At 41.7% G+C, this 70,743-nt stretch overlaps 5 protein-coding genes across 7 annotated transcripts; 4 read left to right on the forward strand and 1 right to left on the reverse strand.

The window, feature by feature from the left end:
• The first annotated feature begins 20,302 nt into the window (after positions 1-20,302).
• On the forward strand, positions 20,303-29,129 carry LOC113463062 (sucrose transport protein SUT3-like). The gene is made up of 14 exons (XM_026806680.4): positions 20,303-20,640; positions 23,501-23,566; positions 24,191-24,289; positions 24,380-24,444; positions 24,532-24,616; positions 24,721-24,754; positions 24,888-24,987; positions 25,973-26,048; positions 27,273-27,476; positions 27,615-27,758; positions 27,916-28,149; positions 28,245-28,308; positions 28,400-28,443; positions 28,692-29,129. Exons 1-14 carry the CDS (start codon positions 20,422-20,424, stop codon positions 28,863-28,865), a joined length of 1,608 nt encoding a protein of 535 aa, XP_026662481.4. The 5' UTR covers positions 20,303-20,421; the 3' UTR covers positions 28,866-29,129.
• A 1,879-nt stretch (positions 29,130-31,008) lies between these two features.
• LOC120111484 (uncharacterized protein At3g28850-like) lies at positions 31,009-32,318 on the reverse strand. The gene has a single exon (XM_039128540.3). It carries the CDS (start codon positions 32,247-32,249, stop codon positions 31,056-31,058), a length of 1,194 nt encoding a protein of 397 aa, XP_038984468.3. The 5' UTR covers positions 32,250-32,318; the 3' UTR covers positions 31,009-31,055.
• Positions 32,319-43,020: 10,702 nt separating this feature from the next.
• LOC103712393 (homeobox-leucine zipper protein HOX21) lies at positions 43,021-45,116 on the forward strand. Its single transcript, XM_008798906.6, has 3 exons — positions 43,021-43,455; positions 43,546-43,922; positions 44,535-45,116. Exons 1-3 carry the CDS (start codon positions 43,305-43,307, stop codon positions 44,874-44,876), a joined length of 870 nt encoding a protein of 289 aa, XP_008797128.1. The 5' UTR covers positions 43,021-43,304; the 3' UTR covers positions 44,877-45,116.
• A 7,651-nt stretch (positions 45,117-52,767) lies between these two features.
• Positions 52,768-58,819, forward strand: LOC103712392 (uncharacterized). 3 transcript variants are annotated; one of them, XR_015987076.2, is made up of 2 exons: positions 52,768-53,573; positions 58,684-58,819. XR_015987076.2 is itself a non-coding variant. In XM_088721770.2 (1 exon), exon 1 carries the CDS (start codon positions 52,903-52,905, stop codon positions 53,521-53,523), a length of 621 nt encoding a protein of 206 aa, XP_088577896.1. In that variant the 5' UTR covers positions 52,768-52,902; the 3' UTR covers positions 53,524-53,752. The 3 variants fall into 3 exon arrangements, 1 of the variants encoding a protein (XP_088577896.1); XR_015987075.2 differs by having other exon boundaries at positions 58,625-58,756; XM_088721770.2 differs by lacking the exon at positions 58,684-58,819 and having other exon boundaries at positions 52,768-53,752.
• Positions 58,820-64,211: 5,392 nt separating this feature from the next.
• Positions 64,212-68,519, forward strand: LOC103712391 (transcription factor MYB124-like). Its single transcript, XM_008798904.6, has 12 exons — positions 64,212-64,764; positions 64,860-64,906; positions 65,023-65,079; positions 65,201-65,273; positions 65,699-65,754; positions 65,860-66,036; positions 66,155-66,333; positions 66,437-66,576; positions 66,691-66,833; positions 66,928-67,109; positions 67,215-67,363; positions 67,804-68,519. The coding sequence occupies exons 1-12, from the start codon at positions 64,663-64,665 to the stop codon at positions 67,906-67,908; spliced, it is 1,410 nt and encodes a 469-aa protein (XP_008797126.2). The 5' UTR covers positions 64,212-64,662; the 3' UTR covers positions 67,909-68,519.
• The last annotated feature ends 2,224 nt before the right edge of the window (positions 68,520-70,743 follow it).

Genomic DNA, 70,743 nt, shown 5'->3' on the forward strand with positions numbered 1-70,743 from the left:
TAGTCTTTATCCTAAAATCACTAGACAGCTCCTAACTGGTTTGAAGAGGGCACCCTAGCCTCCAATCCGGTCTAATGAACCGAGTTGACCAGGTAAGCTCCCAGGTAAGTGGAGGGGTCACGATGCGTTCGCAAAGGTCCCACTTAAAACCCTCTTGCCTCGAACAGATGAACTGTCTCCCTTATAGGGACAAAGCTTGCCTAGACATCAACTAAGCCACAGAGCGAAATTGGTGCAACCTTCGGTGATCTTCGTCCTATTGAGCTCGAATGTCCCTAGGAGCCAACGTCTAATTGATTTTAATTAACGATGACACTATGTGAGATTGAGTTCACCTAAGTTGGGCAAGAGTCCGGTGATGAAATCCGGCTCTTATCTTGTTGGGGTGATTGCCCTTACTATGTGCAAATTGATTTGTGTATGTGTATCAAGCATGCATTCACAATTTTGCTATAATTAAAATCAAACAATCACCACAAAATTTCAAACCAATAATTAATTTAAATAAGAAAAGTTTAGGGGTTACCAAAGGGAATTTCTCCAGCAATTTAATTTTTTTTTTTGCAAACCTCTACAGCATTTCTTTTCCGGCAGTTCTTCTTTTAATCATCCCAGATTTTTTTTCCTCGATTCCTGATCAAATAATATAAATAAAAATTAGTAAGGGAGAAAAAGAAGATAAGAAAAGTAACAATAATAGAAATTTTTTTAAAGAATTTTTTTTTTAATTTTTAAATAATTTTTTTTAATAAGAAAAATAACTATGCTAGCAATCCCCGGCAACGGCGCCAAAAATTGATCGGTTCTTTCAATTTTGAAAATAAACCACGCAATAGCACGTATCCTGTAGGATAGTGATTACGGGTGTCGGTCCACAGGGATTGGAGACAAGTTATTTTTCTTTTAAAAATAAATCAAGAAGAAGAGTTTGCTAACTTAATTATACTGAATTAATCTATGAGTGCAAATTGGAGTTTATCAGAGTAGAGGGATCTAGGGTTTGGAATCCACCGCATAGCATTGCATTAGGGGTTGTGTTCTTAATTTTTATCTTTTGGAGAGGCATGCAAATTGGCTACAAGCCTTTTAAAATAAAAACATAAAGAGTTTTAGAAAGATCCATCTTCGGTATAGCATGAAGTGTCTACCTAAGTATGCTAATCTAGGGTGTAGCACATCTCATCTTCCTAGGCATGGAACATCTTAGACTACTTTAGCAAACATGAATAGTAAATGGCATGCTCAAGGTTTAAACATCATAAAATAATTTTTCATTGAGAATGAGAATTTAAACAAACTCCAAAAAGATTAAAAGAGTAAGAACTACAATGCCCTGTTATATTGCTAGGGCTTCATCCAGCCCTAGACTAGATGCTCAGCCGCGCATGGCTTCCGGACGGCCTTTCATCTTCATATAAAAATCTTCCGCTACCGCTGTTCCCAAAATACTCAAAATATTCTCTCCCCCCTCCTTTTCTTTTCTTTTCTTTTCTCCCGAACAGAGCATCTCTCCCCAAAACCGAGCGCCCCCCTGTTTTCTTTCAAACCCAGCTCTTTATATAGGACTTAAAATTCTTGAGTTAAAATTCTTCTTTTCTAGTTTTATTTTGCTCGAGGCGCCAAAAATTGATCGGTTCTTTCAATTTCGAAAATAAACCACGCAATAGCACGTTTCCTGTAGGATAGTGATTACGGGTGTCGGTCCACAGGGATTGGAGACAAGTTATTTTTCTTTTAAAAATAAATCAAGAAGAAGAGTTTGCTAACTTAATTATACTGAATTAATCTATGAGTGCAAATTGGAGTTTATCAGAGTAGAGGGATCTAGGGTTTGGAATCCACCGCATAGCATTGCATTAGGGGTTGTGTTCTTAATTTTTATCTTTTGGAGAGGCATGCAAATTGGCTACAAGCCTTTTAAAATAAAAACATAAAGAGTTTTAGAAAGATCCATCTTCGGTATAGCATGAAGTGTCTACCTAAGTATGCTAATCTAGGGTGTAGCACATCTCATCTTCCTAGGCATGGATCATCTTAGACTACTTTAGCAAACATGAATAGTAAATGGCATGCTCAAGGTTTAAACATCATAAAATAATTTTTCATTGAGAATGAGAATTTAAACAAACTCCAAAAAGATTAAAAGAGTAAGAACTACAATGCCCTGTTACATTGCTAGGGCTTCATCCAGCCCTAGACTAGATGCTCAGCCGCGCATGGCTTCCGGACGGCCTTTCATCTTCATATAAAAATCTTCCGCTACCGCTGTTCCCAAAATACCCAAAATATTCTCTCCCCCCTCCTTTTCTTTTCTTTTCTTTTCTCCCGAACAGAGCATCTCTCCCCAAACCGAGCGCCCCCCTGTTTTCTTTCGAACCCAGCTCTTTATATAGGACTTCCCCACCCCTTGCAGCCGACTGAGGATCGAAACGGCCGTGGAATCGCTGGGCGCTGATCACGGAAGAGGATCCCTCCTGGATGGCGAGAAACGGACGAGGCGGAGGCGGGGGATTGGCTATGATGCGCTTCCTGGCGGATGGCTGGCTATTCGGGATGCAAAGGGAAATCACGGGCAACTGCGTTGGGTGCTGGGTTCCCTGGAAATAGAAGGAACTGTGATCGTATCCTGGAATGGTTGCGGCTGCAAATGGATTGGAAGAAGCTGGGAGGATGCAGAGACTATCTCGGATGCTCGGATGCTTGCAGGAAATTGAGCTTTGAATCGCGGAAGCGGGGGATTGGCTCCGGATGCGTCACGGGCGGAGGAGGAGGCGGGAGATCCGGTCGCTGGCTGCATCGTCTTGATCACAGACGGCTTGGATCACGCTTGCCGTCCGGGTGTGGGAGTTTCCGGAAGAGGGTGCTGCAATGAGGCGCGATGGAAGGAGCTGGATTACCGGCTGCTGAAACAGGGGAAGAAATGCTGCTGTGAACCGTTGGGAGGAGTGGAAGAAGCCGGGAGGGAGCTGATCTGGATGCGCTGGAGATCGTGATCAACGGGCAGAAGAAGATGCGAAGGTGGGGGTCTTGAATCCGGAATGGTTGCACGGCTGGACGTGGTGCGGAAGGAAGGAGGCGCGGGCTGCGGCGGAGGAGGAGCGATCGTGGCTGGGCGGTGATCGCGGGATGATGGGGACGTTGAGAGGAGCTGGAGATCCAGAAGAGTGGAGAACGCGGATCCGTGGTTGCACCGCATGGAACTCGTGGCTGGAACGGGAGGGAGGAGCGAATCTCGGCCGTGATGCACTGCGGGGAAGAAGATGAACAGTGCTTATGTTTTGTTTATTTTATTTTTTTTTTGTAACACTGTTCATATGAACAGTATTTTCATGGGACACTGTTCATATGAACAGTGAATCCGTGATGCACTATTCATATTTTATTTATTTTATTATATTCATTAATTTTTTTTTTGTTTTAAATTTATAAATTTTATATGAAGGCAGGTAAGGAATTGGTTGGGAATTACTTTGGGTTTGAGGTGGGTCATGATCGTTGATTTGGCTTGAACTTGTTCTCGAGCCCAATATCATTTAATTCTTACTAAACCGCTTCAGATTGGACTCAACCAGATCAGACCGTGACTTAATAAAAGGGTTAATCAAATATTTTTCTATACAATTATAACTTTCAATCAAATCAGGACCAAAGCCCATTTAGTTATAACCTTAGTCGGGTCAACACAATCTCCTTATATATTTTTCTGTAGTTTTCATTAAAGATTGCAATCAAGAGAGAGACAAGTTCAGAATCTGGTTTAAGAAAAGAATTATTTACCTCTTACCATAATTTAAATTTAATTCAATGTTTATTCAATTTCATGGTAAAATATGTATTTATCAGTTTAAAAACATTGATAAGTGCTATGGAAAGATAACTAAATTATAAATTATTAAGCACTTATCAGTTGGGTTATAACTTGACCGACATGACCTATTATGTCCCATGAACCTAGCCATATCCAATCCTGTCTACTAATATGTTGGGTCTATATCCAAGATCGACTCAAATATAAAACCAGATTAGGTTACGGTCAGGCATACCCGAGTTAGAGTTGATCTATTTGCAGCCCCACTCACTTTACAAGGTAAGCTTGACCAACCCCAAATAGAAACCAAAATTTTTGATGATCAACCTATTAATCAAAATGAGTTGGTTAGGGTATCTTATTTAGTCAGGGATTATGGCCATTATAATGTTATCAATTATAAAAGCCATTTTAGATGAAATCCATTTTGTTATATATGTTAATATTTATATAATGAACCTCATCTCATTATAATTATCACAGTCTGGCATCATCAGTTTTCAATGTTCCCTCCAAAAAAAATGTCTATGCCACCTGAAAGCTACATTTTATTGACAGAACAATAAATTGAATAATAATATTTTTCCCATTATTTATGTAATTTTTCATTATAACATCGTTGTAGTAATTGTTACAATAACCTTTTTTTAATATAAAAAAAATTTGAACATATAAAATGGGCAAATAAATGTTATAATAGTTGGTAACTATTTTGCATATATTTGCAGGTGATTTGAGTCCTGGAGTTGTCATCTATGGCACTTTTTGAATCCATAAAACACTAATTCAATTTTAACCATGCTTGCAATCAAATTTGAACCAAGCTTGCTTCAAGTTTGAATGGACTTTTCGCTAGGTTTAGGATTTTTACACTAATCAATTAGACTCCTATTCAGATTAGTTTATATTAAGCTTGATTCGAGCTTGAAATAGTGAAAAAGAAATCAAGCTTAATCTTGAATTTCGAATTCAAAATTAGTTTCTGTTGCTGGTGGTCCAAACCGAGAACGATTGGCACAGCGGTGTGAACGGGGTTCCGTTTGGGTTGCCTTGGTTGGTGTTGATTGCGCTCCACTTTCCACCGGGAAACCTGCAAGCAAGCCTCGCACCACCACTGGGGTAGTGGGGGCCCTCCGACGATCAAGTCAGAGGAGATCGGAGGAGAAGGAAAGATAATAGTAGCAAGTAGGAGAATGCTCTGGAAGTTCTTGCTTACCCCCCCTTCTCCCCCCAGCCGCATATATACCAGGCTGGGGGGTCTTTCAGGGGGGTTCGTCATCGTGGGGCACGATGGAGCTGCCACTGACACGGCCGTTACAGGGCGTCGTGGGGCAGCGCTGGGTACGGCCATGACAGGGCGTAGTGGAGCTCCGCCTTGTACGGCTGTTACAGGGGATCGTGGAGCAGCGCCAGATACAACCGTTGCAGGGAGTAGTGGAGCAGGAGGCTGCGGCGTGCCTCTGGGGAATAGCCTGTCGTTGTCGAGAGATGTCCGACTCGGGGTCGGGCTGCGGAGACGGAGATGTCCGACTCGGGGTCGGATTGCTGGATCAAGGGGCTGCCGACTCGGGGTCGGGCTGCGGAGGCGAAGATGTCCGACTCGGGGTCGGATTGCTGGATCAAGGGGCAGCCGACTCGGGGTCGGGCTGCGGAGCCGAAGATGTCCGACTCGGGGTCGGATTGCTGGATCAAGGGGCTGCCGACTCGGGGTCGGGCTGCGGAGGCGAAGATGTCCGACTCGGGGTCGGATTGCTGGATCAAGGGGCAGCCGACTTGGGGTCGGGCTGCGGAGCCGAAGATGTCCGACTCGGGGTCGGATTGCTGGATCAAGGGGCTGCCGTAGTCTTCCTGGGCGCGCGTGCCGGCCACGTGGGGCATGGTGGCTAAGTTCCCCCGTAACAGTAGCCCCCCACTTCCGAGCCTGGAACCAGAAGGGGAACGGGTGAAGGGAGTGATGCTTCGTGATTGCCGCCATCCCTCGAAGAGGCGCGCGCGCTTCGAGCTCCCCGCCTTCTTTATGGCGTATGGCGGTTGTTGCTGACCTGGCAGTCTGAGGATTTCGGCGGACATCCCTCCTTAATGGCGTCGATTCGCCTTTGGGGCGCGAGCGACCAGGAGCTTCATTCGCGCCTGGAGGAGGCTGAGGCTGCTCGCATTGCTGCCGAGGCGAAGCACAAGGAGGCCCAGGCTGATCTGCTGAGGGTCTCCTCCGAGGCGGATGACCGGATTGTGGCGAAGGTCTTGGAGGCGAAGGCTCAGATTATGGAGCGGGCAGAGGCGGCGCTGGCCGAGAAGAGTGCGGAGATCGGGCGTCAGGCGGTACAGGCTTATCGTCAGTCCGCCGAGTTCACCCGTGATATGTCGGAGGCGGTACAGGCCTATCGTCAGTCTGACGAGTTCATTCGTGACATGTCGGATGCGGGGTCCGACTCCTTTGTCTTAGGCTTCGAGGAAGGCCTGGCAAGGGTGTCGGCTAAGTACCCCGAAATTGACCTGAGTGGGATCTCCCTTCTCGACTCCCCTCCGGCACCATTGCCTGCTGCTTCTCCAACCGTCTCCCTACCCCCTGCGGACGTGCCCGGCGTTCCCGACCCGGGGGTTCCTCCAAGCTGACCTTCTGTATTTTTGTTCTTTTCTTTGTGTGTTGGCGTTTTGCCAAGTTGTATGGGTCTCGGCCCTGAAACAATGAAAGTTAATGCAAATAGAGTTTCTTCATTTCACTTTCGTCCTTCTTCTTTTTAACTCTTGGTAGCGTCTCGCTGACTCCCGACTCTTGAAATTCTTCTGGCGCTAGGCCAGGTATCTGAGGGTTAGGCCTCAGGAAATTCTTCCGGCGCTAAGCCAGGCATCCGAGGGTTAGGCCTCAGGAACTTCTTCCGGCACTAAGCCAGGCATCCGAGGGTTAGGCCTCAGAAAATTTTTCTGGCGCTAGGCCAGGCATCCGAGGGTTAGGCCTCAGGAACTTCTTCCGGCGCTAAGCCAGGCATCCGAGGGTTAGGCCTCAGGAAATTTTTCCGGCGCTAGGCCAGGCATCCGAGGGTTAGGCCTCAGGAACTTCTTCTGGCGCTAAGCCAGGCATCCGAGGGTTAGGCCTCAGGAACTTCTTCCGGCGCTAAGCCAGTCATCCGAGGGTTAGGCCTCAGGAACTTCTTCCGGCGCTAAGCCAGGCATCCGAGGGTTAGGCCTCAGGAACTTCTTCTGGCGCTAAGCCAGGCATCCGAGGGTTAGGCCTCTGGAACTTCTTCCGGCGCTAAGCCAGGCATCCGAGGGTTAGGCCTCAGGAACTTCTTCCGGCGCTAAGCCAGGCATCCGAGGGTTAGGCCTCAGGAACTCCTTCCGGCGCTAAGCCAGGCATCCGAGGGTTAGGCCTCAGGAAACTCTTCTGGCGCTAGGCCAGGCATCCGAGGGTTAGGCCTCAGGAACTTCTTCCGGCGCTAAGCCAGGCATCCGAGGGTTAGGCCTCAGGAACTTCTTCCGGCGCTAAACCAGGCATTCGAGGGTTAGGCCTCAGGAACTTCTTCCGGCGCTAAGCCAGGCATCCGAGGGTTAGGCCTCAGGAAATTCCGCTCGTTGGTCGGCCAAGGCTGGCGCAAGCCGAGGCGACCGGTCGGGGCTTCAGGCTAGTCTGCTCCCGGGATGATCATCGGGTTAGCCTGGCATCCGAGGGCCGAGTCTCGGGAGATTCCGCTCGTTGGCCGGCCAAGGCTGGCGCAAGCCGAGGCGACCGGTCGGGGCTTCAGGCTAGTCTGCTCCCGGGATGACCATCGGGTTAGCCTGGCATCCGAGGGCCGAGCCTCGGAAGATTCCGCTCGTTGGTCGGCCAAGGCTGGCGCAAGCCGAGGCGACCGGTCGGGGCTTCAGGCTAGTCTGCTCCCGGGATGATCATCGGGTTAGCCTGGCATCCGAGGGCCGAGCCTCGGGAAATTCCGCTCGTTGGTCGGCCAAGGCTGGCGCAAGCCGAGGCGACCGGTCGGGGCTTTAGGCTAGTCTGCTCCCGGGATGATCATCGGGTTAGCCTGGCATCTGAGGGTTGTCAGGCCTCAGGAAATTCCGCTCGTTGGTCGGCCAAGGCTAGCGCAAGCCGAGGCGACCGGTCGGGGCTTCAGGCTAGTCTGCTCCCGGGATGATCATCGGGTTAGCCTGGCATCCGAGGGCCGAGCCTCGGAAAATTCCGCTCGTTGGTCGGCCAAGGCTGGCGCAAGCCGAGGCGACCGGACGGGGCTTCAGGCTAGTCTGCTCCCGGGATGATCATCGGGTTAGCCTGGCATCCGAGGGCCGAGCCTCGGGAAATTCCGCTCGTTGGTCGGCCAAGGCTGGCGCAAGCCGAGGCGACCGGTCGGGGCTTCAGGCTAGTCTGCTCCCGGGATGATCATCGGGTAGCCTGGCATCCGAGGGCCGAGCCTCGGAAAATTCCGCTCGCTGGTCGTGCGCCTGTCGCTTGCCGCCCGACGGGATTTCTCCGTGGCCAGCTGCGATCGTGTTTCTCCTCCTCTCCAAGCGTCGCCTGGGGAACACCAGATGGGCATTAAATACTAATTGAGGGGTTACCTGGGAAATCGGATCGCCAGTTGCTGCTTGCGAGGAATGTCAGTTAAGCGGCCGCGATACGCGCGTTCTTCGAGGCGGATGCGGCCTGGGCGCGAGCGGAGATATGTGGACCTAGGGGTACAAGCCACTCGGAGTGTCCTGCACAAAGAATGCGATTAAGGAGAATAACGCTTAGGAAATCGCAGGAAGATACGCCTCGAGAGCCGGATCGGCTCCGGATTCAATGCGCCCGCATTTATTGGAGCCACCCGCATCGGAACGACCGGGGGGCCGCAGTTTGGCTATAAATATAGGTGCAGGTGCGATGGAGCCTGCCAAGCCGGAGATGTTCAGGTTGCCATGGATCGTGGGCCTCCTCTCCGGCGCATGGTTGAGAGACCCCTATCGAAGGAACGGGAGGCGCGCCCTTCGCGACTTCCGCTAACTAGCCGTTTCATCTGGGATCACGTCTCCCCTCCTTGAAGTTCGGCCTCCCGATTGAGCTCCGCACCAGGCGCTTGATCCGGGACCGCGCCTCCATATGCTCTTCTCCCTTGTATTCCTTCTCTCCCCTAACACTGGGGAGGACCGGAATATCCCTTGGAGGTAGCGTTCCCCTGGAGGCAGCGGGAGCTTCGTCTGCGGCGGCTCCTCGTCTTTTTCGTGAGGCGTGGATGGCGCCTCTGGGTAGGAGCAGTGTGGACTTCTCCTTCGTCCGCTTCTTCTTCATCCGCGCTGGCTCTTCGTCTTTTTCGTGAGACGTCGATGGCGCCTCCGGTTGGAGGCACCCACTTCCGGTGGGATTGCAGCCGCTTCGGATGGAGGTTTCGGGATCCCAGATCTCCAGCTCCTCGGAGTCTCCACCTCTTCTTTACTTTCTTTACACCCTTATTCCCCTCTGGGAATTCCTTATAATCACACGAGCACGCCGTTGTAACCAGAAATTATTGAAATGAAAAGTGTTATACATTTTTGAACTGTCTTTCTGGCATTGTCGTTCTACTGGTAATACATCCGCAGGTTAGCGGAATTCCAGCTCCTTAGAATTTCTCGACCATCTAGGGCCTCCAACTGGTAGGAGCCAGGTCGGTTTACCCAGCGAACCCTATACGGGCCTTCCCAATTTGGCGCTAGCTTCCCACCTTCCGCAGGTTGAGATGCTTTAGCTCGCCTTAGCACCAGATCTCCGATTCTGAAAAGCTTCGGTCGGACCTTGGAGTTGTAATATCGGGCCACCCTCCGCTGATACATCGCCATCCGAACCTGCGCCATTTCCCTCGCTTCTTCCAAGAGATCCAGGTTCCCTCGGAGTTGCTCCGAATTGGCCTCGGGTCGGTGCGCGGCCACCCGAGGTGAGGGGAGTCCGAGCTCCACGGGGACAACGGCTTCTGTGCCATAGGTTAGGCTGAAAGGCGTCTCCCCGGTAGGGGTCCGATGCATGGTCCGATACGCCCAAAGGACATTCTCGAGTTCTTCGACCCAAGCTTGCCCCGTCCGACCGATTCGCGCTTTGATTCCTTGGAGGATTGTCCGATTTGTGACCTCGGCCTCGCCGTTGGTTTGGGGATGCGACACAGATGTGAACCGATGCTCGATCCCGAACTCCTCGCAGAAGTCACGGAAATGCTTGTTGTCGAACTGTCGGCCATTATCCGAGATGAGGACCCGAGGTACCCCAAATCGGACAATGATGTTCTTCTTCACGAACTTCCGGACTTGCGCCTCCGTGATAGTGGCCAGCGGCTCTGCCTCCACCCACTTGGTGAAGTAGTCGATTGCAACAATCAAAAATTTCCGCTGAGCTGAAGCGACGGAGAATGGTCCGAGGATATCCATTCCCTACTGGGCGAAGGGCCAGGGTGCAGTGATTGGTGCCAAGGGGACAGAAGGGACTCTCTGGACGTTGGCGTGGCGCTAGCAGGCGTCGCATTTCCGTACATGATCCTTTGAGTCCTCCAACAAGGTAGGCCAATAATAGCCTTGCCTCATGATCTTGTGCGCCAAGGACCTAGCCCCCAAGTGTGATCCGCAAACGCCTTCGTGGACTTCGCCGAGGACGTAGGCCGCTTCCGAGGGGCGGAGGCACTTTAAGAGGGAGGCGGTGAACGAGGTCCGATACAGCCTCCCTTCATAGAGTACGCAGTGGGCGGACTTCATAACAAGTCGCCGAGCTTGATCTTCGTCTTCAGGGAGGATCCCTTCGGCGAGGTAGGCGACAAGCGGGTCCATCCAAGACGGCTCCGGATCAATCGCCATCACCGCTCCAGCCTCGCCGATGCTCGGGGCATCCAGGGTCTCCAGGTAGATCGCCCTCGACAAGTTGTGCGCGTCTGCGCTCACTAAGCGGGACAACCTGTCGGCCCTGGCATTTTCACTTCTTGGGACCTGCTGGATGTCGACACTGCCGAGGTCGGGAATGAGTGCTTGCACCTTCCGGACGTAATTCTGCATGGTCGGGTTCCGGGCTTCGAACTCCCCACGGACCTGCCCGACCACCAGCTGGGAGTCGGTGAAGACCTTCAGGCGTCGGATGCCGAGCTCCTTGGTGAGTTTGAGTCCCGTGACTAGGGCCTCGTACTCCGCCTCGTTGTTGGTCACTGGAAATCCGAACCTCAAGGCATACTCGGCTATCACTCCATCAGGGCTGGTGAGGACCAGCCCGGCCCCTCCACCTTCGAGGTTCGACGACCCATCGATGTGAAGCGTCCAAATCGGGAGGTCGAGGCTGGGTGTTTCCGGCGACCTAGGTTCCGCCTCCTGCACCGTGCACTCAGCGAGGAAATCCGCGAGCGCTTGGGCCTTGATGGCGGGTCGGGGCTGGTAGCGGATGTCGAACTCACCAAGTTCTACTGCCCACTTCACCAGCCGTCCCGCATTCTCAGGATTGCTGAGGATCTGCCGCAGCGGTTGATCGGTCAAGAGGGTGACAGAATGGGCCTGGAAGTAGGGGCGAAGCCTCCTGGTCGCGGTCAGCAGCGCGAAGGCGATCTTTTCAGCCTTCGTATACCGCGTCTCGGCATCCCGTAGGACCCGGCTGATGTAGTACACAGGCTTCTGGAGCTTTGCCTCTTCCCGAACCAGTACCGCACTGACTGCGGTTGGAGAGACCGCCAGATAGAGGTAGAGCATCTCCCCTTCTTGCGGCTTGGACAGCAGGGGAGGAGACGCCAAGTATTCCTTGAGCTGGTCGAATGCTGCTTGACATTCGGCCGTCCAGAGGAAGTCTTTCGGGCGTTTCAACACCTTGAAGAAAGGTTGGCAGCGTTCGACCGATTTTGCCACAAATCGTCCGAGCGCGGCGACCCTCCCAGCGAGCTCCTGAACCTCCTTCACTTTGGTCGGAGGGGACATATCTTGGATGGCCTTGATTTTGTCCGGGTTGGCTTCGATCCCCCGCTGGTTGACAATGAAACCGAGGAACCTCCCGGCCGAAGCGCCAAAGGCGCACTTCGCTGGGTTCAGCTTCATGTGAAACTTCCGCAAGGTGGCGAAAGTCTCCTCCAGATCCGCGATGTGCTGGTCTGCATGGCGGCTCTTCACCAGCATATCGTCCACGTACATCTGTTGCGGGATTTTCACCCCGGCAACAGCCTTAGTCCCAACCGAGCCGAGCAGAAAGAGACCGCGTCCCCCACGAGGTATTGTCCGCTTTGGGTGCTCCGGTCCGCGCGTCCAGCGCTGACGGAGGGAGACGTTTCCGGCCCGCGCGTCCAGCGCTGACGGGGGGATTGCCCTCACGGTTTTGTCCCACAAAAGGGCCCTCGTAAAACAAAATATCAACTGAGCTTCCACTATCCACAAGAACACGCCTTACATCATAGTTTGCCATAGTGAGGGAGATCACCATGGCGTCATCGTGGGGGGTCTGAACCTCCTTTACATCTTCATCACAAAAAGTGATTACATTACCGACCCTCTGCCTCTTTGCGACGGCTGCCCCTGATGCTTCAGTCGAGCCCCCTGCGTTCCTCTCGGGCCGGGGGCAGCCCCCAGTGATAGTGTGGATCACGCCCGCGACATGTCGATTCTGCTCCCGAGGCTCCTGAGGGGCCGGGTCGGCCGGACGCGGGTCTGCGGGGGGACGTCGGTCGTTCACATATCGACCGAGACGCCCTCGGCGGATGAGAGCCTCGATCTCGTCCCGAAGCTGGAAGCAGTCTTCGGTGTCGTGGCCGTGGTCCCGGTGGTACTCACAGTACGCCCGAGAGGGCCTCCTCCCAGGAATCTTCTTCATCTGTCTCGGGACCGGGAGGTCCTCCCGCCCCTTGATTTCCATGAGGATCTGGGCCCGGGGAGTCAGGAGAGGAGTGTACCGGTTGAAACGTCGGGGCGGAGAACGAGGGCGTAGGGCGCCGTGGTTCCTCGCCGGCGATAGGCTTCTGCGCCGACGTTGAGGCGTCGGGCTCCTCCTCTGGCGTGCCTCTTTTCGCCTTTTCTTCCCGAGCTTTGGAGGGATCTCGGCGGCCTCCTTGCTCCGGTGGGCGGCCGCCTCCTCGGCGTCCAGATACTGGTTCGCCCGGGACAACAGCTCCGGGAAGCTCCGCGGCAGGCGTTTGTCCAGGGAGAAGGTGAGTCTGCCCTTTCGGAAGCCACGCTTCAGGGCTGAAAGAGCCACCTCCTGGCTCAGGTTCCGGACTTCCAGCGTAGCCTTATTGAAGCGGGTAAGATAATCCCGCAAGCTTTCTCCCTCGTTTTGCCGGACATCAAAGAGGGAGTCGGAGACCAGTCGCCGCCGGCTACTGACGGCGAAATGGGTGATGAAGAGGCGAGTAAACTGGTCGAAGGACTGGATTGAGTTAGCCTCCAAGCCGGCGAACCACGCCCTTACCGGGCCCCGGAGGGTCGCCGGGAAGGCCTTGCAGAGGAGAGGATCTGATGCTCCGTGGAGGAGCATAAGGGTCCTGAAACTCTCGACGTGATCCCGCGGGTCCGCCGCCCCGTCATAGGGCTCGATCGCCGGCATTTTAAACCCCGGCGGATTCGGGGTCCGCAGGATCCTCGAGGCAAGCGCCGGCTGGGAGGAGATCTCCAAGTCGGCGAAGGGATCTTTGGAGTGGCCCTTCAGGACCTGGAGTTGTCGGTGGAGATCGTCCACCCGCCGGTCCAGGGAGCGCGACCGATGGGTGGGAGACAAGGTGCACCGAGAGGGGGACCGACTGGAGCGCGGGTTCCTTGAGGACTGGGGGGTCTGGGAACGCGCCCGGGCCCGCCTCTCGTACCCCGCGCAGCTCCGATGGGAAGGTCCCGGCAGAATGGACCGTGCTCGAGAATCTTCCTCGCGCCGGCGCTCCTCCCCATGGGAGAGGAAGGAGCGCGGGTTGAGGAGGACAGGTGAGCGCTCAGGGAGCAGCGGCTCCTGGGCCCGCCGCGGCGCCCGAGACATCACACCCTGCAGGTTCTGCACTGCCTCCGCGAGGGTGCGAACCTGCTGGGCTAACTGGTCGAACTGAGCGGCTTCGACCATCTGAATGGGGGGTGGAACGGTGGAGTGTTGCTGAGAATGTGTTGGAGACGCAGCGGCCTCCCGGCCGGAGGCGCGAGAGGCCCCGCGACCGGAGGCATTGGAAGCTCCACGACCACCTCGCCGTGCCATTACGATCGCTCTGAGATTCGGTGCCCTTCCTCTAGCGCCAACTGTTGCTGGTGGTCCAAACCGAGAACGATTGGCACAGCGGTGTGAACGGGGTTCCGTTTGGGTTGCCTTGGTTGGTGTTGATTGCGCTCCACTTTCCACCGGAAAACCTGCAAGCAAGCCTCGCACCACCACTGGGGTAGTGGGGGCCCTCCGACGATCAAGTCAGAGGAGATCGGAGGAGAAGGAAAGTTAATAGTAGCAAGTAGGAGAATGCTCTGGAAGTTCTTGCTTACCCCCCCTTCTCCCCCCAGCCGCATATATACCAGGCTGGGGGGTCTTTCAGGGGGGTTCGTCATCGTGGGGCACGATGGAGCTGCCACTGACACGGCCGTTACAGGGCGTCGTGGGGCAGCGCTGGGTACGGCCATGACAGGGCGTAGTGGAGCTCCGCCTTGTACGGCTGTTACAGGGGATCGTGGAGCAGCGCCAGATACAACCGTTGCAGGGAGTAGTGGAGCAGGAGGCTGCGGCGTGCCTCTGGGGAATAGCCTGTCGTTGTCGAGAGATGTCCGACTCGGGGTCGGGCTGCGGAGACGGAGATGTCCGACTCGGGGTCGGATTGCTGGATCAAGGGGCTGCCGACTCGGGGTCGGGCTGCGGAGGCGAAGATGTCCGACTCGGGGTCGGATTGCTGGATCAAGGGGCAGCCGACTCGGGGTCGGGCTGCGGAGCCGAAGATGTCCGACTCGGGGTCGGATTGCTGGATCAAGGGGCTGCCGACTCGGGGTCGGACTGCGGAGGCGAAGATGTCCGACTCGGGGTCGGATTGCTGGATCAAAGGGCAGCCGACTCGGGGTCGGGCTGCGGAGCCGAAGATGTCCGACTCGGGGTCGGATTGCTGGATCAAGGGGCTGCCGTAGTCTTCCTGGGCGCGCGTGCCGGCCACGTGGGGCATGGTGGCTAAGTTCCCCCGTAACAGTTTCCAATCAAGTTTGGTGGTGATCACAGTTTGCTGGTCTACACCCTTAGGCATTTTTTAAATTATACATATTAATTGGAGAAACTTTAAACAGTAGAGTAAGATAGAAGTAATGGCTATTATTAGATATTTTCATTGTTCATTTGAATAAAATAAAATTTCTAATTAAATTCAAGCCTCTAAACTAGATGAAATAAAAGATTTTTTTTTGTTTAAGTAACGGCTCGAGACATAATATCTTTATTTTAGAAAAAATAAGTAACAATGGCCTTTATTCACCTTGCTAACCAATTATAGGTTTTCCTTGGAAAATAAAATTACTAAAAAATATGAGTGGAAAGTAATATATGAAAGTAAAAAAATGATATCATTTTACCATAGCAAACACCACCATCATTTTTCCTTTTTTTTTCTATTACTCTCCGCTCATAACAAATTTTATTTTATTTTCAAAAAAAAATTATGAACGAAAGCTCGTATTGCTGTTGCAATTGTAGATGGCTGTTTTGGTCGATGTCACATGAAGATACCGGTGCTAATGAAACTCGGTACTTTGGTTGGTTGGGCTGGGTTTGCTTGAATGCAAAATTAGTTTAGTATATGGATCCATTGTTTTTTTAAAAAAACCCTATGTTCATATTTTCAGGCGAGCTCGAGTTCATTCTAAGTTGCTACCATGCAATCTAATAGTTTGACCAGGCGGCGATCGGCAGCAGGCCTCAACCGCTGGTGATGTGGTGTCCAGCAAAAAAGAGGAGTTTTGGCCTTTTAGGCCAAGCATATTTTTAGAAAGATAAACAGAGCCGCAGACTGGATAGTTTCGTATGTGGCTAGTTACTTTGGAGACAACCTATGGATTGGAAAAGGGAAGTTGCGTAGAGCGTTCTATAATTTATTATTTTTTAATTTTATTGAATGTATGTATATGGTACAAATTATCCGTTTCAGCAATAATAATAATAATAATAATAATAATAATAATAATAATAACAACAACAACAACAACAACAACAACAACAACAACAACAACAACAACAACAACAACAACAACAACAACAACAACAACAACAACAACAACAATCTCGGATTCGGAGATTGTGTGGGCCAAGACGGCAATCTGGTCCAAGACGGCAATCAAAAAATAGCATTTCTTGATAGTTGTGTGGGCCCCACGAGCCCAACAGATATGGACCGAAGGCCCCACCTTATCCACCAGGCGGCTCTCTCGGAATTAGAAACCTTGGACTGCCTCGAAGACCACAGTGGTGTCAGAAAGGGGCAGGGAATTAATGGTCCAATAACTTATCAATTTGGCCCACCATTCAAGAGTTCTTTCTCCCAGAAATTAAATGGCACATTCTTGGCAACTTGGTTGGGGGCCATCGAACTGGATCCTGCCCTTGGGCTATCTCCGTGGTCTTCCTAATTTGGTGCGGCTTAGTATCCAATAGCCAATTTACCCTATATTGTAAACAGTATACCATCCTAATTTTGGGCAGCAAGCCTATATGGAAGGAAACCGTCCAACGGATTGGTTCGCTGAATCGCTGTGCAGGGATACTGACAGAAGAGAAGGTGATGCTAAGCCACAACTTGTGGCCTATCTTACACCTGATTCAAGATGATTGAAGTGGGTGCATCTATCTTAAAGTCCTAATTGATCTATAGTGTAATTTTCCTTCTGCCCTAAGGAAAAAAAAAAGGGGCCAAGTTTTGATCACCTTAAATAGTATCTTCCTTAAGTTGATAATCAAACGATATAATTCCTTCGATTGCAATCATTGATCTAGCAGTTGTATCCAATGCATGTGCCTAGACCTGGCCCTCAAATGAAAATGAAATGAGTCCAACCCAACCACTAGGTAAAAGACCTAGTGACCAGTTCATAGCATCCAAAAGGGAACCATGCAACAAATAATATATTTGTCTTTTAGGCAAAATTATTGGAATATCCTCTCTATTTAAAGGCAGTTTTTACTTACCATCCCTCTTGTTTAAAATTTTAAGTTCATAGAGTGGTGCAATATAGTTCCGCTATCCATCTCCATTTACCGGGCTCATAGGGTTGTGCCATGTAATAGTTATGTGACATATTTAGGACTAAAATACTCTTCACTTAACATCGCGTAACAATATGAATATATTTAGCTCCAAATCCCCCCAACTCCATAATGACCTTGCAACATCAGATTCTGCTATGGCCTTGCTTCTGCTATTGGTGCTCACAACAAGGCACCCGTCAATGGTGGCCACCAATGCTTTCTATCGAGCACCAACAACCTATATCGTCTCAATCCAATTATCCAGGTTGATCACTCTCCATCACCTCCATAACTCATCAATATACAAATATATTAATCATGAAATCAAAACCATCCATCTAAATTAGGGACTCTAACATAAAAAAGCCCTCTGAACCAACTTTATCTCAGTCACCTCTAAATCTATCTGGCCCCTTGAAAACCCTCTCGTAGATTGCGGTCGACTTCCTCACATTAGATTGAAACGAGTATGGCCCCTTTCTTCACCCTCACTCATGTACCCTCTTGACACCCTCTCCAATGCCAGAGAATCAATACTCCTCTTATCATGGGTTGATAGTGCGACTGCTTAAGTGTCATAGATGATCAAGGTGGTGGAGACCACGACCTAGGTCCATCCGCAGCTCCTTACTTGCATGCTCCTCGCCATTGTCATGTTGGAGCACGAGGTCGAGGTGGTGATCAGGGAGACGAAGTAAGTCAAGGTAGAGGATGGCCGAGCAATGCTGATCATCTCCAAAGAGGGTGGCTTGACCATCGTTGCCAATACCATGGTACTCGCCTTGGCGCACTAGACCAATCACTCCCCCCTCATCTCCTCCCTCTTTATTGGAGGCTACATTTGTGGGACACGAAAGGAAGCCAATATATCGAACTATTTGAAGTAGATTATTAATGAGTATTTTGATTGGAAAGGTGCACATGATAGCTGGCATGGTGTCATGCTCTTCGTGGCTAAAAAAAGGGGATATGATGGCCTCTTGGAATGGCTAGCTAGGATGACTGGCTTGAGATTACTAGGGACGTGGACTATATACAAATATCGAATCAGCAAAGAAAAGAAGATGTGAGTAGAGGATTGGCATGGAACGGTATGTGGGGAAGTAGAAAGGACTTCAGAGTAGACTAAAGAGTGAGAGGGTAAATTTGTCTTTCGAGACGACGGACTAACAATGTTGGATGGTGGATGGACAATAGAGTTACATTGGATCAGTATGGTAACTCAAAGAACTTAATTAAAAAAATTTATTGCTGAAGAGGTATGAGTGCAAATCGATCAAAAATAAAGATGTGTTATGGTATTTTTTTATATTTTATTAAAGATATTTCATAAATTTATATTTAAACTCAATTGAAAAATCAAGTTGCATCAGTTTTACTTCACATGCTCCTGTTCCTTAAAAAATGATCGATGAGCAAAACAAAAAAAAGCACTTAATTTTGTGTTATTGACAAAGAGAAAGCCATTTTGACTTCTTGGGGCTCACCATGGAACCCTCATGTCCTCCGCAAGAACCATGTTGATGTCCAAAACTGTTAAAATATTTGCGGCAGAAGAGAAAAATAAGAAAAAATTAATTTTATTTCTCTATTCTATCATATTCGGTACATCTTAGGGTTATATATACTAGTATATAGACTCCATACAAGAAAAATAACATAGCTTGATATAGGATCACACTGATAATAGAAAATTTTATTGACCGATACAAGTTGTTATGCGATTCTTAAAATCACTCTAATAAGATCATGCTAATAAAGAAAATTAATACAGGTTGATACATAATCACGTTAATAAAAAAAATATTATGGATGATGCAGGTTGTTACGTGATCTCTAAAATTATGCTAACAAAAAATAAAGAAACAAATGGATGGAGTCATGGATGTAGGGTTTACCTACAAAACTAAAAAGACATTGAATTAAGCAACGTAAAAATCTGATACAAAATTATACAAACTAGGCATGATGTAACTCTATCATTATTCGATTTTTCGCTCCCAATGCATACCATGTTGAGTCAATGAAAGATCCGATGAAAGTGTTACGTGATAGCGGTGCAATGTGAGATTGTTGTGTTAGCCTAGCAGTCTCAAAACGATAGCCGATAGTTACATCATTGATAGGCTAAAAATTTGGACTTTGATTCAAACTGTTCGGGACCTAAGGTTGTCTATGTTCTGACCTAGGTCGATAGAGAAGCTCATCTTGGCCACTGCTTGCTTTTCCCAAGAGGCTCGTTGCATGTGCTATAAATAGAGATGGCTGCCGTGGCCATGGCCTGTCAGATGCGCGCAAAAACCGTTGGCCTGGCATTTTTGGTTCGACCCCCGGCTTAGTCAAGACGTTCGTCCCAAGGCTCAGAACTTGAGCATACTCTTACCGGATATGCTTCAAATCTTGTGGACCCACCTTCCATATGGATAACAATTATCCATATCCATTTACTTTCTTGTCGAATTATGACCCATATTAATTGCCACATGTTTATCCATATAAAATTACTGGCCAATAATTAATGGATACCTATCAGGTTTGTTGCATAAAATGTTGTCATCTTGGGCAGGTTTTAAATAAATAAATAAATAAATAACTATATATATATATATATATATATATATATATATGTTCATAACAAGTCTTTCATAGGAATATCTTCAATTTGGACTCTTTATTGTTTTCCCTGACCAGACACGTATATAATTTAATAAAATTTTGACACACATGAACCAAATTTGTTTCTGTTATGCTATTTTGAAATCATCTTTTAAAGGATAACTATCATAAAGGATATATTGATACCATTGGATTTACATTCATGTCATGCATGGATTGATCTTATGCTAAAAAAATGATTGATATCAGCTGGAATAATTCTACCCATAAGTGCACTGGACCAAGCAACTATACGTAAAAATTTATCGTAAGGGTCGATTAATACCAGTTGGAATAATTCTGCAGATAAGTGTATTGACCAAGCAGCAATATATGAAAAATTATTGTCATATATCCATCCTGGGTTTGGTCGAGTTGGTGCTTGTTTGCTTTTATTTCTCTCTTTTAGGCAACCTTCGAGCGTCAGAAATACGGTGTAGCCTTCTTGGAGCAGAGATGGATACCATAACCGCCAGTTTCCAATTAATTCCGGACCAGGCGACGACAGGGGTCGATGTCGAGGTCAACGAGCCTTACCGGTCGGTGACCGCATCTCTGTTCGGTCGACTCGGTAAACTAACTATCTCGCGGAGTACTGTATTGCTAACTTGTGCATTCGACGTGGCGGAAAATTACACCGATAAGAGTTTATCCGAAAGCGCGTGGCGGGGGATACTACAATAAATACCAGGACAGCAGACCGTGACTCCGCCAGCGCTTTACATCCCGTGTCCACCCCTCGCGGCACGCACATCTCACTACTCTTCTCTCTCTCTCTCTCGCTCTCTCTTTCTCTCAAGGCGATACTCTTTACGGTGGTTCGGCGGGGGTCAGGATGCCGAATGGCGAGCGGGGGAGCGGCGAGGTGGAGCTGGCGGGGAATAGGGGCGCCAGGAGCGGCGGCGGGAGGGACGTAGGCTTGGTGGAGACCGCCGGTGGGCTGCCGCCGGAGAAGCCGATCAGCCTGACGAGGCTGATCTTTGCTTGCATGGTGGCCGGCGGAGTCCAGTACGGTTGGGCTCTGCAGCTGTCGCTGCTCACGCCATACGTTCAGGTGATCACCACCTTCGTCTCCTCTCTCTCCCCCTTTTTCTTTCGCCTTCTTCCAGCGTTTTATTATTATTATTTTTTGCCCTCCAATTATTGCCTTGGATGATGAGTTTTAGTGATTTATTTATTTTTTTTGGAAAAAAATAAATGGTTTGAAAAGGGACATGAGATTTGGATGCTCAGCTACGTATTTGATTTCCGTCGCAAACTCCCCTTGCATATTCCACGAAAGAAGGATGCACCTTCCTTCTCGCCCGTTGACCGTTGGATAATCCCCATCTCACTTTGCGATCTGTGCAAGTGGATGATCCAACGGTCAAGTGGTGCGAAGGAAGGTATTTTCTCCTTTCGCGCAAAGAGGATGCAACCGCGATCCTTGTACTATAGCCCTCGGCCACCAAGTTCATTGTTTCTAGCGCTGCTGATTAATTTTTATCAATTTTTAACCGTTTTTCTCGTAGAATTAATCCTTATCTGTATATGATTTGCCTCCCTTGTATTGCAGTATCTACTATTTAAAGAGATGCCATATGGTTTATAAATATTAGGAGCCAGTTCATGACAAGGGCATCACGATGTCAACGGAGGAGCTTGTCATTGCCCCGAGTCTAGAGTTATTTCAGCCACATAATGCGAAAGTAATAATGGTTGAGCAATGAAATAACTAATTCATATTTTTAGTTTATCTTTGCATTTCTTTTATTGTTGAGAGCAAACAATCAATATATAATAATTGAAGGAAATGAAACGTGCATTGGTGCTCTGCTGCCGTTTGTGCAGAAGACAAAACAATAAATGCCTGTGCCCCACCATTGATTATGATATGAGATAATGGATATGGTGAAACATTTTGCATTTCAAATTATAATATATGCCATTTCGCAAAATAATTATTTTTATCAAATATTTTTAATTGTGAATTGTACTATATCTTGGATGTTGAAAAAGGGCAATGCCATCAGTTTCACAAAATATAAGTAGACTATGGGTGTTCCAAAGATACAAATATTATAGCAAACTTAAGCATGATTTTATTTTGTTTTACCCTATATGTCTTCGAGGGGGGGAAAGAAGATAATCCTAGCATGAAAAAAAGTAATAAGATAAAATATACATGAAAAAAAGTAAGATTTAAAATAAGATATATTAAGATAACATATAAAAGAAATATAAAAACATAAAATATAAAATAATATGAAAACTATAAAGCAAGATAAAATATAAAATATTAAAAAAGCAATAAGATAAAATAAGTTAAAAAGAAATAAGGTCTAAAAAATCCAAAAGTACTTGAAATTTTCTTTTTAGTTCCTCAAAATATATATTTATTTTTTAAAAAAATAAAATTTGGGGACCCAAGTGATAAAGCTGCTCTCACGGGAAATAAATGGCAAGTTACGTACAAACGAGAGCATTGGCGTGTCTACCGCATCCATAGATTTTTATCGGTACACTAATAATTGGCTACCTACTTCTATCCTCCTCCACCACGTTGCCTTCGCCCCAACCCCTCCTCCCTCCTCCTCCTCCTCCTCCACCCCCCACCTATTTCCAACCCCCTCTCTTCCATCTCTTCCGAGCCAAAGGCAACTCCTTCTCACCCACCTTTTCTCTCTAACCAGTGGGAAGCCTCCGAACCTCTTATTCCCACCTCTCCTATTCAAGTTATCACCTCCATCGTCTCCTCTCCTTTCCTTCTATTTCTATTTCTCCCTGGCGTTTATGATATATATTTTTTTGCTCTCCATGAAATGCGCTGCATGCCGGATTTCAGTGATGATTCGAGGTGTTTTTTTTGTTTGTTTTGTTTTAAATAAATGGTTTGATAGGGAAATGTGATTTGGTTGGTACCCTACTACGTATATAGATAGCAGATTTCAGTTAAAATAAGTTTTAGTCTCAAAGAATCATGCAGAAAGAGACTTATTTATGCGATCTTTTGAGCGTGGTTTTTTTCACCCCCTCCTTCCTTGAAGAAAGATTTTATCCGATTACCAGTCAGTTTCGAGTTTCGAGTTTTATATTGCTATTTCTCGAGGACTCTGGACAAATTACGCGCGAGTTTTTGAGCTGAACAACTTACACGTCTGCATAAATCCGGTCGTACGCGTGGTCAAGTTGACTTTGACCGTAAGAGGTGGTGATGTCGTACCACGCGAATACGTCGGACCGCGTCATTTAGCGACCGTTGTGAATGGCCCCCACTTCAAACAGCCCAGAAATGGAGTTATTAGGTCCAAGCTTGGCCAATTTCCAATCCCAGACACTGTTCACTTGCCACCAAAGCGCTGGGCTTCATAACATTTTTTCTTCCTTCCTCTCTCTCTCTCTCTCTCTCTCCTTACGTTAAATTTTGTCATCTGGATAAATAACACGAGAAGTCTGTTCAGTTGCTCCGAAGTTCGTGCGCCAGGTGTAGCTGCAGCTGATGGTTATTTTGAGGGCGAGAGGGACACTCCGACTCTAGAATAGAGTGCACTTGTTGCGACCATGACAATGATGATGCGTATATAGTGCCATTTTTATGTATTTTTCTAGTAAGGAAAAAGAAATATGTACTGTGTTTGTAATGAAATTAAAGTGCATCTTTTTAACATAATGAAGAATTACGTATCCAGAATGGTCACAATAGTATATCATTTTTTGACACAATAAACACTTATAATTGTATGTATGTACATATATACGTATATCTATTTATATACTTGTGTGTGTCTGTGTGCGCGATAGAGTTTTTTCAATATATTATTTTATTTTATCTGCTCTTAACAATGATGAGAAAGAAAATATCTGCCCTCTCTTTCTTTTTTTTGTAACATGTCTTCCAATATTCAATGTTATTCTTGCTCTTTTTGTTGGTGTAGACACTGGGAATATCCCATGCCCTTTCCTCTCTCATGTGGCTCTGTGGCCCTATCGCAGGCTTCTTGGTGAGTATTAAAACCCTTTAACTTCAAATTTTCAGAGAAACTTGAAGGTCAAACTTCATTACAATTAGACTTTGATAAACATGCCCTGTTAATTGTCCTTGATAAGGCTTTTTAGTTTTAGGTGTAATTTTATTTATCTTGGATTCTAAGCTTTTAAATTCTCCTATTGAGTTTACAATTTGGCTAATGGCTAATTTTGTACGATATGAACAAGTTATTATATTATGATTTGATAACTCACACATCTCATGTAAGTTCAGCATTAAACATTGGCAACCTTCCATTCTGACAAACTATTTCTTCTCTTTTATTTTTTTAAGTCTGACATGCTCAACATCATAGATTTGAGGTATATAACAGGGAAAACAATAATAATCAAAGGGGCAATGTATTGAATTATCTTAGAAAAAATAAAAATATTTATGAAGTTTATTCACTTTTTCGTTATGTTTTTTATTGTTATAATTTATACCACTTTAAAAGATCAATTTTAAATTTGTGCTAATCTAAGTTATGTAGATTATAGAGTTCTTTAATTATTTGGAGTTTTATGCAATTCTCTTTTGTTGAGAAAGACATAACAAGAAATTGATCGACATGCCACGGTCTTTTATATGCGAGCAGGTTCAGCCTTTAGTTGGTTTGTGGAGTGATAGGTGTCATTCAGGATATGGGAGGAGGAGACCGTTTATACTTACTGGATGTCTATTGATTTGTGTTGCTGTGAGTATCAATATGCTCAAATACAAGGGTTTTTCTATGATTGTTATGATTTCTGGGTTTCATCATAGCAAGTCCATGTTTGTGTTCTAGGTGGTTGTAATTGGGTTTTCTTCAGACATCGGAGTAGCCTTAGGCGATACCAAGGAGCACTGCAGGTTTCATTTGCTTTCCTTATTACATTGTCTTCTTTGTTTAATGTACCTTTAAAAAGTGGTATTGACCATATTTCTTAAAAAATATAGTGTTTATCATGGTGCCCGATGGCATGCTGCTATTGTTTTTGTTGTTGGATTTTGGGTTCTGGATTTTTCTAATAATGCAGTACAGGTATGTCTATTTAATGCTTAATTTACTAATCCACTAAAATTTTCATACATGAGGGTTTTGATGTATTATAAATATTCAAAGTTTTTGCAATTCATATGTTTCAGGGTCCATCTCGTGCACTTATGGCTGATCTCTCAGGTGAGCTGTAATGGTTAATGCAGAATAGATTTGTGTTCTTTGTTTACTTGAACCATCTTTTAACTTCAAGTCATTGTATTCACAACACAATATTAATGTCAAATGTACTGAGATACCAGTTACTCGTGGACAGGTCATCATGGATGCAGTGCAGCAAATGCAATATTCTGCTCATGGATGGCTTTTGGGAATATCCTAGGATATTCTTCTGGTTCTACTAATGATTGGCACAAGTATGTATGAGATTTTATAGCTCTCACTGTTTCCAGGTATATGCATATGCACAAATGTACACACAAATATGCAAACATTTTACTCTTCTTACGACAACAGTAGATCGATGTGCCCTTGATTAGTTTATGAGATCATCTCTTTAAAGAAATACTCTTTGGTTTGAATATAGAAGTGTTGTGGGGATGGCATATTACTCGTCCTCTAGAGAAGACATAGCCAAAATCATTAATTTGTCGGTACATTCTTCTTTTCTTTTTTGCTTTTTTGTTCTCCTTATCATTTCACTAATTCAATTAAATAAACGGTCACCTTACCATTTGTGAGGACATGTGCGGGTGTGTGTTAAGTCCTACATCGGTTATGTCCTGGATAGATCTTGGGTATTTATACAGGGTCGAAAAACCCAAATAATACCTTGTGGCTAGTATTTTTAGGTAAGATCCTGTAATGTTACAAATGGTATCAGAGCCGATCTGATATATAGCTTATATGGACTAGAGGACACATAGCATAGGTCTGTTGGACTTGACCACAGGCTAATCATGGTGTTTGTGATTAGATTTAAAAGAATTTAGAGTCTTAACCTGGCCAGGATGCTGGGGTCAAACAGAAGGAGTATGTGAGGACCTATGTGGGGTGTGTGTTAAATCCCATATCGGATTTGCACTGGACAGATCTTGGATATTTATACAAAAATAAGGACCTAAATAAGGTGAAGTCCTGGGTTGTCACACTATTATTTTGCTTAGAGATATTTTGTAATATCAATATATGAAAGTCAATGAGTGTATATATTTGTGTTTGTGTATGTATGCATGGTATGTGCATATGAATGCATACATGCAAGTGCATATATGCCCATATGAGCTTATACATTTGTTTTCTCAAGGCGCTTTAAGATTTTTTCATTCTAGTTTATGAGATGATGGATGTGTCGAAATACTTTTTAATAATGATTCCTTGTTTGAATTGATCTTGGGGCAGGTGGTTTCCATTCCTTTTGTCAAAAGCTTGTTGTGAAGCCTGTGCAAATCTGAAGGGTGCATTTTTGGTTGCAGTTGTAAGTTCCCATGTTACATTTACATGTGATATTTTCATTTTCTATTTGCTGATTTTTTTTCTTAAGTTACTTAGACTTGATCTTTTTGGCTGCAAACCAAGAACCTCCTCCTATATGGAGTAGGGTTCCAACTTATGAGAATCAATATAGGCATATGTTTAATCCTATATCGGCTATACAATGGATGGATCTTGAGTACTTATATAGGCCAACGAATCCAAATAATACTTTACTGCTTATCTTTTGGAGTGAGATATTGGATTGTTATACAAATATTAGGCTTTAACCTAGTTTGTAAAGCACATGATTTTTATCACCCTTGATATTGTTTTTCGACAAATGCTTTTTAATGACAAGATGATTGCCAAATTACTTCATTTAAATGATGTCTTGATGAGGAAAGAGAAGGGGAATCATGCCTAACTCTTTCTCAAAGAGAAAAATAAAAGAGAAGGAAAAAATGGTGAAGGCGTCGAAACCCTCCAAAAGAAGGTGAAGAAACTCAGAAAATAAAGGTTGTAGGTAGACATTTTTGCGGCATAATATTGCTCGAATATGCATTCCTTTGATTATCATTTGTATGAACTTAGTAGTGCTATCTTTTCATAGATTCATTCATATTATTATTGCTTTTTATTTATTTATTTCACTCTTTCGAGGAAAAGGTGGCCCCAGATCTTGGGGCAGCTATTTTGCACAAAAAATATACCGAAAGTTAGGTCTATCCCCAGTTTGCCTCTTCTAGAACTCCAGGTTGTCGAAACCATAATTGTGCAATGGCCTTTTTATTGTGATCTGATTATGGATCCTGACAAGTTAGTCCCCACCATCTGATGGCCAAATCAATTTTTTTTGGTTTCTCCAATTTAGGCAACAATCTTTTTTAGTTCAAGCTTTTGCTATAGATGCATTTGCAACACTCCTCTTGTTATCCTCATCTTATTCACGTGCTTTGTTTGTAATTTCGTGAATTTCAATTTGAGTCTCAGACCTCTGAGTCCAACTTTCATATCATTTTTATTGTTTTTTTTCACTTCTATCATCATTAGGTGTTGTCCATCCACATAAACATCATAACCATATGAATATTTCTTCTATTCCTTTTGCTTGTAGTATTTGTAACTACTAATGATCTCATGGTCAGCTCCCTGTTTTGGATTTTAAGGCAGAATAAACATTTGTGCCATATGCATGGACTCTAATATGTTCTACGTGTACAAACAGTTCATCCTCCTTGCTTGTTTATCTGTGACGATGATCGTTGCTAGAGAAGTTCCGCTATCTCAAGTCAATGCGAAACTTCAATCGAATGGCGATCAGGTGAAGAATGAAGATGAGCAAGGAGCTGGCATACTTGCTGCCTTCAAAAGTTTCAAGAATTTACCTCCTGGAATGCCTTCAGTTCTTCTTGTCACTGCTCTTACTTGGGTATGCGATTCACCATTCTGTCAAAACAAGTGAATCTGAAGCAAAGCATTTGTTTATTCTCGATCTTGAGTGCCATATTCTAAATTCTTGTTGTTGTTGTTTTTTTTCTTCATTTTTTTGTATGTTGGTTGCTTGCAGTTATCATGGTTCCCGTTCATCCTTTACGACACAGATTGGATGGGACGAGAAGTTTACCATGGGAAACCAACTGGATCGCAGGCTGAGATTGCTGCTTATGACCAAGGGGTCAGACAAGGTGCATTTGGTCTGCTATTAAACTCGGTAAGAAGTCGAAAGTTGCTCCAAAACTACCTCATCTGTTTTCATGTGACTGCTGAACTTAAAATTAGAAGATCAAAGAAAAAAAATTCCAGACATCATAGACATTTGTTTTATTCCTTCAGAATTTACAAAATAAGACTCGTTTCCTTCTTGCTAGATTGTTCTTGGGATTAGTTCTTTCATGATTGAACCATTGTGCCGGAAATTGAGTGCGAGAATAGTGTGGGTGATGAGCAACTTCATCGTTGCTGTCGGCATGGCTGCCACTGCAATCATAAGCGCATGGTCCTTGCATGATTACCATGGTTCCGTTCAGGATGTAGTCACCGCAGATGGCAGTGTCAGAGCTGTAGCACTTGTTCTATTTGCAGCTCTCGGATTCCCCCTAGCCGTTAGTATCACTCGTCTGATGCTTCTATACCATCTATTACTGCCTTCCAAATGTGAGCGAGCCTGTCAGTCTTACAACTCTTTTGCTTGGTGTAGATATTGTATAGTGTTCCTTTCGCAGTTACAGCACAGTTAGCTCAAAATGGTGGCGGCGGCCAAGGTTGGTTGGTTTAAATTATTTCTTTGTTGAATCTCATGGCATCTAGTTTTCAAGCGCTTTGGTTCAGATAAGATTGTATGCAATTGTACAGGACTCTGCACCGGAGTTTTGAACATTTCGATTGTTGTTCCCCAGGTAACTTCTGATCTCTTTCCTAGCAAATTTTCTTTCAAACCAATCGAACAATTTGCAACCGAACATGGGATCGTCATTGGCAATGAATGACCGGCAGGAAAACAAAACATAATATCCAGAACTAACTACTGGTTGAAGAGACTGATGATTACATCTGTGTTGGTTTCTAATTCCTATAGTTAAGTCACATATATTAGAAGTACAGTTCCAGATGATTACATCTGCGCCGATATTTGTTATTACTGCAGGTAATCGTAGCTCTCGGTGCTGGCCCATGGGATGCACTCTTTGGAAAGGGGAACATTCCTGCCTTCGCTCTTGCATCTGCAGTCGCCTTCGTGTGTGGTGTGGTTGGACTTTTCTTGCTTCCGAAGCTTTCCAAGAGCAACTTCAAAACTTCTGGAGTTGGCGGAATGCACTGACCTCAATCAGCCATCATGGCTGTTGTCAAGTTTAAATACCTGGTCAATCCATGGATCGTACCGTATTCTCTTTCAGTTGTGTTCTAACAATCAGGCGTTAGTGTGTGTGAAGGTACTTGTGTTATGGGCTGCGTTTCGGCCTTTCCCGCTATCTGCTGGACCAATAAAGGAGGTCAAGGTGGTGTGAGAAGGCTCAAAGTCCACTGCTGTGAGTCTTTTATGAAGAAACAATACGAAATAAAAAGAGTACAAAGCTTTAGCAAATGGTTCTCTCTCTCTCTCTCTCTCTCTCCCTCACACACACACACACGCACTCATACCCCACGGAAGAGTGAAGGCTAATATTAATTACTTTCATATATATATATTTTAACTAAGCAAAGTGTTTTCATGCAAAATCTGCTTTTCAAGTTAATTTCTCAGGTGAACAACGTGCAAGAACACCATATTATTGATTTTCCCTGGCGATCCATTTTGAAGGGATGTAAAAAGAGATCATTGCTTGGTGCAATGATAGAAGAACATCACTTGAATCGACAAGCACAATAGCAGGATTTCGTAATAGATACTATAACTGGATAAAATACTTTTGACCTTTGAAGAGTTACCGGCCGCTTTGTTTAGATACTCATGGCCCCCGCAAGAATTTTATACTGCTGAAGTGAAGTGGGGCGAGCATGAGTTGGAAACATTTCTTAAGTTTTCCTGTAGTACCCCTTCAGCTAGGCTGCTTGTATGAAGCAGTCTCCCTCCACAAAAAAAATTCAGTTAATAACTTAAAGACCCATAATTCAGAGGTTTTCTTTATTATTTTGGACTGCTCAATCTCATTTGAGAAAGGCATTATATTTTAAAGACTGACTTATGATTTCTTGTATATATCTAAACCTTCTTTCTATAAAGATATGCCTAGTGGAACAGTCAAATGGAGAAAAAGGAAGCACCTATTTCTTTTGAGAAAGGGAGGATACTTAATCTACTCATCCAACAAAGCCTACGAGCAAAATAAAAAAGATTCAGCGGCTAACCATGATTTGGCTATAAACAGACGCTTTTTTCTCGATTTCCTTTCTTCCTTGTAACTGGATATTAAATCTCAAGTAGGTAAAAAGTTCAACACATCGCCACATAAATAATAGACCACTGCCTATATTATTATTATTATTATGAGCATGGCAACAGGAGAACGGCGCCCCCTTAAAAGAACATGACAGTGGTGGCCAGCCCCGACTATTTATGTACTCCTTGTCCATCGTCTCCGACGTTTTGGACAGACATGTCTTTCACTTAGAGATCGAGGCTAAAAGTAATTTGATTTGTCATTTTTGGATTATTGGATGAGTAAGTAGTAGTTCTCTTCTTCACTTAAAAAAAAAGAGCAGTAGTTTTCTTCTCTTTTCTGGTATTTATGTTTTGGTACATATGCTTGTGAAGAAATGGAAGCACGGGTTGATAATATAACATGGCATATGGTGAAGGCATGGAAAAAAATATAAGGAAGCACAGGAAGCTAAATAGAAGTTGCAAGAAATGAGAAGATAAATAGTTCGGTAATATTGCATGGCTTACACATCTTTATATAAAAGAGAGAGAGAGACACATAAAGCGAATGTTCTCAAACGTGCAATAGGATTTCTAGCATCAAAGGGTCTTACCAAAACAAAAATTAGTTGATTATTAACTTAATTGTGCAATAAAATGCCAAAAGCAAGTAGTCTGTTCGCGTGCATGTACATACATGCACACGAGCAAGTGCCTCTCTCTCTCTCTCTCTGTGGCAAGGCAAAACAGAATAAAGATGGCCTGCCACCCTCTTAGTACTCGCTCAACCTCTGTCTTTGAAAGGACAGGGAAGGCAAGTATCTCAAGCATCCAACTCGAATCGAAATCTTTGAAAGAGGATGTACTTGATAAGAAGAATGCAGAGAACAAAGAAAGAAAGTCAAACAATCTGATTCCAAGTCAAAGTCGCATTATTTGAATATCCTCTCCACAGACACAGAAAGGCAAAGACGCTCTGTTCTCCAATATTGGAACATAACAGTTCAATGGGAGAAAATTTTTTTAAAAAAAAGAAGGAGAAAATTTCAAAACTAAGTACACCCAAAATTTGGTCAAATCTTACTTCCTCCTTATCCCACTCTGCACTGCTAAGAATGCTCCAACTTCAAACATTCTGCTGGTGAGCTTCTAACAACAAACAGGACACCTCACAAGACCATTCTCATTGCAGTCGGGACACCGCCGGAACCCGCACTCGACATCCCCCCATGCCCCCTCCTCCTCCTCCTCCATTTCCTCCTCTAAATAGACCTTGGAACTTCCCGAGCACCGCTCGCAAAGCACAAATCGCACGTCGCCACACCCCTGGCACGGCCTGCCCCTGCCTCCCTTTTCGACAAATGCCGCGGCGCAATCTCCCAATGCCTTCCCCAATTCCCCTGCCTCATGCATGCATCTCACCTCTTCCGCCCCTCCCAAGTCCCTTCCATTGGCGAAGACCCTCGGCAGCCAGCTTCCCTCATACTCTGTCCCGAGAATCTCAGTCAGCTCATCTCTGAATCCCCTGTCCATCGACATATCCCTCTCGTCGATGCAAACTTCGTAGCCTCTCAATATCATCCTTACCACGTAGCACTCCTCGTAAGTCTTTCGAACCCCGCGAAGGCTCGTGAAGTAGAGCACCACCTTGCTTTCACCACCTAACGGGCATTTTCTGAATTGTGAAATCTTGGCGGCATTGTCCTTCTCGGCATCAATTATCTCCTGGAATGCATCAATCCTCGCCCGAACAATGCCGGTCGACTCCGCGGACCTATTCTTCCATCTTGATGCCGTCTTCACTGACTCAGGTGATCGGAGCTGTGGAGAGAGCTCCTCCAGAGCCTTTCGGAAGTTTGATATGATCTCTGGATCGAAGTCGGCAGCAGTGATCACTGGACCTGGGGACGCAGCTCCATTGCTCAATTTGGAACTGAGCTTCGACTCAGACACGGGCTCGACATCCTGGGTGGCGTGGAAGGAGAAGGAGTGGCGGACGAAGGTGGGGGTGGGTGGTCGGAGAGGGGTGGAGTCCTCCAAGCCTGCCATGAGCTCCCAGGCATCGATGGCCTCTGGCTCATTGGGTGGTGTCTCTGTAGGTGTCTTCTGAATTCTTTTCTCGATCATCGCCGACCAGGCCTTGGCTTTGACGAGCTCGGTGGAGAGGTCTTTAATCCGGTCAGCGGTGTCGGGGGCGGGGGGGCCGTAAATGAGGGAGCCAAGGGTGGCGGAAGAGTTGGCGCCGCCGGCCTTGGGGTGGCGGGGCATCGAGCGGCTGCGGGGCAGCGGGGAGGGGCTCCGCCGGAGGTCACGGCGGGCCTGCTTGGAGATAGTACAGCCCATGAACGAGGATATGGGAAGGGAAAGATGTGACTGAATGGAAAGAAGTGCCTGAAATGCTAGAATTGTGGAACAGGGGAGGGGGGTGCTACCAGGGGTTCAAGGATTTGGGAAGGGAATGGGTGGGGGTTTTGGGTTTCTCTGGGACTGTGGAAGAATAGATATAAGGAACATTCCCTGAGGAGTGAGCTGGATTCCATTGGGATGTGGAGAGATTAAAATAGAGAAAGTGTGATAACTGAAAGGAGATGATGGGGAGGAGAAAGGCTGGTCAAAAGGGGAATGATAGGATGGGGAAAAAATCCAAAGCTTGGTAAGACAGAGGAAATGTTGTCAAAGACCATTGTGATTGGCTTTGGGGATGGAAGGAGTAAGTTTTTATGGGGGCTTATATGTGAGAAAAACAGAATGAAAATTGAGTTCTGAAAAAAGCTGACTTGCATCATGATATAGATCTTATATACTTACATATTAAAAATATAAATTTTTTTAAATTATTTATAAAATTGTGTAGCTTATTGGATAGTTTAGCATGTCTACTAACAGATCACTATTTTTTGTAAAAAAATTTTATTACTTTATATATTTATTTTTAATTTTTTTAAATAGTTTATGTAAATTTTTATTTTTTAATAAAGGCCGGACGGCTTTGCTTCTCTCTTCATAAAAACAAATAAAAATATAAAAAGTTAGGGAAAGGGCTAGGCCCTCTCATTGTCTGCCAAATGGAATGTGGGGTTTAGAGCGGACACGGAGGTATGGAATCTTCTCGGAAGACATGAGGAGTAGGAGCAGGGTGGGGTGTTTTGGTGAAGGAGGGCCAGATTAGAACCTCTTGTAGGCCCATGGAGGGAAGTCGGAGGACATGAATCCGTTTTTGGTTAATTGAAAGATAATGTCAGTAGGTCCATGAACTTTTTCATCTTCCATATCATCATCCATGTCCTTTCCAGCATGTGGGTCAGCCAACATTTCCACTTTGCATGACTCGAACCTGATCTACATTTGAATCGAGTTAAACATTAATCTCTTCGCACCCTGATGGACTTCTACTAGATGGAGAGGGTTTAGGAGTAATTGAACTCATTTTTTTTTTCAATCCATGGAGTTTTTTTTCTTAAAATTAAGATCACATCTAAGTGAGGCCAGACTGGTAGGTTGATAGCCTCATAAATATATCACTCAAGACAACAAAAAAAATATAACAACTTGTAATTGTTATCACAACCAGTTGACAATTATGTCTAATTGAACTTCTATAAAAGTTATCACTACAGTAATGTTAAGTTAATATTGAGGATTGAGATGGCTAGAGGACGGTGTGTAGCATTGCTTAAAGATGAAGTTGATCATGGGTTGAGCTTAGGCACAAAAAATGTCAAATTTTAAATAAGCCCAGCATAAAAACTTAGATTTTTAACCCAGAGATAATTGGGTGTGAAAAAGTTTTGAGCAAAGACACAAAAAAATAGAAATGAATAATAGCAAGAAGCACAATAAATCTGAAAGTTAATTTGGGATCCTAATTTCTTAGACACCCAAAAAAAAAAACTTATTTTTTCATTTGTATAATTACACCCCTTTACAATCTAATGGTACAAGTATATATTTAAAAAAAGTTTAACATCAAAGTATCATTTTTAAAGAAAAGGTTAACTTTTCATCAAAAAATAAAGAAGTGCTCATCCCTTTTTTGTTTTATTAAAAATCTAAGTTATTGAATATTCATATGTTTTCATTTAGATTTTATGATGCTCGAATAATGTTACAATGCTAGTCAACTCTTATAAGCAACCTTCATGAAACAAGGTTAGTATCAAATTACTACAATTAGGGTTGGAAGCCACCTACCTAGTTGATAGGCCTCCCTGCAGCTGAATTTACAGTAGGACAACTCTGTTTGTAACAATTATCTTTTACAATTAATTGACTTTTTAGAGTTACTCATGCCGCAACATCAACATTCACCATGCCAAGTATAATTTCTGTGCATCAATGATCGAAGCCGTGCCAAATATACTTGTCAAGCAAGTGCAAAACTTTTTTTTTTTTGTTTGGTGGTAAAAATGGCAAATTATATAGCTCTAAAGTGAGTACATTCTGCCAAATCACGAGAAAGTAAAGAGTGCAAAACTCTTTGGAGTCAACCTAACCTAGAATGCTTGGAGTGATAAACTTAACCTAGAACCAAGACTTGGACTAGTAGATTCAAACTCAAACATATGGGACATTCTTTCTAATCAATGAAAGAAGTTCATGGATGAAGCCTCACAGTTTTGCTCTCCTTTTTTTTTTTCTTTTGTAAGAAGCCTCTAGTGACTAGTATACGGACACAAGGTCAAGCCTAAAGTCACATAAATACTCCTATTTCTCCAACTGGGTTACAACAAGAAGATCAGAAGTATGGAAGCAATTGAAAAGAAAAAAAAACAAATTCCTCATAAACATGTCGGATAACAAGGTCCAAATCCTAGAATCTAAAGCATTTTACGTAGCTATAAAACTATGCTCTTGTCTGCTTACCTTTAGCATATATAGATAAGGTAAACAATAGGAGCTGCTTTTGATATTATAATGAAATGGCCAACAAATGTAGGAACCCACCATCGTGATAGGTCGAGTGTTTCATCAACAACATCCATCATGCGTTGGTCGTGATAGTGGAGCCGACGAGTCACAGCCTTTTGTTTATATTTCTCCTTTCTCCTCAATTATAGATCCTTGTTCACGGGGATTTCAATATGTAAAATGAGATTAAAAATTTATATATATATATATATATATATATATATATATATATATATATATATATATATTAAAGTACCAAGCATGGTTGGCGGAACTGTCCCAAACCTGGAGGTTCCGTGAATACCAAATCATACCGGTGGTGGACCGAAGCGGTTCCGACAACTGAAACAAAAAGCATCTAACGGAGAGAATGAAGGAGAAGAAAAAAGAGGCAAATAGAGAATGAGCAGGGAGGGAGGGAGAGGAAGGATGAGAGAGGGCCGTGGATGCCAGCAAGCCATGCAGAGAGCCGGCGAAGGAGGCCTCTGTTTTGAACGAAACGGAGGATAAGAGATGGAGCCCCTTTTTCGCAGCCCTCTGCACAGTATGCCGGCCTCCGCCACCATCTTTCCCTGTCCCTCTCTCTCTTCTCCTTCTCTCTCTGTTTCTTTCTTCCGTTCTTTCTTTTCTCCATCTCTTCTACTGTGTTGGTATTGGGCGATATGATCAAAAATTTAAAGTTGTTCCCAAGTTTAAATGAATGAAGCTTTAGAATAGCCCAAATAATGATGGTGACTGCAAGACTTGTTTTCATCCGAGCATCGGTGCGAAGAAGGTCAAGGTTTTCTTATGGCTTGCAATTAAAACAAACTCGTGCGTCGAGGAGATCATGACCATTAAGGTCCGGTAGTCTTTTTCATAAAATAGAAAGAGAGAAAAAGAAAGGTTGGATAGTAGTGTGGATTTGTCCTCCATAACCATCCTTCCAAAACAACCGTCCTCTATTTCTTGCCCGTTCACAAAATGGCTGTGGTCATATATCACAAGTAGAAATTACTGGTCGACAACCAGCCTACTTTCCATGCGGTCTCTAGTGAATGTCCATCATGGTTCTTGATCCTGATCCTAGCTTTTTTGGGCTTCTAGTCTTGGATGCCGATAGGAGATGAATCTCTAACCAAGGATGTATGAACTTTATTCCTCTAAGTCAATCATAAGCAAAAATACCAAAACTCCGAATACATCCTCTTTTCTAAAAGATCTCCTCTGCCTACTAGAATGAGCTCTATGAGTAGTAACATAACCTTATGGTTATTCATTCCTCTCCATTTGAGCCGTAAGCCAAGGTCCAATCCCTATAATCAACTTGTACGTTCTTCTGGTTGTTCCTATAAATTATAAAATAGAAAAAGAATATTGAAATCATAGAGGAGCAAACCGGTGCCAGCGAAGATTAACTCTAGATGGGATTAGATTAGATGGGAAAAGATCAACATTGTCCACCCTTACATTGGTCAGATACTGGAATATCTGTTAATTTGTAAGAACTCTATAAGTTGTGAGAAGGTGGTTTACTATCTCTCCTTTTTGCTACAATAATAACTTTTTTTGTTTTGTTGATCCCTCACCTGTACTTTATTCTCTTCTTCCCTCTAATAAGTTGATCGACTCTCCTTTCCCATTAAAAAAACCAAAATGCATTATCACATAAGTAGGGTGTGGTTAGAACTGGATCATGTTGGCAAAAGGTACATAACCAACAAATCTTCGAGCAAATACAAATGCTTTAAAACAAAATATCAAATTATTGTGTCTTCCTTGCACCCGTTTGCCCGATGGCAAGTCACCCCTATGTTTAGGAGTAATTAGAATTCAAATGCTTGAGACCAATGTTCGCCTTTATTTTCCCCCATCTTTTTTTTTACCTAAGAAAGAAAAAGGTAGCAATTTCTTTGAAATTTTGATGTCTTTGCCAAGCCATTCAAACTACTTCTCAATGAAGCATAGAGTTTTATAATTAGGATGCTTAGGAGGGGGGATACCATATGTAGACAGATCAAAAAAATGTGCTTAAGGAAAATTCAGATGGCAGATCAAAAAATCTTTACAGGAGGGGGAAAAAAGAACCAATGGGGTCTACCAAACAATATTTGGCTCTTCATAAAGGTCCGGCAATTTGATAATATAACATTTGTACAAACCTATATAGTTGCTAATGTTAAGATCAAGTGTAGCATCTATACACTTGCTAAACTATGTACGGATACCTCACCAGAAGGAATAAAGAATGGCAGAAAAAGATGGACACATAGAAGAAAGTGGTGAAAATATAAAGAAGCCAGTCAAGCCACTGAAATTTGGATCTAAAATTCATTGTCCAAAGGTGCCCAACTATAAGAGATCATTTACACCAAACGGGCCTCATTATGGGCTGACAAAATAGCAGGCTCTTGTTGAATCTGTTGGGCTGAAAAATGTCTAACCATACATAATTTTATAGAGCCCATTACTGAGATCCATTCTAACTCGAGAGTAGTGATTAGACCTGCTTATCGGGCAGACCGGGCCGGTCTCACATTACCAAAAATTGAAGCTTGACCAAAATTTCGAACGGAATTACCAAAATTGCTCCATTGAAGCTTCTCGTTGAACTTCGGCTTTGTCGTCCAGTCGGGGAGATTTTATGTGCACAAAAAGTGCACATAAGTTTCCATACAAGCAAACTTTGCATTAAACTTGGTCACATTGCTCTACTATTATAACCCAAAGATAATGGGGTGTAAAATTTTTTTAGAAAAGAGACAAAAAAAATAGCAATGAATAACAACAAGAAGCACAATAAATCCGAAAGCTAATTTGGGATCCTAATTTCTTAGACACCAAAAAAAATCTTGATCTATAAATTTGGTAACGAGATTTTTTTTTTTTTTTTTTTTTTTTTTTGTACAGGTGATCTACAATGAAATGGGTTATATGCAAAAAAATCCAAAAAATCCTCTTTATACAATTTATTTATAACTGAAGGAGTCATATGCAAGAAAATTAAAAAATATATACATCAATCAAAATTTCAGGCTGGCCAAGGTTTGCTCTAATCAACTCAAAACTAGTCATCAAACACTCGAGCCAGTTATAGCATCCAAAAGAGTCTTGCTGAATATGCTCATCCTAATAGAATTTTTCTTCACTAGTTCCTCTTAGCCATATTGGTTGCAGAAGCATGTCACAGCCATCGATCAACACAAATGAACTTATTATATACAGCAGCCCAATAAAGAAATTGTAGCTAAACCTTGTGTGGGCTGATGGAATCCACATTACTGTTGATGTGAAAGAAAGAAGCTTCGGCAGCTTATTATATATATTTGCAAGAAGCCTGCAACCATATGAATCCACTGCATTCCAATGGAAAATTGCTTGAGATCTCCAACTAACAAAGCCATGTGATGGCTTGTATAATGCCAACTAGAGTGAGGGCCACCATCCGACCATTAGGAAAATTGTGGGACATGGCTAGTTTCACATGATCGGTAACAAGAAAGAAGGCAATGATGGCGACGATGGCATGATCAACGAGACATCTTCTTCGAGCCGTATCTTTCCGGTCGTGGCCCTGGCTAATCCGAATTCAAGCAAGCAATTGAATGGGGCACCATAGTTTATTCTTTGCATTCTAATGTAAAGGGACGAATTTTTTTGAGTCATTATGATAAAAGATGTCACAAAGTGCTTGGCTATAACCACTAGTCCGAAAAGGTGGAAAGCTTGGAGCTTTTTGACAATCCAAGTTAGGGTTCAATATGGGTTGCCTGCTATAATGCAACGTCCTAATTAGAGCAGGTAAACACTATTTTCACTGGAGATGGATGAGATGGACATCACTCTTTGAAATTGTCCAGAATATGATGCAAATTGTTTGACAGACCCATGTGGAAACAATCATCTGTCAAATATGAATCTCCAAGTATGCCGTATTGCGTTATTTATGACTCAAGCAGAGTACAATGATAGCTATGAGGATTAACTGCAACACCAGACCATTCTAATCACAATCTGACCTTCGCTCTCCAATCAAAGTTGGGCACATATTTGATCACTATTGGCCATCAGACACCAAACTTTTCTGAGCCCTATATTGTGTGTGTGTGTGTGTTTAATAAAAGAGAGGCAGAGATAGCCACCCGGTTTTTATTGAAGACTAAAGAAAAAAAATTACAAAAGAGCAAAAAATAAAAAATCCTTGAAAGTTGTATTATAATCTGATAGATAAAATAAATCATAAGAAAAAAAAGGGCATATATCTTATAAATCAGCATTCATAAAATTCTTCAGGGATACCGTTAATTTTCGTCCAAACCCTTCCGAATTTAGAAAGAAGCATCTGGTCGCATAATGGAGATTGGCTAAGGAGACCTGAAGTGTTTCTGATATCAAGATATAGAAAACCAAAAAAGGATAAAAAATGGAGCGCCCTTGGGGCCGAGTAAATAGCCTTCCAAATGGAGGAGAAGTGGCAACAAAAAAAAAGATGGTCTACTGTCTCTGCTGTTTGGTTGCATAGTGCACACCTGCTAAGATTCTTATCGAGTTTCCTCCTAATCAATTCTCTGGTATTTAATTTTTTTCTTCCAACATAATAAAAAATGACAGTCATCATTGTCATTTATTTCTAAATTTTATGGATTTTTTGATTTTTTTTTTTGAATAGTTTTATATAAATTGGATTTGGTCATGGTAAAGCCTAGCTGAAGAGTTCAAGCATGTCCATGAGCATAAAAGGGATATGGCAAGAAGAAGGGAAAAGGTAGAGAAGTGACAAGCAATGCTTGAGCCCAAGTTTGGAGAAACTTGGGGTTGCACTAAATTGACTTAATTCAGCATTAAAAGAAAAAACAATTTCTCATATTTGATATGAGGGAACTGTTATAGATGATTGGATTCCCAACAAAGGATCGATACATGTGCTTTGAGAATTAAAAAAATAGGCCAACGACATGTGAGTCTTTTTATTTTTTCAAAGGACTTGTGCTAAGTTGCTTCTCCTTCTATCATAGAAATATTCTTAATAAAATGCTTTATAATTGATCATACATATCTCACATGCTCATATAATATATTAGAAAAAATACTTTATGTCAGCACAATTTCAAAAGTGTTTTTTGCCAAGAATTTGGCTCATGTTGCGAGAAATGGCTGCACGCGACCATGTAATTATGATCGAGAAAAAATAAATGAGATGATGAAAAGGCATTGGACCCAAATCGAATCCTATGATGCGGACATATCACCTTGGATTGAAATTGGATTCTATGATGAAGATCTATATAATTCATCAAAACGACAAGCCTTTGGCATTTAATCATGCATATAAAAGTAATAATGGAGAGACAACAAAACTCTTGCATCTATCAAGAGAGTTAGCTACACTTTACAATTGTTGAATATTTCAAGGATCAAAAAAAGAAAAATCAAAGAATGACAATATCTATTAGAAACGAAAATTTATTAAAATAATTTATTATTCAAAGAATGATAATATAATGTTGTCAAAGTGGAAAGAAATTTAATTGAATTACTTTTGCGCATGAAAGTTCACAAACCTACTACAAAAAGAAATAAACAAAGAAAGAAAGAAAGTTCACACACCTTCAAATGGTTTTTTACGGTACTGATAGGCCATTTTGGCTGGAGCAGCAAGGCAAATAAATTATTTATTATTTTAAATGGATAAAAAATGTTAATTAAACTAGTTTGAGATCCAATGAAGATTAATAGCAACATAAGCAAAGGAAAGGATGCGACACAAGCAATAAATTAATGAGCATTAGTAAATGCTTTCATAGGGTTCAAATCAAGCAAGCATATGAGAACTTATGTGAGCGTGTTTAGTCTCGCATCGATTATTCGTTGAGTAGATCTTACGTACTTATATAGAATCAAAAAATCCAAATAATATCTTTCGGCTAGCCATTTTAGGTGAGATCTTAGGTTGTTACAAAGGGTATCAAAGCAGACTCGGTCCATGGCCTATGTGTACTAGGAGACATTGCAGCATGAGCTCATTGAGGCTAACCATGGACTAATCGTGGTGTTTGTGATTAGGTTTGAATGGATATAGACTCTTAGTCTGGCAAGGGTGTCAGGACTTAAACGGGAAGAGTATATGAGAACCCATGTGAGTGTGTGTATTCAGTCCCGCATCAGTTATTCGCTGGAGAGATCTTAGATGCTTATACATAACTAAAAAATTCAAAAAATACTTTCTGGCTAACCTTTTTGGATGAGGTCCTGAGTTGTGACGATGGTGTATGGAGAGGTACTAGTGGTGGGGTGTTTTCTTCTTTTACATGGAAAAATTAATTATTGCTTTTTTTTGGGGTTAGGTTCCTTACTACAAAGTTTACTAGCTTGTTGAAGAGCCAAATAAGATGATCACTTATACCATTGAACATGTGATACGCGATCAAGCTTCCTCTCCTTTGGTTTTATTTCATATTTATGGAAAGATTGTGCTACCATCCACATACCTCCTTAGCCAACGGCCAATTGGATCCATGTTCTAACCTTGTGAGGCGCGCTTCCAAAGTGCTTGGTCCAAGTAACTTCGAATTGAATTGTTGGCATCTCTTCTGAGATTTCCAAAGCAAAACTACAAATTATTCGTGCCCCCTCTCTTGCTCAAAGACAATTATGAAGACAATTAAACTGAAGACAATAACAATTATGAAGACAATTAAACTGAAGCGGATCATTAGTCGCACGTGCCAAGCATGCAACGGTAGTTTCCAAAAATTAAAAAAACGATGGTACTTCGTTGCCACCTTTGACGTTCTTGGCATTTAAACGGCTTAGTAAAAATAAAAATTAATTCATGAAGCTTCTTGGGAACTGTTTAACATGCTATATGAGATATTCTAAAAAAAAGATATATAAGTTAATTAGAACTCAGAGAGCGAGAGCGAGGGAGAGATAAGTTTCTTGGGAACTGCTTAACATGCTATATGAGATATTCTAAAATACATATATATATATATATATATATATATATATATTATATATATATAAGTTAGAACTCAGAGAGAGAGAGAGAGAGAGAGAGAGAGAGGACACGACGAAGGACGTTTATGGGTGGCAGATAGCGAGCTGGGAGGTGGCATTGGGATCGAGATGGAGGCACAAAGTCAGTGGGGCAAAAGAAGAAAAGAAGAAGGAAAAAAAAAGGGGAGAATCCAAGTCTGCTTTAGGGTTAGGGTTTTTTCTCCAATGCTTGCCCCGTATTGTGTGAGAGGGTGATGTTTGGAATAGAGAGAGAGAAGCCAGACGCACGATATCTGTACGTGGGTTAGGTAGCAAAACCCTGCAGCCCAGAGGACCCATCCCTAGATTCCTGCCCCCTCTTTCTATCTCTAAAGGCCACCACCTTAACTAATATATATTTATTTATCTAGAGCCAGCCTTTCACTAATCAGGAATCTCATTGCCCAGTTTTATTTTCCCGTAGTCACACCAATCCATAAAATATAGCCCCATGGAAACGGAAATGTCCAACCTCTGCCAATAAAAATTGGAGTGCACGGATCTTCTTTTTTTTTTTTTCCCATCTGCCCATCCCATTGCAAGGAAAAGAACAAACCATCAAATGGAAGTATCTCAACCCCACTCATCTTAGAAGAATCGGGGTTTAACCTGCGTAGCAAATTAACTAATACAATTCACCAGACTACTTTAAAGCATGGATTAAGAATAAATAACCATCTGTATGTTCCCAAGAAGAATAAACCTTGGGAATTGCTCCGCCAACAACTGTTTTTTAGATCCAGATGTGGAATAACGTAGTATGATTTGCATGCAATATACAGCGTTGCTAATAAACTGAAGTCTGGCAGTTGTTGTTATCGTCTATGTTAGATAGAAATAGTTGCAGATCCTCAAAGTTTTTTATGAATGCTATTGTTCGATGAAGTAACAAGATTCTTGCTTGATTGATGTCCAATTTGGTCGGAATCGTATAAATATGGATAAGTGGCACTTGATTATATCAGTTTATAAGCCTAATTAAATGGCTGTCTTTCACCTATGTAGTCTCAACTAAAAAACAAAGAAAGCAGCTCGCCCACCGTTTCTACGAACAAAACCTGCTACTCAAAAATAATGAAAGTGGAATGGGGACTCAGGAAGGAATCAACTCACAACTGCCTTCCTCTCCTACGCTCCAAAGAACCAGACACATATATATTTGCTGTAGAAGAGGAAAGAAATAAAATGAGAAAGGAAAAATTTTCATTTCCTACAAGAAAAAAAAAAGTTGAAAAAAAACCTCCTAGTATTACCATTTACTTCACTTTCTTCATTCCATTTCAACTGGGGACCCCTTTTAGTAGGATGAATTTTTATCTCTTTTTTTTTCCCAATATCCTATGATATATTTCCATCTTCACTCCCTCTCAAATCCCTCTCCACCTTCAGCCCCTCCCATCCTTCTCAAAAGACCCCGCCTCCTTCCTCTTCCATTATGTCCTTGGGCTTGTGACCCATGCGTCTTTGAAGAAGATGGCCTGCAACGGGATGGCTTCCTCTTCCTTCTTTCCTCCTAACTTCATGCTTCAGATGCAAACACCCCATGAAGAGGAGCACCTACCCCCCACCTCTTTCAACTCCATCCTCCCTACCACCCCATGCACCAACCTCCAAGACTTCAGAGGTGAGGTGGAGGAATAAACATGGCACCCATTTTTGGAGCTCTTGAACTGGAGCTGACTCCATTGGTGTTGCTTTGATTTTGGTGGTGCAGGTGTGGGTCCGATGCTGGGGAAGAGATCCATGCCCTACTCAGGGATTGAGACCTGCGAGGAGATGAATGCTGAAGACGACTTATCCGATGACTGCTCGCAAGCAGGGGAGAAGAAGAGGAGGCTCAACTCGGAGCAGGTGAGGACCTTGGAGAAGAACTTTGAGCTGGGGAACAAGCTGGAGCCTGAGAGGAAAATGCAGCTGGCCAGAGCCCTTGGTCTTCAGCCAAGGCAGGTGGCCATATGGTTCCAGAACAGGAGGGCCAGGTGGAAGACCAAGCAATTGGAGAAAGACTATGATGTGCTCAAGAGGCAGTTCGAGGCCATCAGGTCAGAGAATGATGCTCTACAAGCCCAGAACAAGAAACTCCAAGCTGAGGTAAATTGGAATTCGGCCATCTCCCTGAAACATTTGATTGAAAGTTCTTCTCTCTATTGCTGCATTGATGGCTCAAAACAAGTATTTCCTTGTTAAATTTGGTGGAATACAAGCAGTTTTCTTTTTTAATATCATTGGTTGCATGGAGCTGTCAAATCCTTTTGATTTGAGTCTTATGAGAAAGATCTGTTTCAAATCCTTAGGATTATTAGATGTCTTCGAGCCTTTCGAGAAAGATGCCCTATAGATTGGCCATGTATTCTTCGATCTAATGATTGACTATATCATGGTTTTCAGAAATAAGATGATGATGGGATGGAGCACAAAGTCTTCACCTTTTTGGGTTTTCTTTTTTCATTGCTTCTTCTTTACATGTATAATAATAATAAAAGACACGTCTTTTGGGCTCTAAATTGGTGCTCAATGAAATTAAGTTGCACATCATGCACTATTTTTCCTATCTATTTAATTTCCATGTTGATGAAGTTTCTCAAGGCATTGTTTCGCTTCAAGTAGTTATCACAAGAATCTCATAGCACAATTCATCACCTTATTGATTAGCTCATTCAAACATATCTCTTGTATTCGAACTGAACCATGTAAAATTTGCAGATCTTGGTTCTCAAGGGCAGGGAAACGTCAGAACTCATCAACCTCAATAAGGAAACTGAAGGTTCTTGCAGCAATAGAAGCGAGAACAGCTCAGAGATCAACTTGGATATCTCAAGAACATCGGCCATCGAGAGCCCCCTAAATCCTCACCAAAGCATACCCCTCTTCCCATCAATTAGGCCAGCAGACATAGATCAGCTGCTCCAAAGCTCTTCCAGACCAGAGCTCCAATACCCTAAGATCGAACAAGGCGTCCCTGATGGAAGCCTTAGCAACTTGTTGTGCAGCATGGAAGACCAATCTTCATTCTGGCCCTGGTCGGATCACCACAGCTTCCACTGATCCATTTGATTGATTTCATTGGTAACGCATTGAGCGCAGCCCATTCGACCGCCCTCCACGCTCTACTTAGACTCGATCGCGGGCTTTGAATCCAAACAAATGGTGTATGAACAAGCGGGATTTAGTAGAGGAATAAAAAGTCTTTGTTTACTTGTAGGTTTTTCAAGTCACGGCACCTTTTCCTCCGTATCGCTAAAGATGTGAAATAATCTTATGACATCAAAACCAAGTTTACATGGATCTTGTTGATGCTAAGTGGCTCTGCATGGGCATGAAGTATAGGGCGTCTCTCCCACATATTTATACGTCTGTCGCCCTTTAATTCTCAGAAAGCCAAGAATATGAATCCGTCCAGGTTTTCTGAAGAAAGCTCAGATCACAGCCACCCCAAAAGGCTCAAAAGCTTTAAAGCATGCCAACTTGGTCAAGAGATAGCGAGAGAGAATATGCAAGTGACCGATCTACTTGATTTTGATCTGAACTACGACATGGACCAATATTTATAGGTTTCCTTTTCTTATAAACTTCGTGGATAACTTACATCATCTTGGCTGCAACGTTCTTTTAACGAGTTAAGTGTGGATTGAAGTGATGGCTTTAGAGGTTCCATGCACCAACCACTTGTAAAACTCAAAGGCTAGAGTAAGGTTAGCTACTTGCCGGAGGGGGAAAGAGAATATGGAAACGAGGAAGAGTACAAAAGAAAGAAGGGGAAAAGGGAGGAGTGCATGTAGGTAGGGCAGGGAAAGAACATGGGGCAAGAAACAAGGTGTTTGAAAAGGGGTCTGTCTTTGGTTTTGGTAGTAATGTCCTTACTGACAAGGCAAGGAATCCTCCACCCGTACCTCCCTTTCTTTGGACTCATAAGGAAAAAAAAGGTCCTGCTCTTAAGAGAGACATGTGACCCACTGTCGCCCACTATCTCACAGCCCCTTTGTCATGGGTAAAAGCATGGAATCCACCCTGAAACCACTATAAAGCCTGCAATAAGTAGGGAAAACCATAAAGTCCACCCTCCACAGGTACAGTCTAATCTTTTACCATGGTCACGAATCTATTGAAAAGTTCTGCAATTATTCATGAATATGTCATAGTAAGTAATGAAATCAATGTCTGAAATTTTTTGATAAATTAAGAATTTCAGAAACTATTAATAGCATCATTTCATGCTTAATTGATTAATTATTTGATGCTCAAAACACTCTGGGAACTCTGGTGAATTTTTTGTTCTTGTCTCCAATTTCAAGAGAACAAAAAAGCCAAAAGATTTACTGCACAACTCTATTCCCCAGTTAGAACATTAGGTCTCAAAAACTTGGTAGTTGGCTATACGGTATCTGAGGCTCCAGTTGACTCTCAAACTCCTCCCATGTCCCAATTGCTACATAGGACTGCTGTGTTATCTTACAGAAAGTCTTAGTACATATGTAGAACCGTACTCGTTCTAAAAAATTTGAACCCAATCACCTATATTGATTCCTCTCTTAACATATTGAAGGGCTATTATATATATATGTGAGGCAAGACAAATTAGCATAAAAGGGCCAAAATTATAGAAGTAACATGGCACACCCCTAACCTTGGAAACATCGTAAAATAGAGTTTATATAACATAAAAGATGTTATATTAATTTCATAGTGGCAGTAGCAGCAGTAGTCATCAAAATTTGTGAGTAGATTCTTAGGTATGCCAAGTCTACGAGCTGGGAGAGAAGTTGAGATTACAGCTCACAAAAGAAAGCCTCTGTGGCCTTCATCAGGGAATCAGGGTGAGTGGGTCATAGCACTCACAAGCACACATAACGCTGTCGCTTATCGTTCCTAAGCTCAGACGAGGACGTTGCACTTGTGGAATTACAGAAAGAGAGAGCCCACACGGCATCTTGTTTCCATGTACACCTGTGATTTATCTCACCATCATCCGGTGCACTTACGAGAATTGGGACTCCCTACACTTTTGTGCGTGTGTAATTGTACCATTTCTCTCCGTAATGGTGAAAAAAATTTCTTGTATATCTAATCTATGAGTTGTAATGAGTTAACACAGTAATGTTTCCTCAAAAAGCTAGCGGATTTAGCTTGCACTCTTAATGTGCCCCTTAGCGTACCCAGATTATTTTTATTTATTTTTTTTGCAGGGGGGGGGGGGGGGGATATCTAGGGATATAAAGCCCTTTATTAAGAGAAATTATACTCTATACCGTGTGCACCATGCCAATTACTTCGTCTCCTTCCAGTGGGCTTCGTTCATCATATGCTCATCTCGATAATTGGCCTATAGGGAGGAGACAAACTGATTAGCCTGATGCAGAGCGATGTTGATGCATGAGGCATAGGATACAATTTGCCATCCTTTCAGTGGGCTCCATTCATCATATGCTCATCTCGATGATTGGCCTATAGGGAGGAGACAAGTTGATTAGCACGGTGCATGGTGATGTTGATGCAAAAAAGTATAGGGTACAATATATATGCCCTCTTTCAGTGGGCTCCATTCATTATATGCTCATCTCGATGATTGGCCTATAGGAAGGAGACAAGCTGATCAGCGTGGTGCACGGCGTTATTGATGCACGAGGTATAGGGTACAATTTGCCCTTTATCAACCATGTACCCCATGTATATATAGCACACAAAAATCTATATATATATATATATATATATATATATATATATATATATTATGTATATATATATATATATATATATATTATGTATATATATATTATGTATATATATATATATATATATATATATATATATATATATATATATTATGTATATATATATATATATATATATATATATATATATATATATTATGTATATATATATATATATATATATATATATATATATATATATATATTATGTATATATATATTATGTATATATATATATATATATATATATATATTATGTTTCAAGGTGGAACCCAGTGGAGGAACAAGAAACACAAGCACAACGGGGTCTTTCATGGATAACCTGCGATGGACCTTAGTGCCTAGTGATTGCAAGACCTTGTACATGTAGTAGGCCTCGGGGCCTTTGCTTCCAACCTTGACGGCTAATTAATTACCAAAAAAATAATATTAAGAGGAATATCCCAATGAGAATAGCATTCTAAACGCAATTGCCACATCATTTTATTACACCAATATCAGAGTCTGTTAAATAGTTTATTAGACCGACTATATATATAGTTTTGTAAACCTAGTGATATGATGTGACCTGCTAAAGGATTTTGTGCCTCAGCCGATATATATGTGACATGAATGCATGAAGATATGCAAGAACCAAGATCAACCATACGCTTGCTTAGCTAATCTCAGGAAGAAAACTAAATATTCTCAAAAAATAATAGGCTTGCTTGGCAATTGGTAGAAAACGTTTGCTTGAATTTAATCAGTAGGAGATTTTAAGGGCGGTTGGTAAAATTATTGAACCATCTCGGTTCTACAACGTTGCAAAATCATGGGATCTGTCTTAGCTTGCCTATCAAAAATAAGCTATCACCTATATAAGCTCACCTTCAACCTCTTTTTTATGTACAAGCTTAGAGCAATTTGGAATTTATTTAAGAATTTGAGAATTTAATTTCTTTCTCAGTGAATAAGAAGAAGGGAAGAATACAAGGAAGGAAAGAAAGCATTCAGTTAAAAGATAGTGTGCAATTAGGCAAGCAATCCTCATATATCCTTGAGTCATAGATGGAAGGTTATTGTGTTGTGGAATACAATAGAATTCAACAAGGGCTACTGTGAGATTCTTCAAAGAGCATGTGCAAACAAAGATGCCACAAAATAATGATTACAATTTTGTACTAAAAAGTTCATGTCCTCTTGGGATCTATTTTTCATCTTCTTCAGCACTGCAGAACAGAAGAAAGTTGTGGGGGACTGACTCCGGTATCCAAGATAAGGTTTACAGTGATTCAGAAAAAAGACTGTGTGAGCATTGTTGAGATCTCATGGTAGGCAAGTGCCGGCGATATCGGTCCATTGGTTCAGAGCTTGGCAAGGAGCATTTGCTCTATGTGGGAGAATAATGACCAAGTGTCCTTGCATGGGCAAGAAGCTTGCCACAACAATTATCTGACAAAATTCATATACTGGATGTCTGAGGGATGATTGGCTGCTTCTTTGTCCTTGTTGCACTGTCCATTGTTGAAACAGCTACATGGTGATCCTCCTTTGAGTGCTAATTTGGTCTCATTTGCAAGCTCAAGGAAGCTGCCAATGTTCCTCTACAATTTGTAGCACACGGGCAGGGATCACTAGGAAAGTCTAAGATCCAAGTATCATATGTCAGTTCTCATTGATAGCTTTTAATGTGTGTGTGTGTGTGTGTTGAGGAACTAATCTCATCCATAGTTAAGTCAACACAACCTGGTTACTATATATTAAGATATCTGCAAGTTTCTCACCAAAAATGAATGTCTGAATTATTATTTATATACTCCATAGAGATTAGATTTGGAGGGGATAAGAGCAAATCACATAACATCTCTTAGAAAAGCTGTGGGGGATACCATCATTCACTTCATAGAAATGCCAGAACAATTACCTCCATGTCAAAACACTGGAGAAATACCTCCCAAGCTACAATCGGAAATCCTTCAATGCAACTGTTCAAGTATTGGGCTATAGCATTGATTCATAAGTATCAAAAAGAAACCTATCTAATTATGTTTCTTGTTCTACTCTTAAGCTTGTAATGCGCTCATAAATCATCATATTTCAAGTCTATGTGGACTGTATGAGCTGAGTATGAAGAATTCCAGTTTCCCAGGACGCAAGTGGATCGGTTCAGGTCTGGAACATGATTGAATCTGAAACACATTCCACATACTAGGCCTCCATGGTTCTTATACTGGTTGGTTCCAATCCTGACCTTTTTTTAAGTCAACTCTCTATTGACAGATCCAATGCCAGAGAGAACAAATAATTTATTTTAAGATAAGATATCTACGCCAGGCTCAGGCTCAGAATTTCAATGATGTGAGACCTAGGATGGAGGCTTTAAGCACATTTATCTTGGAAAAATTCTCATTTTCTAAGCTCCAGGAGAGAGAAATAGCTCTCTTTGGTTGTAGTAATATGCTGACAGTTAGGTACTGTAAGACTTGTGGCATAGAGACTTTGTGGCCTGGTTATCATTTAATAATTAGATTGTGTTGGATTAAAGTAAGAGAATTATCCTGCATGATTTTGATTCTATCATTAAAAAAATCAGCAAGGATCTGAAGAACAAATGATAGGTGGACCAATTGAGGGGTCTACTTCATTGTTTAAAGTAATGGAGCATAGGATCACATGAATGTCCGCTTAAAGTCAGCACCCAATAAGATTAACAATTTCATAATATTTGCAAGGGAGTTTATGATGTATGAATGGGTATTATACATTATAATCCATGATACGTACAAATTAAATATCTCGAAGTTCTTGGATGGTAGATATGATAATGAGATGCTTATAGTGAGCGCCATGTGTTGCCAACTGTGTCCTAGTGTCTACTGTTTAAAAATTCTCTCCATATTCCTTGCCTCTTTACATGTCAGGCCATTTAGGGTAATATACATTAGCTTTAGGCATGTGTAGTGCACTTATGAGAGACGACATATAGTACTACTTAGGTGGCAATGCTTAACCGTTTAACTCATTTAACTTGTTTCAACCCATTGCAAATTGGATTAGATTACCTGTTAAATAAAATAGTCAGGTTTGGGAGTGGATTTTTCGACCCATCTAATAAAAAGGTCTATTAAGGCATACAAATGTGTCTATATATATATGCCCACATGAAGATTATTGAATCTATTGTACTGATTTAGCCAAGTAAGCATAGTGCTGCGTTAATAAGTGTGCTGCATGCAGCATAAGATTCTAATTGAAGGATCAAAGAGTTTGGATGTTTTGCCAGATCCAACCAATTGCAGAAGATCTCACTTAGAAGTTCGAAAGTTTTTGCATAGGTCCAGTGAATTGGCAGTTGTTATTCACCTAATGCGCCGTGTGTGACCCAATATTATTAGTCGTATGAGTAACAAGTAAATGCCTTAGCAAAATCAAATCAAGCATGAAGATTAGATGAGATGATCCCCAAATGAGATCCTAACTTGCTATCGATCTTTTTGGAGGTCCATGTTAAGACATGACCCGATCTATATAGTTTTACCAACAAATTAGTCAAGTACAATTTATACCTAGAGGCCGATGCTAACATGATCCTCACTTAAGTGTCATTGCACGTGTGGGTGTGCATGTTTTTTTTCTTTTTTTTCTTGTAGAGAGGTAGAAGGGAAGAGCTTGGAGGTGTAGAAAATATGAAGGGAACACAAAGAAGGCTCCCTAAGCTAGTGGATTACTTCAAAATTTTCATTATTATGGTTCCTCCATTCTTGCTCCAATTTTCACCAACTAGTTTGTGGACTAGTATATCATTCTTTTGATTGCAATGAATGAAATATATATTTCTATCCAAACCTCTCATAACCCACATGTCCAATAGGATCTGACTGAGGTTTCATAAATTTGGATTGGGCTTGGGGTCAAAATTTCCAACCTAACCTTAGAATAGATTGGGATAGGGTTGACCTTCATTCCAACTTAAATCTAACCTAACCCAACCCGACTCAACCTGACCCGACCTTATATATAAATAAATAAATAAATTATATTTATGCTTCCATTTATATTTATGTTTTATATAGATTATTTGTTAAATTACATGTAAATATGTTATTGAAATTGATGAACAATTGAGGTCTCAGTCCACAGATATTAATCCAAAAATAATATTTCAAATCTTGTCTAAAATTTCTTAGTTAACTCAAACTACTTGATTAATGTGACTTGCAAGCTGACTCAACCCAAATTTATGTTAAATGGGGTTGAATTAGAGAAATCTTAGCTTGGGATTGCTTTAGATTGGGATAGGATTAGGAGATATGGAGATTAGCTTGGGTTAGAGTTTGCCTTCAATTAAACACAATCCAATTAAGTTGCATTGTTCGGCCCGCTAGGACAAAAGAATGTGTCATGCTACCGAATCCGCTAGATGAATATACTTTTTATCAACATTTTAAATAGAAATTTGACATTACTCTTTCACCATCTGTACAATAAAAAACTGTTTACAAGAATTATGTGGGAGTTGTTTTCAGAGGCAGTTAGCTTCTAATTGATTTGATTTCATCAAGTTCGCCCAAAATTGAGAAAGGGAACAAAAAAGGAATTAAAAAAAAAACTTTATAACTAAGGATAGCTACAACTCTCTGACCGTATATAACTATAAGAGGAAGAAAAATAAAAACTATACTTCTTCAAAATCTAACATCTAACCATTTCTTTTTCATGATTCTTGTTCACAATTTTCTTTCTAAAGAGAATGTTCTTTATTTCCTAGATACAGTGTACCTTAAAATTTACATGAAACTAGAAATATCAATCAGCCAGCATAATTTTGAGCAAAGCTTTTTGAGGCTCAACATATAACAATTCTCCTTCTCTACATTTTATCGGCGAGGAGGGGGAAAAAAGCAAGTATATGAAAATCCAAACTTTTTTTCAAGTTATAAGCTAGAGCTTTATTTTTTTTAAGAAAAGAAACACATAGAATGTAGCGCATTGACCGGCTTAACAAGCTGATATAACATTGTAAATATCACATGTATCCATATCTTTCATCATGATTTCAGGATAATATAACAAAATTCTTAAGCCATGCTCATTGTGATTAAATTCTGTTTATGATAATGAATCCATTTATCAAATATTAAATATGAATTGTCAATTTTACTTCAGTTTCATAATTTTTCGCAAAATCTCAAAATATTCAGAGATATATTTATGTAACCCAACCCAAGAACCTCGGTACAAGTCCAGGTCCAATACGATCGGGCAGCAACCTTTCCAAGCGCTGCATTTAGTCGTGAGCTCGTGCACGGCTTTTGAAGCAATTAGAAAGAAGGCCTCATTTCCCAGCCACCCAAGTTCGCGCAACGGATAAGCCCGCCAAAACAATGGCCGCCGCCGCCTCCTCCTCCTCCTCCGCGGCCGCCGCGGTCCTCCTGTCTTCCCAGCCCTCCGCCGCCCCCAAAGCCCTCCTCCAAATCCCTTCCTCTGCCTTTCCCTCAAAAACCCCACCTTTCTTCCGACCCGGAACCAAACTCTTCGTCTCCTCCCCTCCCCCCTCCCGAACCCTCTCCCCCAAATCTCCTCGCCCCACCGCCGGCGGCGGCGGCGAGGAGGAGAGCATCTTCTTCGATGGCGGTGCCCACTATGGCGACCTCGTTGCCAACCTCCTCCTCGGCTTCACCCTCCTCTGGCTCCCCCTCACCCTCGCCGCTGTCTCCCGCGCCTTCTTCCTCCGCTACCGCTTCACCAACCGGCGGGTCACCGTCATCTCCGGCCTCACCGGCCAGGACCGCAGCGACTTCGCCTACGCCGCCATCCAGGACGTCAAGGTCGTCCCCAGGTTCATCGGCGAGTGGGGTGACATAGTGATCACCTTGAAGGATGGGACCAAGGTGGACCTGAGGAGCGTGCCCAAGTTCCGGGAGATCGCCGACTACTGCCTTTCTATGGCTGAGGGGCCGAAGGGATCGGAGGAGAGGAGTGGTGGCGGAGCAAGGGGATTCTGAGTTCCAAGTTGGGAGCTTTAGTGAGGATGTGGGTTTTCTTCTCCCAGCAGGTATGCAATCAATTTCGGTCACTTCTCTTCTGATCTTCTTGTTAATGAAGGGAAAAGAGGTTTTGTGGTTCATTTTGTGTTTGAATTGTAATATTATAGAAGGGGGGTTGACAGGAGAATTTTTCTGAATTTAATTGGAAAGTTTTTTTTATAATGTAATTAAATGTTTTATGTGCCAAGGTGGTTGAGATTGAATGATTTATTTAACCCCAAGAAGAGAGTCGGTATTGAACATTTAGTTTCGTTGAGTGATATGGTTGGGTGGGGATTGCTGATGATATAAAGAATGCATGTTTACAAGTCGAAGAAAGAATCAAGGATCAAAGAAAGAATCAAGTTAATGGAATGCTGTTTGTTGGTTGGATAAAGAATTTAGAAGAAGAAGAAGCGTAAGAGAAGATAAACACAGCTATAGTGACTCATGACGATTCGTCCATTGGCCAGGTGTCTGAAATATATGCAACCATCTGGACCTATACTATCCCAAACTCTCATGCTATTCTAGAAAAAGTGCTTAGTGCTTGCTGGTTGGAGAATTTCATGCCTCACAATGTCAAGAATAATCTTAACTAAAACAGACTGCTCATTCTCTCAAGCCTCGATAAAATTCTAACCTAACTTAAAAGCAAAGTTAATGCAATTGTGCAAGTGCATTTAAAAAAGAAAAAAAAGAGAGTTCAATACGAGGTGACAGATCTCACACCATAATGCATGTTCTGTCACAAATAAGCAGCCATGTCCAACACAACTAGTTAGATTTACTTAGACTTCTGCATTTTGTTCTGAGTTGGATTTGACTCCAAGAATTTGGTAGTTAAATTTATAATTCTCCTAGATTGTCTATGGGTTAAGATCTAGAGTCATTTTGATCTTAAATAGATCACATTCTTCTATGATAAAATGTAATTCTCTTAATTTAAGAGAGGATGTGATCTAAGATGATGATTCTTTTTCTGCTTTATTTTGCTGGCTTGGTGCTGGGGAGGAATCGTATTTTGAAGAGTATATGAAAAAATACCAGAGGAATTGGCCATATCATGGGAGGATGAGGATTTTGTTTTTGAATTAATGGATCATTAGATATCTGTATCCTTGAATGGCAAGGCAAATGATGATGATACATGACTGAAGGGGCATTAACACACGGTGACTCCAAGGAAATTAAAATTTGGATTTTATTTTGTTTAACCAAATAATCTCTATGACGGATTACACTTTCCTTTCTCTTCTTTTTTCTTTCCACTTCTTATCATTCCTTCCTCCTATCATTTTCGTATAACCATTTAATAAAGATGAGTTATGGCAGCCACCTCTTTGGAGGAAGCTACTTGACCTCAAGATGGGTATGCAGGGGCCCCTAAGTTGCTGTTGATGAGATTAACTTTTACTTTTAAATTAGCGTGATTGAAATGCATAAGATAGAAAAGAACTGTAACTCTGCTAAATCCCATTTCGAGCTTAGTTGATCTCCTGCCACTAGGATCAAATCCTACTTCCACCACTACTCAAATAATCCCCCTCGTTTATGGGTTATGCCAATTCAATTCCAAAGTGCTGTCCCTGATCATTCTCTCTTAGATGATAAACAAACCCTAAGAATCAACATCATACAAACAATGACCCAGCGTTCATGAAAATTAAGTAAAGATGGGAAGCTAATGTATTATCAGGAGAGTGAAGGAGAAAGTATTTTGTCATATCGTGATGTTGACGGGATGTTCACCATGATGAAAAAAGTGGAGTGCCTCATTTTGTTATCACTCTCCAGATGAAAAAAATATGCTTACCTAGTACAATGCTATCCTCTTTGTTGAAAAAGTATGGCATTCTTGTCTTGGGACGTTAGACTTCAATTTCATCAGGATTCCTCCAAACTGATCAAAGCTTAACTTACTGAAAGCTTCACCAAGAAAGTCACAAACTCTGTGTAACTTATTCTGTTAATTAAGCTCAAACTATTAACATCTGATATACATTTTTAGCCCCTTCATTGACTGCTTAAGCTTTTGGGGTCTAGTGGTAATGTTATGTGCTTATGTATCAAAATATATTGGATTAAAAAATATATTCTAGTGTTTAATTGTTTCTTGATATCTATAGATATCCGTTCCTGCAGAAGTTTATTTCCTCCTTTCAGCCAAGAAAATCAGTTTAGAAAGAAGCATGAGGTATCGCACATAGAGTAACCATTTCTTTCTTCCCTAGGATTGTGGCTGTCACCTGGTTCATTTTGATTATTTTCTACATGACATTATTATGAATTTTCTTTGCTGTGTGATGGAAAAGAGCATGTTTAAGGAATATTAAAGTCACATAAAAGAGCAACAGGTTTCATGTGACATTTGATTAACTAAAAATTGCAAGTCCTGAAGTCTTGAACATACTAAAATGTTATGTAAGCATTATTACTCAGTAAATTTAAGATTAAATTCATTGCCTGTGCTTGTTATCTTGCATTCATCTATTGTGGATGGCTATTGGTCTTGGACCTGCTCAAATAGAAAATTCATAGCCTCCTTCTGAACTAATGTTTAGACCTTATTGATCAGAGGAAAGTACATAATTAATAAGTCATAATATTCTTGAAGTTGAGGATTTGTCATTGCAAAGATATCTTGTATCATGTTAGTGCTGTTTGTAATTTTTCAGATGCTATTTCTGAGATATTGCGTTGTAATCTAGCATGCTTTAGTTATATGGATGGTCGTGCAATGAAAATGTAGATGAAAAGGATATAAACAAAAGAGTTTGGATTGGTTGGAGATTAAATGCTTGTCTGATATACTCTATGATAATCCTCTTTTCAATCACAAAGAGGATGGAAAATAATTCGGTACCTGGTATTTTAAAGAAGTTGTAAATACATACCAGCACTTCTTTAGACTAAGAAAGAAATAATGGAATGGTTAGAATATTTGCTGAATGGCTAGTCATTCTTTTCTTTCTTTAAGGAGAAAAGAAGAGGAGTTAGGAAGCCCTATACTGGTTCGTCTGCTTTTGTTCAGAAAGTGGAAGTTACAAAAACAGGAACACGAGGCAAGCCTGAAAACAAAACAACATGGGAAACTACCACTAGACAAATCAGTTATAGTCTCCAAAGCATTGAAGAACCAATAAGAAAGTCTTCCTCTTCTTCTCTGCGGACATTCTGGTCCAATCAATCACGAGAGAGAGGATGATGTCCAGAACCTGTGGAGGAGTATTTTAACTGGCTACTTCTCTTAATTCTCAAATGTTTGTGGCCTTAGATTTTTCACGTGATATTGGCATAAATCATTCAACTTATAATGGTATCGTCACAAGCAAAGTTTGCCGTCTCGGTACCGGACTTTGTACCGGTGCCACATTAGCACAATGTCAGTACGATATGGTACGAAATTTTTTTTTGGCATACCGAGTGTTGATATGCTATCCATATCGGGTATCGGCACCAAACTAGTACAGTATGCCCTGTACCACCAGATTTAGGCTGGTATGGCGTACCATGATCACAAGGAAAGATGATGCAAGCTTGGTGTCAATGAAAATTTGCATGCATCTAATGCAAATTACAAGACGTGGTTTCAGGTTTCAAACAAAAGAAACATGTGTCATTCTGTTTCTGTTTCTGTCAGACTATTAAAGTTTGATGCCATTTAGTTGATTGTGCTGTGTCTTTTAGCTGAGCTTTCGCATATTTTTCTTAACATATTGTTTCTTTCTGCAACTTTGGGCAATGATGATTTAAATAAAAGATTATGTAGGACTAATGAAATATGGCACTGTTGTTAATTGATAAAAAGAGCAGGGCTCTAAACTCAATGAGTTCAAACTGAGTAGAAGATGTGGGGGGCATTGCAAGAAATGCTATTCCGATAGGGAGATAAGTAGAACTCAGCCTGCAAGCTGAACATAAAGTGAAGAGTAGCATCAATGAGAGTTTTCTGTTCTCCTGGATCTAGATTGTAAAATCACACAAAGCTTTGTGGAAAACAAAATTTAATGAAGTAAAGCCTACTAGATGCACCTAAAATGGATAATATGATTGCGAAACATTTTAGATGGTGAACGAAAGCCAAAGGATGCTCGGTTAAGAGGAGCATGGATTTGTTTAGCAAATTGTAGAATTTGAGTGACAGTCCTTCATCATAGCCTTCCAAAATAATTGTTAAGAAGCAGGTAAAATCCTTTACAGTTGTTGGTAAGTAGAACCGAAACTGTACCTGTTTGAGAATTTTAAGACGCTTATAAAGGTTGATGTTCAACATGGTGAAACTTCAAGGATTGCAAATTCTAGTCGTGCATATATGGCCTTTAGAGGAGGTCCGAGGTTCAAATCCTGAGTATTACTCATAAAATATATTTTGTGCACGTGTGTAAAGAAAGAGAAAAATACCTTAATTTTATAGTTTTCATTTTGAGAGTATGTTAGATCATCTTTACGTTTCCAATTTCATTAAGTTTACAGGGCTTGTAAAACCCCTTTAGGAAATATCATGATTGCTCAACTGATTCACAATGATGGATGAAAGAATTCCTGAAGCTTGCTTCTTTGGTCTTCCTAATATCTTGGCTAACTTATGTAGTCCTTTGTACATCTTGAATAACTATTTAGCTATGAAGTCATTCCATTTATAATGGGAAAATGTATTTGAAATATATTAGGCAGATTCATGCATGACAAATGAGGTGAGAAGGGGAATTTCTTTATTAATTGCAGAATATTTCAAAAGAGAAGCATTCTACGGAGTTAATTGTGGTTGATTTGAAGTTTTTTCTTCAAAGTTACTGCTCAGAATATCTTACTATTTTTTTTTTAAAGCTACTTCTTAGTTTATCTTACAATGCTATTGTAATGCCTTTTTATATGTTCAAAATACATTTATTTGTCATTGTCAAGTACCCCCTACACTTGAACTTTTAAAGATGGATATACAGAAAGAAACAAGTAGGATAATATGAGGATAGCAGAATGAATATTAATGTTACCAACTTCAAAGAAGCCCAAATATTAACAGCTTCTGAAGCATGAATATGTTGACAACTTATGATCTCAACAGAGATTTGTACAGTATGTTTTTTCAGAATCCATCCACATAGGTCTATGTCATAAAGTGGGAGCCAAACTCAGGTACCATACACCAAATTCTCGCATTCGGAGAGGATCGGATCAGAAGCTGCCGGTTCCAAGGAGTATTTTGAAGCATCTCTGTTGAAAGATGGTAAAAGATAGTGCTCTCATCTGAACAAATGGTTTTTTGTCCCCCTATTTGAATACCGTTGGTCTTTCCATCTCTTAGTCAAAAGAGAGCACATGCGTAGCTACTTTGCACAGCACTCCTAATTAAAAAACATTATTGCTTCCATATTCGCCTCTAATCGAACATAGTTCGCGCTGCGGTGGAGAACTAAGACTTCATTCATTGATACCAAGCTAGGATACCTAAGAAAATGAACTTTAACTGTACAGGACTAGAATACGTATAGCATTTACAAGCACCATAGTAGTGAACTGATAATCTACATAACTGTGATGGAAGGCTTATTTCTAGATCATTTTCCAACACCATATCTGTGATCTACATAAGTTTATGATTTCAACATTGTAAGAATATATAAGGTTTTTAGTTACATCCTTTTTTTCTTTCATTTGGAGAAAGGATTCCTTTTCTACATATGCTCATTCTTCTATTGTTTTTCTCTTTGTTATTCCTGTATGTGCTGATATTGGATATTTGACAAGGAAGCTTTGCTGAAGAAAATCTTAGTTTCACTCCCTATGGGTAAGAGCCCCTTGCAAAGGTCTGACCATGAGTAACAGTTCCCTCAGAGGTGCACTCGCCAGAGTGATCCTGACCCAGCACTCAGTTTTAGTGAAAGGGGCACCGACCCCTTAACATATTCAACACTTCTCGTACAGTAGTTGCTCTTGCTTTACATGAGCACACTGACAAGCCTTAGCTCTTTTCTTTAAGAGGGATCTTTTAGCAGTCTCATCATTCCACAACGTCCTCCGACCCACTGTACCGTCCTTATTTTTTGCACACCCACATAGAGTTTCATAGTGGCATAGGATCCCAATTCCTTGCTTTTTTGCGTGCGCTTGCCCGTGGAAAGAAAGGTGGGTGAGGACTGCAACCAAAAGGCTTCTCAAACCAAAGCTAGATCCCACGCCCGTGGAGGAATCCCATGCAGCACAAAGTAACCCCATGATGTAAGATATCATCAGATAGCTCCTGTGGGACCTTTCTATATATTCTTCTTTTGGATTGTTTCACGGGGCTTCCTTTTTTTTTTTCCTGCAAGCATCGTTTACTTAATGGCACCGAAACAAGCTTTCCATTCTAAAAAGATAAAGGAAAAGAAAAGAAAAGGAGAAGGCTCTGCAGACTTTTGCATTGCTTTGGCTTTCATCAAGCTTTATTCCACATTAAAATAAATGCAATCTTCTGCCCCGTTTCTTCTTTCTGAATGCTCCTTTTGCATTATATCTTGAATTCTCAATCAAAGCCTTTACCTTCCAAAGGAAAATAGAACTAAAAATTTCTAAAACCTGTTTTTGTTTTTTTGTTTTTTACTTAAAAGCGTCATTTCCCCTTTTTTTTACTTAAATTCTGGGGCGCTAATGTCCATGAGAAGAAGATCCTTTAGATGCACTCTAGGGATTCACACTGGGCTCTCTCTCTCTCTCTCTCTCTCTCTCTCTCTCTCTAGTAGCCTTTATAATTGCTACAGAATTCTACATTTTCATTGGATGTAACAAATAGACTAGGATTCATTGTTCTATCTAAAGCATACATGTAGAGCAAATGGAGGAAATCTGTCTCTCTCACACACACATTCATAGGAAAGCAAATAAAGACTGACAAGATAGAATTGCACATAACTCATTTTTCTTTGTTTTCCTCCAACAAAACTAGGAGGTATACTTTTAAGTTTGGAAACTAAATTTGCGAAAATGTTCTGCTATCCTTAATAATGGCGACCATTCTTATATGAAGATTAATAAAGAACTCAAGGAGGAAGTGACGGTGAGACGCCTTAGACGCTAGCGACGTTGATGATCTTAAGGAGCAAGGACAAATAGGCCTCTATACATAAAAATATTTTCTGTGTAGTTTTGCTAAATGTTTTTGCTACTACTATTTTGTTTGCTATTGTTTACTATTTTTTGTCCTCCCATGCTTGTTTTGCAGCATTATATATTTATGTATAAATATTAATAAAGTGAATTATTATATTTTCTTTATTTTTTATTTTTTAAAAGTTTTAGATATTCAAGTTGTTTTTGAAATTTTATTCTTTATTTTTTGAACTATGAATCTTTAATTCTACTTGAAACGCCCAACTTCTAATTGTTCCTTGGGGGGGAGAGGTTGCTTGTAGAAGTTGGTAAAAAATAAAGAATAATATGTGTGAAAGTGGCATGAGTGGACTTTGCTACTTCCAACACATGGGAGGTGCTTAGTTTGAAAATTGTGGCTGTGGGAGCCCACTAAACCCCACATCCCGCACCCCGCCCATCCCACCGCGGGCCCCCGTCCCGTTCTAAATCATCACCACGCATTAGAGTTTATAAAAAGAAAAAAGAAAATAAAAAGGATAGGAAAAAAGAAAATAAAAAGGGAGAATGTACAATAATTTATACCTAAAATTTTTATTTTTGACCACAATAAGGCAACGAACTCCATGCCAGAAACCATTAGCAGTAACCTCTTCAGTATATTAATGTTACAATGACGAGAGTACTTTATGAGATAGCATGACAAAGTTCTCAACATAAGAATCCAAACATTCCTCTCCTCTCATAGGTGTCAACAAATGATTAATTAAAATCAATCTTATGCCCATAAGAGATTGCTATTCTTATATCCCCCAGGTAAGAGTAGTTTTATTTAAGTTGTATCAATGGCTTATAGCCAGATACCAGCTACAATGAAAAATGATGAATGATGACACGATCTAATAAAAAAATATTGTTAGAAATTATGATGAAGTTTAGGTATTATCCGGATTGTGTTATTATGCTGTTAAAACATCATGGCACTTATTTTGAACTTAGATGGGTTCAATCAATAACACGTATCCCCTAAATGAGTGGCTAAACTCATAAGAAAGTTTAAATCGCTTAAAGATAGCTTATTTTAAATATATTATGACAACTTAAAACAGGCACACATTTAGCTGACCGTTGCTGATGCGTGTAACTCGAGGGGAGACCTCCCAAAGCTGTTAAATATGAAAATGACATTATTTTGAATTTTTGATTCGACTCCATCTAATGCTGGTACACAGATACCACGTGGCACGGAGCCTTCCGGTTTGGTTGCACGTGTCATCTGGATAAATGTTCATCATCAGCTCTGCTGCATTGATCATTGCAGCGGATCCTGTCTCAAAGGAATCTAGTCTTTGGAGTCAGGAAATTCCTGATGCCGTGACTACCTTACTTACTTTGGAACGGCAGTTGGCACAGCGTTCTTCTGAATCTACTTAAAATACGGCACCGAAATCTGTGTCAGAGGACCACCGTTGGCACCGAAATTCTTCCCACACCTGACGTGGCCGTACCTGCTGTTTGACACTATGCTGGGTCCCACTGTTTTAAAGTAAAAAAAGATAAAATCCAAACCTTGCAACGGCTATTTAGTGAGGAAAAAGCTATTAGGCCCAACTTTGGTACCAAAGAAGTTCCCTGCATGGCCACATCGATCCATGAATGTAAGGTGGCAGCCACCGAGATCGTACCATAGTTAGAACGGAGCTTTGTTTCTATCGATGTGGTACAGATTCGAAACGCACGAGCGTCAATTAAATATTGAAAACCGGATGCCTTCCGTCTGAATACGCTCGGTGGAAACGCTATTTGATTTAGCTGGTACTGGAGTGACGTACTCATACGTGGGGTGACCCACGGATCAGAGAGGATATGAGCAAAAAATTTTATCCGTATCTGCATCGAACATTTTTTGGTGGAAGGAGAGCCCAGTGGAAGCCGCTACGCGGTGAGGTTTCCTCTCCCCCTCTTATTTTTTTTTTTTTAAATATAAAGAAGTAAGGTGGCACGAGGAGATTGGTGCTTAGTACATTCAACACCTAATGTAACTTGCACCAACCTGGTGAATGGCATATTTGGCCATCCACATAGAATCCCAGCAATCTGGGAATTATTTGGGTAACAGAGTTGGTCCTGAAGCATTGTTTCTTCATGACATTGCTTCTCCACTTCTACATCCAGAAGTCATACTTTTTAATAGATATCATAAAAAATTTTTTAGTTCAATTGTTCTTTTTATAATTATTTATTTCAAACATTATGGACTGCATTTATTGACATAAGAGTATGGTCCAAAAGGAAGCAAAATGCGTGGAGTGGCACGCTTCTAAATAAGAAGTACGGCTTCACAAGAGAGATATTAAACTATGTTTAGGGTTGCAAATGACTATAGTTAGTTATGAGTGACTGAGGATGAGCTCAATAACTTACCTGTCTCGGCTAGGCATGGCTGGAAACGGAGTGGACTGATACAAAATTCATTGCTCCACATATAAAAGAGCAGACCTCAAATATTAAAAGTTTTGTAAAAATGTATAAAGACTCAGCTTGGTTTGATAAAAAGCTTGGCTAAAGTTGTGTTAGAATCAAAATATAAAAGATATCTCTAGGGCTTGGCTCAAGCTTGAGCCTAGCTTGAGTAGCCTTTTGATCATAAAATGAGCTGAGCGTAGGCAGCCTCTATCTATATTATAATAACAATAATATATATATTCAAAAAACTTCTTGAGAGCAATCTAGCAGCTGTTTTTTATTATATATTTCGATATGTAAATCTATATTTTTTTTCAATTTCTAAATTCAAGAGAATCAAAGCAATGAATCTCATAAATATGTTTCTTATAGCTATAATGAAATTCTGCATCCGACACTTAGGTAGTCATAGCATTAACGCTTTGTCCCGTGGTCTACGATGTTACCTGAGGATCTAATATGAATAGGCACATAAATGCATAGATCGAAGGGTAATGTTATAATTCAAGTATAAATGGTGCATAAGCATGCTCGAGGTAGCACGAGTTTTGGCTAGTGCTAGTTGTACAACTTGCACATATAAATCTCGGCCTAACATTTAGTGCTAATCGACAAACCGCATTACAGAATAGTATATTTAATTAGAATGGTGTTATTATCTAGATCACTCAATTAAATGATATTATATCCAACTCGAAGAGGAATCAAGTTTTCAGGTGAATCAAATCGGCAAGATCTTTTGATATTGTCCTGCAACATTGGGGCGTCAATAGTGTGATAATCCAGGGGTGCACAAAGGGGTCCTTACAAAAGATGTCTCTTTTAGAATTCCTCATCCCAAACTCCGGGGAGCTTTCCCTCTATTTTTTCAAAAAAACAAAAAGAGCCGCATTGGATTGCATCATCATAACGCCGCCGACCTCATTTCCAAACTTCGCCGGGGCCCACATCCTCCAACCAATCTCGCCCACCCGTTGCCAATCCCCGTCCGAACCGCGCTACAGTCACCTTCGACAGCAACTTACCAACCTCGGTCCTCCCATCGCACAAAGGAAGGTAACCAGATCCCGGTGACCACACCGCCGGAACGGGTAACAATAAATAACCCCACCCCTGGTTCACGACTCGTCGGAGAGAATGAAGAAGAAGAAGAAAGCAGTACTTTTTGAAATGGAAAAATAACGAACAACTAAGTATTTAATTTTTTTACCTCAGTAAAAAGTCGGTCACGAAGAGTATGAGCTGTTCTTAAACGCACCGGTAGTGAAATCCATCACTTCCTCTTCCTTGTTTGCTCTATTAATCTCTTCATCTCCTCGTTTTATTTCACCTCTTCGCCAGTTTTTTAAATTGGTTTTGGACGTATCCGAATTCGCGCTCTTGAGAACCCTAGTCGATCCTCGGGGAAAATTATTCCCCATCGATTCGTTGGAGATCGGATCCGCTGATCTCCTCGATTCGATCTCTGGATCCTCTTTCCGACGGGCTCCGTCTCGACCGAATCCGTGCTCTCTCATTTGGGTTCTGGATGACGCAGGGAGTGGAGGGTTGGAGAGGGGATCGGGTACGGAAGCGGCGGGGATGAATTCTGATGGTGCTGTAGCTCCGCCGGCTGCGGCGGAGGCGGGGAAGGCGGCGGCGCCTCCGAAGAAGGATCGGCGTATCGTCAGCTGGACTCCAGAGGTCGCTCTTTTTTTCCCTCTTTGTTGATGTGTTCGTGTTTTGTTTGCATGGGCGGAGAGGTTTCTGAGGTGACGATGGTGTTGGTTTCTTTGCAGGAGGATGATCTGCTCCGGGAGCAAGTCGCTCTTCATGGAACTATCAAGTTAGTCACCGGATTTCGCTCTATTTTCCTGTCTCTATTTTATTTTGGTTTGATAGAACAGTTTCCATGGCTGAATTGGATCATTTGAGGTGGTTCTGATGTGGGTTTTTGGGCAGCTGGACGAAAATTGCATCTCAATTCAAGGATAAGAGCGGGAGACAGTGCCGAAGAAGGTAGGTGGAGTTGGAAATGGCTCAGAGAGAATAGAAAAGGAGCGATATTTTTGTTTATTTGATTGCGGTTTTATTGAAATTTTTGGCCTGAAATGATGGAAACATGGTGGTGAAATTTCAGATGGAATTCGTACTTGAATTCAGAGTGTAAGAAAGGTGGATGGTCGCCAGAAGAGGACAATCTCTTGTGTGAGGTATGAATTGGATTAGTAGTGCATCAAGTGTTTTTGTTTAATTTTTTTTTCAGAATATCTATTTTCTAGATATAGTCTAGACCTAGTTTGATTGCAAAGTAGTATTTTTCCGCTCAAAAGTTGTATTTGTTGAGAGAAATTTGTGATTATATTATCTATCATATATCTTAGGTATGTGATGTTGGGTTTATATGGTTCTTTATATGTGTGGTTGATCATTCTGACAGCGGGTTGATACAGTTATATCTCTTATCGAATTATCTGAGTTGATAGAAGTTGCTCTTATCTATTACATTTGCATAGCATGTATTCCATAGTTTAAGGCCCTGTTCTCTTGCTTCGATTTTAATTCAAATTTCTGTTTTGAGAGTCAGTTGACCTCCGGATATGGTCCATAACAAATTAGAGTAAAAACTGATTTGTAGGCTCAGAAGGTTTATGGGAACAGATGGACTGAGATTGCAAAAGTAGTCTCTGGCAGGTAATTTTCTCTGACTAATATTTTTGAACACATACTTCTAATGCTACAGAGGAATAAAAACCAAGAGAAGTAGAGAACTGATGCATATCATTTGTTTAACAACAGAACAGATAATGCAGTCAAGAACCGATTCTCTACCCTCTGCAAGAAAAGAGTGAAGAATGAGGCTTTATTCAAGGAAAATAGCGGTTCATTCCTGAACCCAAATAAGAGGGTCATAATTCAAAATGGATGCATCACAGTTCAGACAACGGAATTATCGCTATCCACAAAGCAGATGAGGTATAGAAAACATCAAACAAAAATCAAGACCACCCGCGAAAGTACACATTTTTTCCATGTTACTGATGATTGATGCAACTGACGGATACACTCGATGTATTTTGCCTTTGCAACACAGGTACAATATTTCAGATCTTAAAGAAAATAAAATAAGGGAACAATATCTTGGGAACCATGGAATGAAAAAAGATCAGTTAAGGTCTCCTCTGGCAGGGCTTGCTCAAAACTGTAACACTGCGGGCGGATTGCTGAATCAACATCTCATTGGAAATGACCCAAGGACAGCAGTGTGTGATGGTAAGCAATGATAAACTTGTATTTCTTTTACTGTTGCTCTATATTTATTTCAAGGAGTTGCTTCTTATGTCATTAACACATACCCCATCTTGCATGTAAACAGACAATAAGACTAAAGGTACCTTTCTTAGAAAGGATGATCCAAAATTAACTGCCTTGCTTCAACAAGCGGAGATGCTAAGTTCCCTTGCACAAAAAGTTAATGCAGAAAACACCAAGGAGAGCCTTGATGATGCCTGGAAGGTGCTGATTACTAGCCTATTTCACTGGCACTTCCTGCTTGCTTTGTTTGTAACTGGCAAAGTATATTGGAAGGCTATAATTTAATATGTTATTTTAATTGTAATAATAATTCAGGAAATCCAAGACTACCTTGCCCAAACAGAAGAGACTGGATTACTGAATAGGAAAATTTCTGGAACAGATTTTCTACTGGATGACTTCAGAGACCTCATGGAGGATCTAAAGGGCACCAATACAATAAGTCAGCAATCTTTGAGGTAATAACAATTGTCTGTCCAGTAATTTTGGCTGATAACTCAGTCTGTTATTCTGGCCCATGTCCATCGAACTCACAACTAGTCTATTGTGTAGGCAATCTGATTTGCATCAAAACAGTCAAGGAAGCTCAGAGTGCAGCACGGGGTCAACTGACCACTTCGAAACTCAAAGAAATGACAGGGATCATTGGACTGACCATTGTTCATTTAACAACGATGCAGAGGTCAATGGTCCTCATGAAAATGTGCGGCTTCCAAGTATAAGCACTCATCAAGGTAATAATCAATATTCACAAAACATAGGTTTTATCAGTTCCATCAATTCATTCATGTTACTGGGACGGGGAAGTATTTACACAATACAACTTGTTCTTCTTGCAGAGGAAGTCTCGCCTCCTACCAAAAGGCCAAAGGAGAATGATGAAAACAGTTGCAATGTTTCTAATTCTCAGTTTGCCTCACCTCTTCCAACAACCCCACCTTTCCGATCATTAGCAGATGGGATTCGAACCCCAGAATTTACAGCAAGTGTAAGCAATGATTTTAGTGTCTTCCTGTGTTCTTGTAGCATATTCAAATAGACACAAATCCCATAGACTCAAAGGCTTCTCAGATAGCAAGTAGAAACAGAAAAAAGATGACTGTGAGCCTTTCTTTCGCCTAAAACATGAAAGGTACATTTTGGATTAGCATCACATAATATTGGAGGAAAACTTATATGTGCCTGCATTAATCAAGTGAAGGAAGATGTTGAAATAGTCAATAATATTATTTAGCAGGGTAATGCTGACTGTATGTGGTGTTACTTTCTTTTATATTCCAGGGGAAAAATTGAACCTAGATGATTTAGTAGGGACGAAGCTGGTGCTTTATGTTCTTTGTAACAATTGCATTTGCTTTCATCTAATATGTTAGTATTTCATAGTGTCCTCTCTCTTAAATTAATACATAGCTTTGTTGTATGGTCCAGGAGAGGCGTTTCTTGCTGAGTATAATTGGCCTGCCATCACCAGCCCCCAGCCCCAAATCCTCTCAACAGCCAACCTGCAAAAAGGCTCTTCTTGATAGCCTTTAACAAATAGTGCCATTTCTGAAGGTCTTTTTACATCTCTCCAAACATTTTCATATTTAGAAGCTCTGAAAAATCATCTTTGTCCCAATATTGTGATAATCTATTTGTAGGTTCTTCTTGTTGCCTTTTTTGGGGAGCCATGGACCTTCTCCTGTTTTTCATCAAAAGTTGTTCTTAGGTCTGTATCTGATGTGTGTTGCCCGGTGCTTTGAAATGTTCCTTGGCCTTTTATCATCTTAGTCTTGTTTGTTTGCATACCCGTTTGGTATTGAGCTTAGCATTTGCGCTCTCCCATTCCTTATTCTTGCTATATAGGATTGTTGTGCTCCAGCCCACCTCAAACAGTTTGGTTTGTCATTTCTTGTATATATACTGCATTATAGAGTTATCATGTTGCAATTATACAAGCTTTATTTATTAAAAAGTGGATGAAGGACCAGCCAGTTGAAGTGGATGCCCTCTTTGGTTTGGTCTAACGTGTAAGATATGTAATAAGGAAGCTTTCTTGATTGTGTTATGTCTGTAACCATTCCTTGTATCTGTTTGACTGGAGATTGGGACCTGTAATTGGTGTTTTATTCTGTAATATATAATTCCCTTTTCTCCTTGTTGTACTTATCTTGAGTTTTTCAGTTTCTCAGTCATTTGCATACTCGTGCTTTAACCACTTTAGAGAAATGACCTTAACTTCATCAAATGATAACTATGAGTTCCTTAAGCTAAAACAATTATAGTATTGGATGCAATCTGTCACGCCCCAAACCCGTCACTCGGGTCGACCACGTGACACGGCCACATAATCCCTAAAGTAAAACCCTAGAGATCATGTAAGGCCTAAAAGGTACAATATTCACATAAATACTCAAAATTAATGATTAATGTAATTAAATCAAACCCAACTAAAATGTACTGATTAATTACATAATTTCAAATATCCATAAACAAAAGATAAATTAACTTCTAACTATCTAGCAGTCAGACTCCATATCGATCTCATTTCTTGTTCCACCCGATGGACTCTATAATTTCAGTGCCTCTGAAAAAGAAAGTAAGTGTAGTATGAGCTTTTCCAGCTCAGTAAGAATCCCAACAGCCACACACAGTAATAATAATAAAATAATCAAAGCAACAATTAAATATCATTTCATCATTCAAAAGCTCAACAGACAACAAGTATATATAACCAGTACATATACATAAATCCTTTTTGCACATTATGTGATCCATTTTCGTATTACTCTGATTTCCAAGTTTTAATATTTTCACTTCTGGCTTTGGACTAACCAAAATCATAACCCAGTCCAAGATTTCACAAATCCCACGCATAAGCTCGTAGCAGCTATCCCACGCGTAAGCCCGTGGAGGCTATCCTACGCATAAGCTCGTAGCAGCTATCCCACGCGTAAGCCCGTGGAGGCTATCCTACGCATAAGCTCGTAGAGGCTATCTCATAATAAGGTTAGTCTAACCCATTTTATATGTCTAGTTTTACATGTTTAATCACATTTCAATCACATCACATATTTTCATAAATTCTCAAAAATATGATAATTCTTCTCAATTTAATTATTCCAATACTTTCATAATAAACCAATTGCACACCTCATATGTGTCATACAAGCTCATAACAACATACTGATAAAAATATATCCAACGATAAATCCAATACATGCATAAATAGAGGTGCTCAGATGTAAGGATTCTTACTGAAATTGTAGACTGACTCAAGTATGGATCCGAATCACAACCTACATGCTGGAATGCTGAGTCCCCTGATCAAAATCTCCTGGCACCGCTGACTCTTCCCCTACAACATCAATTATAAATCACAAACTAAATTATTTAATATTTAAATATTCTAAACCATAATTCACATCCACTATGGGGTCCATCACCAGATCCCCAAACATCTCTATCCCTCCAGATCTAGGGCAGTCGGGGTAGCCCGACTTCCACCTTGTACCACCGGCCTATGTCGTCGCCAGCCGTGGCGGCAGTCACGCCGGCAACGATGGCCGGTCCCGATGAAGAGACCAAGAGAAAGGGATGATTCTTCTCTCTTCATGGTTGGGAATACATCTTCCTCCCTCAAATCTTTTTGATCCAAGGGCAACAGCCATGGTGGTTGTGCCCTCTCCTTCCCCAACCCGACAACACTACTGGCCGAACCATCGCCAGCCGCCACTGTTGCAGTCGTCGGCGATGGTGGCCGGCCAAGGGAAAGAGAGAAGAAGAGATCTCCTCCTCTTCTTCTTCCTCCCAAGAACCAGCAAAGGGTCCCCCCCTCCTCCATCATCAGCCGAAGACCACCCTGATGGTGGCTCGGCTCCCCCCACCCGACGGCAGCCACGGTGGCCCACGACCGCCGTCGTCGTCGCCGCTGGTGGCCAACCGACGAGAGGAAAAGGGGAAAGGAGATGGGATCACGAGGAAGGAGACCTCGGTCCACCTCCTCCCATCCCCAACTAAAACCCTAGAATCCCTCATGAGGATGATAGTGTTATTTTGATGATTAACACAACCATTGAGAAAATATCTAATTAAATACTACAAGTTAACATGATACATCATTACTGAGTTCGACACTCTCGATACATTAGAAGAATGAGATCAAGATGTCTTTCAATGATTGGTCGCCCTAGAAGTCAAACCAAGTAGTCGCCCGTCGAGTTAATAATGAGATAAAATTTGTGATAGAAAAGGGATAGTAAATTCTAAATTCTAATTCAGCAAAGTTTCAAGTAAAACATACTTTTAAGGGCAAAATAGTAATTTTCATTGTTAAGAGTATGTAGCACTTCCATGGCATACATTCAAAATTACTTGAAGTATATTTCA

The sequence above is a fragment of the Phoenix dactylifera genome, chromosome 5 (assembly GCF_051530095.1).
Source record: "Phoenix dactylifera cultivar Ajwa chromosome 5, Ajwa_hap1_PhDact_Kaust_v1.1, whole genome shotgun sequence".
NCBI classification, from domain to species: domain Eukaryota; kingdom Viridiplantae; phylum Streptophyta; class Magnoliopsida; order Arecales; family Arecaceae; genus Phoenix; species Phoenix dactylifera.

Excerpts from the sequence above, each read along its gene's own strand:
- LOC113463062 (XM_026806680.4), top strand. The coding sequence starts at position 20,422 with ATGCCGAATGGCGAGCGGGGGAGCGGCGAGGTGGAGCTGGCGGGGAAT. Across the intron at positions 23,567-24,190 it reads GCCCTATCGCAGGCTTCTTG|GTTCAGCCTTTAGTTGGTTT; the intron begins GTGAGTATTAAA and ends ATATGCGAGCAG. Across the intron at positions 26,049-27,272 it reads GTGCATTTTTGGTTGCAGTT|TTCATCCTCCTTGCTTGTTT; the intron begins GTAAGTTCCCAT and ends GTGTACAAACAG.
- LOC120111484 (XM_039128540.3), bottom strand. The coding sequence starts at position 32,249 with ATGGGCTGTACTATCTCCAAGCAGGCCCGCCGTGACCTCCGGCGGAGC.
- LOC103712393 (XM_008798906.6), top strand. The coding sequence starts at position 43,305 with ATGGCCTGCAACGGGATGGCTTCCTCTTCCTTCTTTCCTCCTAACTTC. Across the intron at positions 43,456-43,545 it reads CAACCTCCAAGACTTCAGAG|GTGTGGGTCCGATGCTGGGG; the intron begins GTGAGGTGGAGG and ends TTGGTGGTGCAG. Across the intron at positions 43,923-44,534 it reads ACAAGAAACTCCAAGCTGAG|ATCTTGGTTCTCAAGGGCAG; the intron begins GTAAATTGGAAT and ends TAAAATTTGCAG.
- LOC103712392 (XM_088721770.2), top strand. The coding sequence starts at position 52,903 with ATGGCCGCCGCCGCCTCCTCCTCCTCCTCCGCGGCCGCCGCGGTCCTC.
- LOC103712391 (XM_008798904.6), top strand. The coding sequence starts at position 64,663 with ATGAATTCTGATGGTGCTGTAGCTCCGCCGGCTGCGGCGGAGGCGGGG. Across the intron at positions 66,037-66,154 it reads CTATCCACAAAGCAGATGAG|GTACAATATTTCAGATCTTA; the intron begins GTATAGAAAACA and ends TTTGCAACACAG. Across the intron at positions 67,364-67,803 it reads CCCCAGAATTTACAGCAAGT|GAGAGGCGTTTCTTGCTGAG; the intron begins GTAAGCAATGAT and ends TGTATGGTCCAG.